Source organism: Pleuronectes platessa, chromosome 10, assembly GCF_947347685.1.
Source record: "Pleuronectes platessa chromosome 10, fPlePla1.1, whole genome shotgun sequence".
In the NCBI taxonomy this organism is placed as follows: domain Eukaryota; kingdom Metazoa; phylum Chordata; class Actinopteri; order Pleuronectiformes; family Pleuronectidae; genus Pleuronectes; species Pleuronectes platessa.
In genome coordinates this window covers 23,118,672-23,190,760 of record NC_070635.1, presented here as the reverse complement: position 1 = coordinate 23,190,760, position 72,089 = coordinate 23,118,672, and the positions used below count along the sequence as shown (strand labels likewise).

The 72,089-nt window shown below is 40.0% G+C and overlaps 2 protein-coding genes across 2 annotated transcripts; one reads left to right on the top strand and one right to left on the bottom strand.

Moving 5' to 3' along the window:
- The first annotated feature begins 38,516 nt into the window (after nucleotides 1-38,516).
- Nucleotides 38,517-49,753, top strand: depdc1b (DEP domain containing 1B). Its single transcript, XM_053433460.1, has 11 exons — nucleotides 38,517-38,682; nucleotides 41,298-41,563; nucleotides 41,651-41,795; nucleotides 42,822-42,949; nucleotides 43,041-43,171; nucleotides 43,269-43,316; nucleotides 43,840-43,980; nucleotides 44,121-44,287; nucleotides 45,691-45,867; nucleotides 47,367-47,549; nucleotides 47,823-49,753. Exons 1-11 carry the CDS (start codon nucleotides 38,635-38,637, stop codon nucleotides 47,979-47,981), a joined length of 1,593 nt encoding a protein of 530 aa, XP_053289435.1. The 5' UTR covers nucleotides 38,517-38,634; the 3' UTR covers nucleotides 47,982-49,753.
- An 8,788-nt stretch (nucleotides 49,754-58,541) lies between these two features.
- LOC128449719 (galanin receptor type 1) lies at nucleotides 58,542-68,750 on the bottom strand. Its single transcript, XM_053433010.1, has 3 exons — nucleotides 68,088-68,750; nucleotides 67,921-67,986; nucleotides 58,542-59,529 (listed from the first exon to the last, which is right to left on the bottom strand). The coding sequence occupies exons 1-3, from the start codon at nucleotides 68,748-68,750 to the stop codon at nucleotides 59,209-59,211; spliced, it is 1,050 nt and encodes a 349-aa protein (XP_053288985.1). The 3' UTR covers nucleotides 58,542-59,208.
- Nucleotides 68,751-72,089: the final 3,339 nt, after the last annotated feature.

Here is a 72,089-nt window from a genome sequence, read left to right as displayed (position 1 = left end):
AAAAGTGTTCTGGGTACAAGCGCCTCAAACTTTTGCTACATAAGCAAAGTCAGTAATGTTTCCCACCAAAAGCTAGAGTTTACACGTGTGCCTGTTCCAGAGTTGCTCCCATTTAAACATATTCAAATTATACTTGAAATCAAATGTGTAATATTCATCGACACTGAGAAGTTGTTCCTGTGCACTTGAATGTAAACGCTGATATGAATTGCTCAAATTTCACGAAATTGGTCTTGCTGGTAATTTTTGCTGCCTTCTCTACAACATATCCTCAAATTCATAATTCAGAAGTTGAAGTGTTGCGAGCGCCTGCTCTGCTTGGCCTGTCTCAGCTATACAGGCCATTTATCACAGGGTTAAGTGTCAGCATTAAATTATGCCCCGCGATTATGACAACAGCATTACTCATCAGGATGGGAGCCATAGCCAAACAGTGGCTCCTCAGCTGCAGTCATCTCCTGCTCCCCATCGATCCCTGTTCCCTCCATTACCAACACAGAGGCTATCTGCATGACACCGGCACACTGCGCATGTTGATGATGCTCTTGTCTGCTACTAGGATGCTCGTATCGTGAGGTAGAGAGAGGGAGAAGGAGGGAGGGAGAGAAGGAGGGAGTGAAACACGGGAGAAAAGAGGAGATAAAGAGGGACTGTACGCAGAGACTCTCCAGAGAGTGATGGTATAATGAAGTGCTGGATAGGTTTAATACGAACAACAGAAGGGGCCACTGCCGTAGTCAAGTGCTGTTAATATCTCTTCCATTCCTTAAGCAAATCAAGTTATCTGGCACTGCCTGTGTTTCGATAAGGAGTGGATGAGGTCCGTTGAGAACAGCTTGATTTAGATGTTGTTTAAAGTGAATATCCAGATAGCTCAAACACATACTCTGTATGATCCGAATCTGCTTGTATGTCTGCTTGTTTTTTTACTCAGCGGAGCATGCACTCAGACTGAAGAAGTGAGATAAAACTGCAGTGGCGTCTGCATAAATCCCTCATTTCTGTGCCCTTGCCTTCCAATGCCTAAAACGTGCCACAAGACATTACTTAAATAATGCCTGAAGGTGCAACCGCCACTGACGGTGTCCCCCTCCGTTCAATTGGAAACGCATCAAATCCTCTCTAATTCCACATTTCAGTCTCTTAAATTGCCCTGTGCTCTCAATCGTAACCAAAGGCTTCAACTTTGTTTCGAGACTTTTTCCTTTTTTATTTTCTATTAATGTCAACTTTGTGTGTCACGCTGAGAAGACGAGATAAGAGAGGGAATAAGGCAATTTTCTTTTTGTTGTAAATGTCCTCTGTGCAGTCACACAGGAGCATCCAAGGAGATAGCAGAGCTGGGGGCAGGCCAATTTTAGGAAGTCAAAGCTGAACTCTTCTGGGACTTCCACGGGACATGTGTCTCTCAAACAGATGAATCACAGAGGACACCAGTCTTAAGGTGGGACAACTCTGGACCACATGGACAGTACAATAACCTGTCTGACTTACGAAACCTCAACTGAGCAGATGGTACCTGATCGGACTTTAATCATAAGAGACTGGATTTTTAACTCATCCTTTGAGTCTTTAGGTAGTCTTTATTAGATAAGCAGGATGCAGCCAGAGAACAACTAAAATGGGTTTGAACAAGAGTGTCATCACCACTTTGCATTTGTAGCTTTAGAACCTGAAGTTGTTTATCACATCGTAACTTAACATCAGTAAAAGAAGAAAAGTGTTTTATACTAAAAGAATGGAGGCAAAACTACTCAAAGACAGTTTATAGGAAAATATGTGGATGTGTTCGGGCTTGTGTGGAGTCTGCATGGCTTTTCTCTGGGTACTCCGGGTTCCTCCCTCACTAAGGACATGCAGATTGGAGTTTTGTTAATTGGGGCTAAGGCTGCATTCATTCCAATAAGAGTTTGTTTTTAAGTTGTTTTAAAACTCAAATCTGTCCACACAAGCATTTTAGCTCTAACACACCTGAAAACTTAAATCGCATCATCATCGTTTTCTGGACAGGAAACAGGAAGTGGATTGTCTACTCTGCAGTTAGTTCAAGAAAATATTACAAGTGAGAAACAACAAAGCAACACATTAAGATTAGGGATTTCTTGTCTTGGAGTGATGAGGTAGAACTGTGACTGACAGTAAGTGTCTACAACAATTTGCCTTCACTACTGATATTGAGTAGTGACTGATTTTAACCAATCAAAGGTCAAATGTCATAATAGAAAGACAGTAAAGGCTTTCTTGCTCTGTTCTATTCCGACCTGTCCATGGTGCACCCAGCTCTTGCCCAATATCAGCTTGGATTGGCTCCAGCCCATCACCCCCCTTCCTCAAAGGACAAGCTATACAGATATAGGATGGATGGGAGTCACATTCAATTCGTCAACTGCAAAGTAAAGTAGCTAGCTGGAAAAATGAAGAGCAGTGGAATTATAAAAGAGACATTTTTCTTTACTCATTTAAACATTGGATCAACCTTAGTCTACCATATTGCTTGATAAAGATCTGATGTTGAGATATTTCATGCAAGATTGGGATAGATTTAATATCTTTTCTCCATGAAACCAAGGTCCAGTGAGATTCCGAGGCTTCTGAAGTTGTATAATAATCCAACTGAATACCCCTCGCCTCACTCTCCCTTTCCCGAGAACCTACGGCAGCCGATGAACAAAATGAGTCAGGCCTTCTCTTGAACCAACATGGCAAACTTGGTGGAAGTTGACCTGTTCCTGATGTGGGTAAAATAATTCATTCTGAGGTAATGAAATTGACCTTAAACTGATTCTTAGCTGAATCTGGTTCTTAGTTTCAAGTGATTCACGCTAATGAAAACATGATTAGGAATAGTTTATTCCATTTCTGTCCAGAGAGCCCCTAAATTATTCACAATGGAGCTTTGATCTGAAGTGGAACAGAACCTTTTCACACAGGGTGACAACGAGGGGGCGACACAGAGAGAAGATGTTATGTATCAGTTTAATAAAAACCAGCCTGTATTGGGACAATGTAACTCGAGCCTGCATGGTTCAATGTATAGATCCAGTGGTCTGGAGCTCACAGCAGATGAGCCTCATTTGGTTGAATGTTTGCTCTAAGCTGTTTGGAAGAGATGAAAACAGGAAGCCAGTGAGACCCTGGAGAGGAGCAGAAGTGTTTGAAAGCAAAAACAAAAGTGAGCCTAGATGTTTCGATAATGTGTCATCACATCCCTGAATTATTAATTTGCAGTTATAGGTGACTCCGTCTCTTGACATTGATTTTCTCCTCTTTTACTGTGCTCATTTTAAGCCCAACACTAATCCACCTTCAGAATGAAGAATGTTATCAAAGGAGTCAGGGAACACAGGGAACCCAAAGTCTTTGTTTCCCTACCTTTAGCTCATCTTATCGCTCTATTGCAAATCTCCTCGCTCGGACCAACGTCATTTTTCTCCCATGTAGCTATCAAATGCCCCTGCCCCCATGTGTATCGACCACCCTCCTCCTGGAGATCAATACGGAGCCTATGGAGGCTGGAACAAAAACTGTAATTACTCACAAAGCTACAAATTCCTTTGCGATAACAGCTTATTTCATTCATTATTGCAAGTAAGAAAAATACACACATGCGTACATACACACACACACGCACACATCAGAAAGGAGCAAGTGATAATCGTTCAGCGGTTATTTTCCTGTTTATGTATAAAGAACTTTCTAAATTACGGTTAGTGCAATATATAAAAAACTGCTGTGTTACATCATATCTGAAGGTGTAATTGTACATTTCATGATACATTGGTACATCTGTGCTCCTCACTTCACCTTATCTTCATCACCCGCATGACAATAAATGGAGCAGAGACCAAGCTGAGAGAAAAAAAAAAATCCATTCTGACTCCCAACTGGAAAAGATGAATTATTTTCCACCATGAGAAATAAGGTGAGCAATAAAACCTCTCATGATACAAAAGGGTAAGAAAGGATAACAAACAAGTGAGTGAGATTTGTTCCCTTTCAGCAACCCTCTTAAGTGGTAATGGGATAACCCTGGACACGTCAAGAGCCTATCAAACTGCCCCTCACATTCGACCCCTGGGTGAGACAGGAAGGGCCTGCTTTGTTTGTAGCAATCGGGTCCTGTGTGCAGGGCCGTAATGAAGTGACCTGAAATAATGGAAAGCCCTGGGCCCCGCACGGATGATTTTTGCTGGGATAAGAGCAGGGATCCTGATTCGGAGTCACAGTTCATTTCATTTTTCGCCTCTGATGAGATCTCCTCCGTTATCTGATAAAATTGAACAGCCATTACCGGCAAGGGGCTCAGGCCGGCCAAGCGGTAAAGCGCTGCAGACTGCTTCTAACAGAAATCCTATACAATCCACTTTGTCAGCAGTTTTGAATTCATCGTTCGCTGGGGGTAGCAGCCAGATGATAGGAATAATCTTGCCCCAACCAAGATTGACACTTCATTTCAGAAATCAATATTTACAATTTACTTCTTTCAAAGTTCATTCTGGGAGAAGATTCCGTATTATCCTTTCCAAATAAGCTGATCATATCTCTCTCTAGTCCCGGAATGGGTTTTTACCAAAATGTGAATTTTTTGGTCTAAAAAAATAAAATCAATGTCGCCATTGTGGACTTTAATCTGGCCTCTGATGACAGTAAATCTTTATCTTTTTATAGACAAACGGCTGTGGGCCGCTGACACCATTTCCTCCCAGAACAAAGCCCCTCGCCCCGTGTGGACGCTGGTAGATACATGGAGACCTAATGTGGCTGGACACGCCACCGACGGGTCATTAATCAGACACTGTGACAGCCACCTCTTCCCAATCCAGCCCCAGCTTTAGCCCCTAGACAAGCCCACTCAACTCCTTACCCACAGGAGGCCATGCAGGGAGCAAAGAGACAGAGGGGGAAGAGGATTGAATGGGCACTGGGAAGACAGGATGGAAAGGGATGAGGAAGGATTCTAGCGGGGTATACGGGAGTCATGCATGATGGGTCGGAGATAAGAGCTGTGAGAATCAGAAAGGAGTCGTCGTTTGACATGAACATCTGGTGTGCTACCTGTGGGGGAGAGAGATCATTTTGTAAGGATCATCACAGATGTATCATAAAGGGATGTATGTGATATACAGTGGACACGTCAGCAGGGTGAAACATATCCAGCTTCTGAGACACTTTTACAAGACGAAGGCCAACTGCATGTTTCTGGAACTGGGGTCCACAAACCTCCACAATTCTGAAGTTGTGGCCTGCACACTGACCCAGTATGTAGGCTACCTCTTAGAATCTGAAACATTGTGGTAGCAGGGTGCAGCTCCCTGGGGATGGCTGGGGATGGCTCGCCGATGTTTGGACTCTGTGACCACATCACCTCTTCTTCACCTTTTCCACAAAATACAGAGGTAATTAGATAACCAACAGATCAATGAAGACAATAAATACGTCCTATGTGTGTTTGCTGTAAATGTTACCACAGTGCCCACTACGTTGTCAGAGATCAATGGCAGCTCCTGCTTGGAAAAGACTGTCTATGTGGGCAGAAGCTGTTGCACGGCAGGGAGATGAAATGCTATTCCTCGCAGCTCTGTGAGTAAATGCTTACGTCAGCACACCAACATCGACGTTGCTATGATGACAGGGTTAGGTAGCTTGATTGTTTTCAATATTTTGAAGTATAGCATGTTATTTGCTCATTTGTACTGAATAGACCCAATAAAAGCTGAGGTTGAAAGGAAGGTCTTTAGTTCTGAAGGTAAAGTCACAATCCACTTCATGCTGGACTACCATTGTCTGGACCAAATTCATTGAGACATATTTTACACTGCAGAGGTTCTAAAAGCCAATTTCAGGGTTACAGCAGGTCATGTGTTGCATGATGGGATGGGATCAGTTAGAGACACAGATCACCATGTAGAAGACAAGTCACTGGATCAGCTGATTCTCTCAGCCTAAAGTAAAGATGTAATGAATCTAATTCTCACCAAAGCTTGTCTCTGAAATGTCAGATACAGGTCAACTGCTGCATTAGGGAACTTTTGTCAAAAAGGCAACCAAAGATAGAACTCTTTTATTAAGAATATCATTCCAAGTACTCACACTCTCTGCGTTTCTTTGTTTGATTGTGTTTGTTTGTGTTTCCAGGCTTGTGTGTCTTTGAGCCATAGAAAAGCGATAACAACGCACATTAACACAGATCATCCCAAGCAAACCCTCAGAGGTACAACTTGATGCAGTTAACGGAGAAATAACCAATCACAACTTTGGCTTCACCGAAAACCTTAACATGATTTGCTGCTAAGTTAGAGCCCAGTGAGCATATGTGTTATCCAATTCTCATTGTTCCTTGGGATTGAGGTGATGTTCCAAATCATCTTATAGGCACACTTAATGTGGTTTACATTGATCACAGGTTTGAAGGAGAACCATTTCCTCATTGTCTGTCAGGTGCCCGAGGATAACATTGAGCAAATGTATATATCTCCTGGAAAAAGTGAATATGGGAGGGTGAATACATCTGTGTTTTTCTACCTGCGCTGTGTGATAACCATGTTCCTCTCCATTTACAGCAATGCCCCCCCCTCCTCTTCATGAGCCAAGTATACTCCATTAAAACCCCACTTCACCATAAGCCCCAGTGGATAAAATAAAATACTGCACTTCTCTGTATTGACTGAGTAAAATGAAATAATCTATGATGCATGAACAAGCTCTAAATGAAATAATAATGTCCTTAGCAGTGAGAAACGGATTGGTGGTACAGTAATTGAACAGATTTATTTCCACCCGCTGGAAAATGGAAGGAGAGGGGAGGCAGCGGTGGTCCACTGAAAACTACCCTGCTATTTTATTTAATCTCATACTGGAGAAATTATTGGCTGGTAATCTATTGTTAAACATCATTTAGGGTGATGGATTGAGAGCGTCAAGCTTTTCCCCACATAATCAATTCATATCTCATTAGCACGTATTATTTATGATTCTCATAATGTCCCCGTGGGGACAGCGCTGCGCGAGAGCCGGCCCCACTGCAGGCCTCAGCTGTTGCTAAAATGAAGTGTGACGTACTGTAGCATATGACCTAATAACTGCATAAATAAAAATGCTTTTGCTTGCGCTATTGATTTGTTTCTGGCCATTCTAAAAAGGCATAGAGAAGATTAAGGGTCATAGCGCCCCACTGCCCCTTTAGCGTTCCTATAAGAAAATGAAATATTGAAGGAAAGGAGTAATAGCAAACCTATGTATTGTGTGTTCACATATGACAAAACAAAATCATACTTTAGGCAGCGCACACTGGGAGTCAACTCATTAATATAACTGCTATGTAAATCTATAAAGGTGAAATGGTCACATTATGACCAAAAGATATAAATGAATTACTTAATGAATATATCTGCTGACTAGAATGCCACTCAGTAGATATTATGCCACCACCAAGGCCAAATAGTCCCATTATGAAACCAAATTTAATTTCACCAGATCTTTATTGAATTTGTATCTGCATTAAATTTCACACACACTTAAATATTCCCATAAATATCCCAGATGTTTTTCATCAAGATCCATGGATGAAGGAGAGTTCTTGAATTGTCAAAGAAAGTGGAAAAAAACAACTGCATCTGTCCCTTGATCTGGGCCCACACCCAAATGAAATGGTTATTTCCTGACTCGTACCAGATCTTCTGTCAACTAAGATTCATGTTAGTCTGTTTAGCCTGTTAAGTATATATATTTGCATAATACTACTAATTAACAGACAAACATACAAAAGCTAAAGTTAAAGGGATGGTTTACCGAAAAAAAATTCTGTTCAATCATTATATACTCACCACTACGACTGTCAAGGGGTGGATGAAGTGCTTGAGTCCTGAAAAAGCACTTTAGGAGTATCAGGGATAATCACGGTACTGTCCCTTTAAGAGGACCATCTTGGCAGAGGTAATAATCTGCATTTTCCTCAATGACCACTGATTCCTTGAAAAAGACCCAAAACAGCAATGCATTGTTACTACAAGCTTATATACCTTTAAACTGGGCGACATTACAATGAATGTGGACACTTGAGTTTATTTTTGAGTCGATCTCCACATTCACCATCCTGCTGCTCTACATACTCACAAGGGCACCAAACATGAATAGTCCCCAACATATGCACTCCTGTTTGAGTAACACTTTAGAAACTACAGTACACAATTTGTGACCCAACACGGGAACAAATGGGTTTAAGGCCAAATTAGTGCAAAGAAATAATCAATATAGGTAGGAGGTGATATGTACATTTGAGTGTGTATATTGAGATGAATATATCATTATACTTTTACAAATACACAAATAAAACTTATGAAACATATTGTGCCATTAGGCTCAAAGGTACAAACATGTCTTGCTTGAGTGATTCAGGACAAATACATCATCAGACGGAAATCACTGTGTAAAAGAGAATTCATGTGAAATTATAAAAAAAGCAGAATGATTTTCTCTGACACTTTGAGGTCCGAGGTCTGAGATCTGTGATCAATATGGTGGACAGGGCTGTGCTGAGCTGCAGGAGCTTTCCCACTGTTCACTGAGCCAGCACAGAAAAGGAAAAGTGTCATATTGTGATCTTTATCCAGTAATCGCCCCGACACACAGTCAAGTGATATATATGTCCTCTGGTTTGCTGCGGGGGCTCCACGACTGTCCGCAGTGCAAAGCAGCTATAACATCTCTGTCGCGCTCTGGTAATAGAAAAAAACTCACAGTCAGAAGAGAATGAACAAAAAAAAAGCAATTATAGACAAGTTATGTTCAATTGGCCATTGTTGCAACAAAGCAGTCTGAGAATGGACGGATAGTGGTGATAAGTTTCTGGATCAGTCAATGTTTATTTTCAGCAACCACGCAAAAACAAGCTGTTCAGCTTGATGCACCACCTGTTCCAAGAATAACACAACATGGTTTAGAGATTAGTTTAAGGCAGCTCTTGTCAATTGACTGCTCTCAAATCTGGTGATTGACACAGTCACAGTATTTTGCTTTGATGAAAATGTTTCTTGGAATGTCGATCACCGCATTTTGTTAAAACAATCTCTAACTATAATATTTTCTTTGTGCTCAATACCCAAAAAATATTGAATCTGAGCAGGTTCCACCTTGTGATGCTTATTGTGACAATAGGTTGTGTTGTGCATTCCCCTGTATTGCAAAAAAATCCAATTGCAAATGAAAGACAGATGGATTTCTTTCGGTATTGTATAATGTGCATGTGCATTAACTGACTGAACTGTGTCTTAGTATATCCCAGAATGCACTGGGCAGAATATCAACAGAAAAGATAGTGACTCAAATTCACGATTGTTTTTGGTCTGTGTCTGTGTGTATGTGTGTGTGTGTGAGAGAGAGAGAGAGAGAGAGAGAGAGAGAGAGAGAGAGAGAGAGAGAGAGAGATGAAATTGATAGATGAAATACATTTTTTCCAATATATTATGAAGCCTTATGGCTGCGTGTTCAATATCAGCTTTCCCTAAACATTTGCCAACTTGAGATCTTCTCCCAAATGGATGGCTTCCTGTTTTTACCGTTCTCAAGAAATGTTATGTCCACAATCCCAAGTGCATAAAAGTGAAACCTCGATTTAATGTGTTTCATAATAAATTGATCTCTGACAAAAATAAAATGAACTTTGCTTCTTTCTTACACTTGCTCCTTGTTTGTCATACAGTACATGCCATATTTTTTTTACGTTTCACATGAAACATGCACTGCTCATAATATAAAGTTATAGTAAATTGTCAACTTTATTTCTATTGCACTGTTCAAAACCAGTTACAGAGTGCACAGATAGCAAATCATAGGAAACATTACATGTCAGGTAAATATGATGTCTGAAGAACACTGAATGAAACTGTTTCAATTTGAGTTCTGACTTTTGGCTTTTTGCTCAACCAGGGTGAAAACATCTCTTCCAGCTAACTTTTTGTTGAGAGAGGGAAGCGTTAAAAGACGTAAAAAAGACGATCATCAAATCATCAGTTCATTTATATTTATTGGCCTAAATACAAGTTCTACCAATCAATGGTGGATGGTAGTCGATTCAAAACACAGTGTGAGGTGTTTTTTAATGACAATAGAATAATCCAGCGGTAGAATCCCACACCGGAGATGACATTGATCTAAGAAAGAAGAAGAATTGAAAAATGCAGCTTAAACCAGTTCTCTGTTAACTTTAAGTACACTGTATACGCTCAGCAGACAGATGTGTGTGTACTCGCTATCACTGTTTGTGGCTGAAGATAAAAACAGTGCGAGCTGTCTCTATATTTCTTCATCCAGTCAAAGTCATCAGGGCGACCACTTAAGTCAAGGTGGCCATAGAAATGCCTTTTGGAAATAATGTGAAGGGGAACTGTCGTTGGCGGCGGAACATGTGTAAATGACAGCTGAGTGTTCTAGAAAGAAACAAATCGCTGCCAAACAAATCTGTTTGTCAAAAGACTTTCAGTGATGAATGCAACAAAAGCCATTTGGTGATTTGTCACATCTTAATTAAAAACCTGAGTCCACAAGGCAGCTCATCTTTAGAGGCATACACCAATAATATTTGTCAATGCACACACAGCTCTCCAGGGTGATCACTGAGGTTAGTTAAGTATTGTGTGTCTATAGCTGCTAGACAACGGGCTCACACAACCTCCGCAGATTTTCTCAGGTTTCTGTCAATTATAAAATAGCTCAACAAAATGTGGTGATATTCCTCTGTGGACTCTAATCCAGGTGGTTGTGGCTTAGAGTAGAAGGTAGAGCAGATTGCTCACTAACCAGAAGGTTAGTGGTTCGATCCCCGGTTGCTTCAGTCTGCATGCCAAAGTGTCCTTGGGCAAGATACTGAACCCTAAATTGCGCCTGATGGGTGTGTCGGCAGTGTGTAATAGAAGCACAGCATGTCGTTGCATGAGTATGCCTTGTCGTGTTAAGTGCTCTGACTGGTCGATAACACTGGAAAATCGATTAATATAAATATTTCGGCTGCTCTAATAATAATATTGTGTTTTGGATATGTAGTACACATGGTAGGTTTAAGAGCATCAACTTCTCTTGTTTGGCAGTGTACCTCTCTGAAGCCACTCACACACCTAAACCAATCTCAGCTGCAGTATCACTTCACCTGAGGGGACATACCACCAAATATCACAATGCCCATTCAGGAACTTTCTTATTAGATGAGTACGATTCAATTTGTGCTTTGTACTTTTGTCTCGGCTCATCTCACAGATTTGCTGACTTATACTGTAAACATAGGCTCCCTGGCAAACAGAGCAGCCTGTTCACTATATGTCCAACACTATATATGTGAGAAATGTAAAATAAATGGTCTTTTTTTATATAGCGCTTTTCTAGTCTTGATGACCACTCAAAGTAACAGGCATACACTTCAGTCGTCAGGGGCAATTTGGGGTTCGGTATTTTGACCAAGGACATATTGGCATGCAGAGTGAGGGAGACTGCAGGGGATCGAACTACCGACCTTCTGGTTAGTGGACAACCCACACCATCTCCTGAGCCACAGCGTTTAGTATCTTGTCACAAAAATGCAGTTTTACTATCAGGTTCACATACAAAAACGATTCTGCGTCATGACTCACAGTTGTAAGAGTCACACAGCAACAGTTAATTTGGCATCTAAGAGATGCATTGCTTTGCATTGTGGGATTGTTACGAGTGAGCCGTGTATGTGCAATGAACATTTCTTGCACTTGCAAAAACAACAAAACAACAGAGCACGAGACGCAGCAGAGGGACAGAAACAGAGACTAGAAAACAGCAATGAAAGAGAAAGTTAAAAACATACAGAAATAAATAGTGAGTTCAATGAAAAAAAGACTATAACACCAATATACTTTAAGGTGATAACCCTTACCCAAGTGATTCAGAATTTGGACTCTTAAACTAAATGGTTTATAGTAAATATTTTTGCAGTACTTTTGGATGTGCACACAGACGACTAAACCAGGATCTTCAGCATCCTTCACTGGCAGCCTATCTGTCATTATCGGTGCCTCCATGTCAGCAAGCTTCCTCCCTCAGTAATGAATCCATAGCAACTCCTGGGGTGCTGCTCTAAACCTGAAACTAACCTGAAACCATCCTCCAAGTAGAGAGACAAGAGAATCCACCTGGACGTGGAGAACGCTTATTTATTCTAACATGATATTAAAATGATGATTAACTGCTGCATATAAACACTGACGTTTTTTAAATGAAGTGCGTGAGCATCCATGTCACTTGAGCTACATTACCGACATATGGAGTATGCTTGTCCTGGATGCAGAGCAGAATAAACATGACATTGGCAGCATCAGAGAGGTCCGCGTCCACTGCACCTTTTCTTATGCAAACCTGACACCTACTGGGCAATCACAGGCTAACAAACACAAAGTATGAAAACCAACACAACCTATACAACAATACAACTGTTGGATTTAAAACCCCTTTAATATACGGTAGTGTCTCAGCTCACATATACTGATAATTCAATTCACCTCATAGGAAGGTTTAAAAATGCTCCACAAGGTAATTTATGGACAAATTATGTCTGCAGTAATGTGTGCATACTGTATATGCTGTCATGAATGAGACTTTATTGCTTCTCATGCTCTGAAATTCGAAGAGGCATCTGCTGGGTTATTCATAAAGCCCCATTACTTCTTATGCATTTTTAATTGACCAGACGTAGTCCTTGTGTGATGATATGTAGGCTGCAATGAATATTTACTGTACGATTATTAATGGCCTGGACGAGTAGTAATAACCTGAAAGGATGGCACATTGAATTCCACCACAGTATTCATTGTCAGGTGGGAGTTTGTATAATGAATTGATTACTCATATTTCATTATCATAATGTGGAGGATCATATAAATGATTGTGCTTCATCTTTATTCTTTGACCTTCATTTAACAGACTTTGAAATTAATGTTTTATTATTTAATTTACTTGCATCAGACTTTGATGTGATCTTAAATGATATAATGACTGCATATGGTCAAATATATTGATTTAGTATTGTTATGATCATGATTATTGAATTTGGTTTCCTGGCCACATGGCCTTACCTTGAATGTTTGAGATGTTCATGACCTTTTCCCTTCCCAATGTTTGCTCACCATCTTTCAGCCCTGTCACCACAAAGACCTCCAGTGTATGTAAAAATGTATTTTCGCTTTAAAAGTAGATTTACTTTGCAGAGAGGGGAAAAGCAGACAGACGTGCATTTGCAAAATTCAAATTTGAGTATCAAAAGTAGTCCCCCCCCCCGCCCCATTGGATCTTAATTCCCTTCATCCTGCGGAGTGACAACATTTCTTGTGGATGTCAGGTCTTAAAAGGTTCTACACACAATTTACTGTGTAATCTAAGTTTTATCAACCAGCTACATCCTCACTCTCTGTAAGCGACAGTGTCCAGCCAAGCACAGACGCAAACATGATACACACACACACACACACACACACACACACACACACACACATACAGTTCCATCCTACAAGAGCTGTCCTGTCCGCTGTCGACTTCTAGCATTTCTTTAATCACATTTACAGCTGTAATAAACCGAGCGGCGCGCTGACATCAGACAGGTGATACGATGGTGTGGCCGGACAGGAGTGGAAACGTCTGCCGCCACGTAGGGGACGCTGAAACACATTCACCTTCAAACTGAAAAGAAAAGATTACAGTAGCCACTGAATCATATTTAAAAAAGAGGTGGGTAACTACCTCTATATGATTTACATAATATACATACGTCATGGTAAAAACACTTTTGTTCCATCAGCACGTGTGAATTCCCGCTCTCATTAATTGAAGGAAGGTATCGATATCAATCCCCTTTATTTCATGGAAACCATTTTTGACTGAGCTTTGGCGATTGAATTTCTAGATGGATGTCCTCTGTTCTACAAGACACCTGTCTCTTATCTCCCTCATCTGTGAGGATCGAAGCATGCAGACTCTTGAATTACCTATCCATACAATGTCATCTGCTCGTCCCCCAAGTCGGTGAAACCTGACCTTGAAATCAGAGCCGCCTAAAATAAATAAATGAAACCCTAATCAAAAATGCTGCTCTCCGCTGGACGGGTGTCAAAGAGGGAAGGGTGATCCGTCCTGATTTGATTTTGTTTCCAAACCACATGATGCATTCGGACAATTAAAATTTCAGCAAGTCATTCGCTGATAGCCCTGTGAGTGAGTGCCGCAGGGCCGGGTCCTGGTTTTGGATTTCTTGCGGTTCTGCCGACACTCTGAGGGCAGGTTATTTATTTTGGCCCTCTGCCATGTCTGAGAAAACCATGTTTCTCAGAGTGTGTGTCTGGAGTCACGGAGCAAGGTCAAAAGTGTTCAAACACCAGTGAGGAGACCCGAAGAGCCGAGAGCAGGCGGCTGTATACACTCACTGCTCTGTGCGCCACACTGGTTAGACAGTTGTACACTCCTCCGAATGCTCATCAGGCACTGTTATGGTAAGATCAATTGCAAGCGAGTAGGGTTGCAAAATTCTGGGAATATTCAAAGTTGGAAATTAACGGGAATCAACGGGAATAAACTGGAAATTTTGCCTAATTTATACTAACTGTATTTACCTTGTCATATACAGACATAAATATAAACATTTGTTTTGTCATAGGCTGAGGAAACTTTGGGCACTTGACCAAATGCTTCTGCATCTTTGTGTCATTCTTACCATAGGTCTTAGCACAGTATTTGCAAATGTACACAGCCTTTCCTTCTACATTGGCTGGGGTGAAATGTCTCCACACATGAGAAAGTGCACGTGGCATTGTTCTGTAGAATAAGATGAGTAAAAAGCTTGTAAAAAAACACTAAAGCAATGCCAGAGATATAAATAGTTGGCCAGTTGGAATCGTCTTTAAAAATATTTTACAATTGATGGATAAATGAATAGAAATAGACTAGATGAACAGATGAACAATCCTCAATCAGCATGTTAATATATTTTCCCCAGTTATATCATCGAAACTTACCTGACTAGTCCTGCACACTACAGCAGGCCTCAATAGCCCTGCTGTAGTGTGCAGGATGCTGGCAATTATCTGTGCATGTGATGGAGAAATGCACAGTGGAGGGTTGAAATTCAACGTGCAGCGTGTGTTGCATTCCATACATCTTTAAAATAGAGTTTTGAATGATGTTTTTATTGCTCAGCGTTTAATTATTATTATTTATTTATTTTTTAATTCCCAAAATTCCCGAGCTTAAAATTCGCATGGAAAGTTTCCGGAAATGTTCCGCCCCTTTGCAACCCTACAAGCGAGTCCTATGGAATATTGTAGCTGCAATTTTCTTTGCATCTTGTCGTGAGAGTTTTTTGTAACATAGTGTCATCAATACTAATATCTACATCTTACATCTTAAATCATTTTGTTAGCTTGGTGTTTTATGTATAGAGTAACTTGCATCATAATTTCAAGATTTTACTTTCAAGATGGTAAAATATAAAAATACAAAATCATTTACAGCAAAAGTACACATTTAACAATCTGCATTTTTCAATAAAAGGATATTTTCATATGCAACTATTTAACACTCTACACAGAAACACCACATTCATAGGGCTGTTCCTACTTGCATGTACACAGTTATTTGTGTTTACATAGGTATACAGTAACCTGCAAGTTCCATTCTTCTAGTGTTTATGTTTGTGTGAATGTATCTGCACTAAAACTGCATCTTATTATGTTCGCTGTGTCCTTGTGAATGTATCCACCACACCTCTATAATTATTGCACATATCAGTTTAACTGTATAGCTGTATGTAATGTATCATGTAGTCAATGCCCACAACTGTTATTGTGTCTTAATTTCACTCTAAGGTTTGTTGAAAAAAAGTAACTCCATGTTGTTTTCATTTAAAGTTTTCATTTGGGTTTTCTTTGTTTATGTATAAATCTTTGTATTTGATTATTTGCTTAAAATGAATAAGGTGTAAGGTGAGTGGTGCTAATTCCTCGTGAAAACTCAAAAAGCAGAGGACAAGAAACTGATGAAACATTCAGAGAAGCACCCTCAATGGAAGAAGTATCAATGAAGACCTGCATCACCTCTTGATTTGAATTTGAATGGACTCATTTGCAGCTACAGTATATGATTCAATATTCAGAATAAAGAACATAGCTAAATTTACATGAATTTTTTTTCTATCAGAGCCATGTCAAACATTGTCATACCGGCTTATATTACATATCATGTATCAGTGTACCATACTAATTTATAAAGTTCGGCGATGCGATTCTTAGAAATCCATCATTATATAGTCACACTATATTCATAGAAAGCGTAAAACATCGGAGCAAGAAATAATGAGAACATTAGATAGCAAATCCACTGTGTAGTTATAAATTGGATTATAAATCTTGCCAATTTGAAAGTAATGTTTCCCATGTGGCACTCAGGCAGAAACTTTGTTCGTGTTAATTGAATGAAAGCAGTGGATGTGCGGCCCTGTGTGTGCATGCATATGCTCAGGCCTGTGTGCAGCCACTTGTAGAATGTTTCCCAGCCAGTGTTGCGCGGCACTGCGGAGATAAAAGAAAATGAAACTGAATGTGATTAAGATGAAGTCATCAAGAAAATAATCTGCAGCACTGCGGGGACTTGTCACGGGGGGGGGGACTATGGAAGAGCAGATATGGGTGTGCAGCGGTCCATGACACCCTGTTCACCCAGAGGGCTCCATCCGCACAGGGGCTGCTCAGAGTGACAGCGGTGATGATGTCATCAAAACGGGCCCTGGCATGATGGGCTTGAGAGCGATGCCCGGCTGGGGGGGGAATTGTCGATTTAGTAAGCAGTGAAGCGGAGCAACCCAACTACAGGCAGTGCATAATTTCCAGCGATGCAGGCAAAGGACATTTCTTTCAACAAAAAAAAAGGAAAGAAGAAAGTGTACGACTTCACCATAAATAATGAAACACCAATGGTGTTCTATACCTCCTGGCTGGCGATGCAGGGGCCATTCTTTTGTTTTTCTTATTACACTCCATTGGGTTTTTCCCTCATTGAATTTTAATCTTAAAACAAAAACAAAGGCCACTCTTCAAAAACAAGTCAACAGGAAATAACGTAATGAGCAGTCCTCAAGGATTTAAAACAGGCTGGGAACTTTCTTAATAGGTTTTGCGTTATTGTCTGATTGTGTGAATAGAGGCTCTGACAGTGTTTGTATTGAGGCTTGAGGAAACTACATTCCTTTGTGCTCATTTCCCCTGTGCTTTTTGTTTCTTGAGGTAAAAGTGGAACAGAAATTACACAATTCATCAGGACAGTTTTTCCCCCTCGGCAGAACAAATACTGAAAGCAGTCGGGCCAAACAAGTTTGTGTGATAAACATGTTCAGTCAGAGAGCCACAGTTCAGTAGAGGTATATTCACCAAACATTCAAAAAACAATAGATTTACAGGCAGACAATCAAGCCACAAACAGATTAATACATACAAATACATAATGCAATGTTACATCAAAGGCTGTGCAACATTACCTTTAACACCATTAATGGACATGTTGTAAATGATTGCTGATAGCTTATACCGATGTTTGGGCACTGATGATGTTTCACAAGCCACAATGCTGCCATCAAGTGGAGGACTCACAACAATACAACAACTCTAAAATCAATTACCACTACAGGGCCTCTTCTAAACCTGCCTGTTATATTGGTCCGTGTTGATGCTCTGCTATTTCAGAGTTATTCCTTGTCATTTGTAAGTCCTCCTCCAACTGTTCGACAATATGTGTCACTTGTTATTGTTTATGTGCAGAGATTTGTTTTAACAGTCTGGATGAAAACTTAGTGTTCACCCTAACTGGTTTATCAAATCAAATCAAATCAAATCAAATATACTTTATTCTCCCATAGGGAAATTTGTCCTGGAATGAAATGCTACAGCAGCTGCAGAAGAGTACATTGTAAAACAAACAACAACAACAAAAAAAAACACAAGGACATATCATGTAAGACCCAGTATAATAGTGCAGAATAAAAGTGAGTTGAATATTGCACATGCCCTAAAAACACTTAAAATTATAAAAGGACATTACATCATAAGCAAGATGAAAAACTGAAACTGGCATTAAAACTTAAAAACCAAAGTGTGAAATGTGCTAGACAAAGTTCAATGGTTGTTGATATAAACAACCGAATCAACACGTCTCCTTATTGTTGGTTATGAAAGATGTTGGGATGAATGAGAGCCTGAGGCGGTTGGTTTTACACTTATTGGCTCTGTAACAACTGCCGGTAAACCGTCAAATTCCAGGAAGTGTGACGGGTCATTGAGGATCCTGCATGCCAGTCTGACCACAGAACCTTCAGAGGTGGTCTAAAGAGAAGGATCGTCCTTTCTGCCCATCACCTTTATATCCATTTTCACCATGCTCTTGATTTTCGATTTTTGCTGGATTATGAGGGTACTGAACTATGCAGCCATTCCGTATCTAATTATGCTTTTAAGCACAGCAGAATAAAGCAATCTTATCCGCAATGAAGTCAGTTTTTTTGGGTTTATCACTGCTCACGTATGTATCCTTACATGTATAGGTTTGAACTATTTAGGGGACTGTTATTATTGTCTGTTTGGCATCCTACACAATCTTCAGACTCAAGTTCAGTACTACTCATGACAAAAGCTCTGTCGATATATAAAGAATCACTTTGAACACAACTGTCTGAAGAGGAGGTGATTCTACGAGTGTTGCTGCCATTACTGAGGTCAGCACCCACAACACCTTGTGAATGATAATCGTGAAAGATAAAGATGATCAAAATGATCTGGTGGGACAGATATTATTGGCCACAGGCTGCCAGCCTCAGACCACTGCTGTAGTTAACTGAGGACGTAGAAGAAGATGGAAGTTGATCTGCAGACTGAAGGAGCACCAGTGACTGCTACACAGAGCTGGTCCAAATCGCACTAAAATTCAACCAACCACTTTCTTGGGCCACTAAGAATACACTGGTCAAGTGTGAAACCAATAAGATGAACTGTTCGCGAGATATGCGTTCCGGAGACACAGAGGTGGATAGATTCAAGTACCACTACAATGTATTAATTGTTTTTGTGTGTAATAATAATTTAGTTGACGGTTCTGGTTTTGATGAGATGTTAAGAATGAGTAAGTTTCCCAATTCAAAACTCCATTTGAATGTGAGTATGAATTTATTTAGAAATATGATCATTCAGACTAAGACTGTGTGATTGGCTGAGCTTCCAACCAATGAATATAGATTTAGTCTCCTCCAAAATAACATGTTGATTTTTTGGACAATATCATCATCATAAAAAACACTGTATACATACAATCAACAGAAAACAATATTTTATTATAAAAAAGTCAGTATGGTGGTTGTGTTGGAGGATAAATCTGAGGATGGGATGTATCATCCAAGGAGCATGAATATCTATATAAGTAAAGTATAAATAGACACTGATATTTATTTTTTTCTAAATTAAAATTATGACCTGTTAGTGGTGCCAGAGAAAATGTCAGAGGACAATTTATCTTATAGCTGGCAAGAATTTTCACTGTGAAGCATAAATATCATTGTCATGGTGACACTTGAGGAGCAGCCAGTCAAAGTAAGTAGGGCTCTATCTTTGGGGACAGAGGTGGCAAAAGCACACACATTATTAAAGAATATAATATATGGATAGAGATACTTATTTTAAAGGTAAAAGTACTGATTGAACCTCTCTATTCAAGTAAAATTATAAAAGTATAGGCTCTGAAATGTACTCAAAATATATAAGTAACTCATTCCCTTCCAAAGGTTATTTCTACTGGCTGTATCCGTGTAAAACTTGACGCCTACGTCACATTAACACAGTTCGAAGACAAGTTAACTACAACCACTCATACTTAAATAAAATTAAAATTAAAACAGATGTTAGAGCAAGAAAATATTTGTGAAAAGAGTTGTCCAGGAGGAAATGTTTACAACGAATTGAATTGTTAGAAAAGTGGGAATAGAAAAGTTTTCTCAAATTAAACAAAGGTCAGTGATTGGTAATGTTTTGCTGCTGTGCTTCATAATCAATGTTGTTGACGTTATCAGTGCGGTTGGCTAATTCTTCACTTACCTCTATATTTGTTCTCCTTGTCAAGGACATACACTGCACCTTCTCTCCATGGTTGAGTTTCCCTCTCTATAGATAGATTGTCCATTTAGATTGAAATCTGTCTTGATGTCGGGAGGCAAACATCAATGTCTACATTTCAGGTTGAACTTAAAACGTTCCTTTTTGATAAAGTGTGTAGTTATGGCTGGATCAGGTGAGTCCTGAACCATCCCTTAGTTATGCTGCTATAGGTCTAGACTGCTGGGGAAACTCCCATCATGCACTGAGCACTTCTCCCCTTCTCTCTGTCGCTCTGCCCCCATATTCATTTATTTAATTTTATTACATGTCACTAACTTTGTGTGATTTTTCCTTGCATAGACTCACTCTCTGTCTCTCTCTCTAATTGCAGGTATCTCTGACTCCAGAGCTGCAGGATAACATACATTTTTGTTATTTGTATTACTATTATTAACAATAATTATATTTATTTATTCATTATCATATGAATTGTTGCTGTTATCTTTAATAATATATTTTCGTTTTAACTATTCAGAGCTGAAACCTGATGGTGCACAAGTGTTCCTGGTCTCTTAAACAGTTAATTAACATTAATGGAACCGCCCTTAACTGGTTTAAATCGTATTTTTCTGATCGCTCCCAATTTGTGCAAATTAATGATGAGTCATCTGTGCGCACCAAAGTTAACCATGGTGTTCCACAGGGCTCTGTGCTCGGCCCAATTTTATTCTCATTATATATGCTTCCACTAGGAAACATTATCATGATGACACCCAGTTATATTTGTCAATAAAACCTGAACAAAGTAATCAATTAACTAAACTTCGAACATGTCTCAAGGACATAAAAACCTGGATGACCCGCAATTTTCTCTTATTAAACTCAGACAAACCAGAGGTTATAATACTTGGCCCCAAACACCTTAGAGATGCATTATCTAATGATATAGCTGCGCTAGACGACATTGCCCTTGCTTCCAATGAAACAGTCAGGAACTTGGGAGTGATCTTCGATCCTGATTTATCCTTTAATAGTCACTTAAAACAAATTTCTAGGACCGCTTTTTTCCACTTGCGTAATATTTCCAAAATTAGACATGTCCTTTCGCAAAAAGATGCAGAAAAACTAGTCCACGCCTTTGTTACATCGAGACTGGACTATTGTAATTCATTATTATCTGGCTCCAGCAGTAAGTCGTTAAAGACTCTACAGCTTGTCCAAAATGCCGCAGCACGTGTCCTGACGAGAACAAAGAGAAGAGAGCACATTTCTCCAATATTAGCATCGCTACACTGGCTTCCAGTTAAATCTAGAATAGAATTTAAAATTCTCCTCCTCACCTTCAAGGCCCTTAATAATATGGCGCCTGTTTACCTTAAAGAGCTGTTAGTACCTTATAAACCCGCTAGAGCACTCCGCTCCCAGAATTCAAGCCTACTTGTCGTCCCTAAATTCTCTAAAAGTAGAGTAGGAGCCAGAGCTTTTAGCCATCAAGCCCCTCGGCTGTGGAATCATCTACCACTTTCAGTTCGGGAGGCAGTCACCATCTTTTCGTTTAAAAGTAGGCTCAAAACCTTCCTTTTTGATAAAGCTTATAGTTAGAGCTAATTAGTGCGCCAGTACGTTACTTGTTCTATTTTATGACACATGACACACGGAGCTTCTCTTTCCAGCTTCTCCTTCCTCTTCTCCATCCCTATCCCCCTTCCCCGGAATCCCTTTGCTTTATCACCCGCAGATCCAGGGCCTCTGTGGCCGCACCATGGATTGCGGTTTGTGGATCGTGCACCGGGGGTCGCGGTGGTGGATCCATTGTGGCGGATTCTGAGTCATGTGGGCTGATCGTGGTGCTGGTGGCGGACCCTGTGTCGCGTTGGCATTGGGCACGGGCGGTGGACCAGGACCGCGGTGGTGGCTTGTGATGGGTCCTGGTGGTCGGCGGTGGACGGTGACTGAGGACTGGAGTGGCGTCTGGTCTGGATGGTGGATCGTGGTCTAGATGGTTGCTGAGCATGGACTGTGCTTGCAGCGGGACTGCTTGGCATGTCATGTTGGGGTTATCCTTCGGGATGTCTACCCTCATCAAATGCTGCTAGAGACTTTGATTATTGATGATGTTCTCCTGCACGTGGCATCTATTGCACTTCTGTCCGTCCTGGGAGAGGGATCCCTCACATGTGGCTCTCTCTGAGGTTTCTATGTATTTTTACCCTGTTAAAAGGGTTTTTAGTAGTTTTTCCTTACTCCTGCTGAGGGTTAAGGACAGAGGATGCCACAACCTGTTAAAGCCCTATGAGATGAATTGTAATTTGTGAATATGGGCTATACAAATAAAATTTGATTGATTGATTGATTGATTGATTGAGATAATGTATATTATGATTTGGCGCTATACAAATAACATTGAAATGATTTGAATTGAAAGGCGGCGCTCGATGATACAAAATAAAAAAACTAACAATTCTCCTTAATTGAAATGAAAGTGATGAAAATGTATGAAGAAGAAAGTACAGATATCTGTGTTAAAATGTAGGGAGTTGGAGTAAAAAGGTGTCTGAGAAAAAATACTTGCGTAAAGTACAGATACCTGAAAAATGCTCTTCGTAGTATGTTAACTCCAACTTTTGTCTGGGGACCATGAATATCTGTAGAAAGCTGTCAAGCTTTTGCTTTTTTGATCATCATTATTTTACTTCTTGGCTATTTTGAAAAGTATAGAGAGAACCAGAGAGAGAGAGAGAAATTAAGAAAGAGAAAGAATTATGACATGTATCAAAGGTCCATGAGAATCAAACCATAGTTGAGAAATTGCTGTTGTGGTATTTACCCTAAGTGAATTTGTCATGAAGTTATGTCTGAACCAAAGTGGTGAACCAACAGGTGAACATCATAATATGTACCATGTGACTTGGTTTACACTTTCTATGATTGGCAAAAACTGTACTGAAAAGCGCTTTGAGTAATCATCAGACTTATAACAAAACATGAAACATACAGCAAACAGGAGCCAGAGTCTTTGCCTGTTGAAGCTTACATTGGAGATTACTTGGGTAACATTTATCTTAGCCTGAAAACATGTCTTCTCCATAAGGACTATTTGTAGATTATATCAAAACTCACTCTTAGTTTTTGTTCCATTTTTATTTATTTTAATGTAAAACACATTCCTTTGTTCAGACAAACTTGACAGGGATTTAACTTTTGTGTGTGTGTGTGTGTGTGTGTTTGTGAGTGTCTAATGACAAAGAAAAGATATATTTCTTCTTGATTAAGATGCCCTATTGTGTCACATGCAACGTAAGCCGAGGAAAAGGTTTTCCTTTCATTCTTTGTAACGCTATTTTAAGAAAACTTCCACCAGATCTAATCTATTGGAGTATCTCTCTTCTATGTTGCTCCCTAAGCAATTAAAACAAAGGTTACATAAGATGTGAATATCTTTCTTCATCCCCATCAAAATAGAGATGTATGGCCATTCTCAGCTATGGGCTTGTGGGACTTTGAAATGGAAATGTACACGTGCCTAACATTCCCCAACTATGAAGGCTTGCATTAGTAGTCCAGTCAAATATTCCTAAATGAAACATCCCACATTGTATCATTCATCCACAGAATAAATAACAAAGGTTTGACCTGCAGAGGTCACCAAAGCACAGTGTATAACATCTCAAGAGCTTCGTCTCTCTAGTTTACCACAGCGAGGGGCCTGCATGGGCAAGGAAAACATGAATCTCGCCCTTTTAACCTTTCAAAGAGGATCACTTGCTATGATCTGTGTCATTTAAAAATATTTTGGATACTTTTATTAAAAGGGTTGAGCATAAAAATAAGGGCATTTGGCAAAAGGTTGATGAGATTCTATCGACTGTACATTACTCAAGAAGAAGCTCTGCACCATATATCTAGTCTAAGTTTAAATAGACAAACCTATACTCATATAATCTGTCATTTATTTGAAGAATTAGTCATATAATGTTGACGACGACACACAATTATGTACTTCTATTATTATTATACAATAATGGAACTCGATCTGTCTATATATTTGAGTCTAAAAGCACTTTATATTAAATGTTTAAAGCCTAACCAAGGGTTACATTAACCAAAAGGCCATGAGCAAAATAAAAATTTTGGTTTTTAACCCTTAAACCAAATTGATAAAACACCATACAAAAGCAAAAAATAAATACATAGCATCAATAGAACAAATCTCCACTCTATCCATCATCTCAGTTTTGCATCCGGCCCTGTGGACTGAAGAGTAATGAATAGAAGCTGTTGCTTTTATGCAGCAGGGAGGTGAAGACATGGACTGACAAAGAGGCAGTCAAACTGATTAGGCCTAATTCACTCTGAACCAGATTGATCAGGTTGAGCTGCTCCGTCTCCACGACAACAAGCATCCGCAACACAGAAGATGGGAGTTCAATTAAGATTAGCTAAATTACTGAATGCTTTAAACAGAGCAGAGATGACACATGGACACAACCCCAGAATGGGTGTCAAATTGCTGCCTCAATTAAGACTGAACTTTGAATCCGAAGATTTTAAGATGAGCTGGTTGATCAGGGCTAAAATGTATTATGTACAGTGCCTTGCATAAGTATTCACCCCCTTTGGACTTTTCTACATTTTGTCATGGTATAACCACAGATTAAAATTTATTTCATCATGAGTTTATGTAATGGACCAACACAAAATAGTGCATCATTTGGAAGTGGGGGGAAATATTACATGGATTTCACAATTATTTACAAATAAAAATCTGAAAAGTGTTGAGTGCATATGTATTCACCCCCTTTACTGTGAAACCCCTAACAAAGATCTGGTGCGACCAATTGCATTCACAAGTCACATTTGCAAGTCACATAATTAGTAAATAGGGTCCACCTGTCTGCAATTTAATCTCAGTATAAATACACCTGTTCTGTGACGGACTCAGAGTTTGTTGGAGATCATTACTGAACAAAAAGCATCATGAAGACCAAGGAGCTCACCAAACAGGTCAGGGATAAAGTTGTGGAGAAATATGAAGCAGGGTTAGGTTATAAAAAAATATCCAGAGCTTTGAACATCTCTCTGAGCACCATAAAATCCATCATAAGAAAATGGAAAGAATATGGCACAACCGCAAACCTACCAAGAGGAGGCCGTCCACCCAAACTGAAGAGTCGGACAAGGAGAAAATTAATCAGAGAAGTAACCAGGAGGCCCATGGTTACTCTGGAGGAGTTGCAGAGATCCACAGCTGAGGTGGGAGAATCTGTCCACAGGACAACTATTAGTCGTCTACTCCACAAATCTGGCCTTTATGGAAGAGTGGCAAGAAGAAAGCCATTGTTGAAAGGGATCCATAAAAAATCCCGTTTGGAGTTTGCCAGAAGCCATGTGGGAGACACAGCAAACATGTGGAAGAAGGTGCTCTGGTCAGATGAGACCAAAATTGAACTTTTTGGCCTCAATGCGAAACGCTATGTGTGGCGAAAACCCAACACTGCCCATCACCCTGAGCACACCATCCCAACAGTGAAACATGGTGGTGGTAGCATCATGCTGTGGGGATGCTTCTCTTCAGCAGGTACAGGGAAACTGGTCAGAATAGAGGGAAAGATGGATGGAGCCAAATACAGGGAAATCCTTGAAGAAAATCTGATGCAGTCTGCAAAAGACTTGAGACTGGGGCGGAGGTTCATCTTCCAGCAGGACAATGACCCTAAACATACAGCCAGAGCTACAAAGGAATGGTTTGGATTAAAGAATGTTAATGTCTTAAAATGGCCCAGTCAAAGCCCAGACCTCAATCCAATAGAGAATCTATGGCAAGACTTGAAGATTGCGGTTCACAGACGGTCTCCATCCAATCTGACTGAGCTTCATCTTTTTTGCCAAGAAGAATGGACAAACCTTTCCATCTCTAGATGTGCAAAGCTGGTAGAGACATACCCCAAAAGACTTGCAGCTGTAATTTCAGCGAAAGGGGGTTCTACCAAGTATTGACACAGGGGGGTGAATACTTATGCACCCAACAAATGTCAACTTTTTTGTTCTCATTATTGTTTGTGTCACAATAAAATTTATTTTGCACCTCAAAAATACTATGCATGTTTTGTTGATCAAACGGGAAAAAGTTTATTTGAATTCCAGTTAGTAACAGTACATAATGGGAAAAAGTCCAAGGGGGGTGAATACTTATGCAAGGCACTGTACATGACATGAAGGATACCATGCAGCGTTTATGACCACTAGGGATGCAATAGAGCAATGTTTTGATATGTGGATCACCATTTTGTGGTACGCTCTAGAATAGAAATGGAAGAGACAAACATATATATATATATATAAAGGCTAGATGTCTCGTCCTCGTTGCCGGCCAATGGAGTTGAACGTCCGCACATGGCGGCCATCTTGCCACAGGCGGCTCGCCCACCCATAACATTGTGTTAGTAGGGGAACATGTACTTTTTAAATAAAATAATTCTTGATGTATATTTTAAAAGGGAAATCTTGTACCTATGTAGAACCTTATTCAGTTTTTTGAAAATAACATAATTATTCCTAAGTATGCAGTGTCATAACTACATCTCTGACGTTTAAAACAAACCAAACCTTTTAAAAATCGGTTGAAAATTGGGCAAGTTATGGTTATTTAAAAAGTACGTACAACTACAACACAATGTTATGGGTGAGCGAGCTGTATATATCTATGGAGACAAACACATAGAAGACGCCAACAAATATGTCAACAGAGTTTGTAGTAATAAAGAACCGATACTGGTGTATTAAAGAAACTCCCAGTATTTGTGCAGCGGGGTTAAAACGTCACTTCCTGCCTCTTTTCCTGTGACCTTGGGCCTCGAGAATATACAAAACGGATCGTAGAAATGATTTAACCTTCTTCATCATTTGCTATTCTGATTCATCGTTGGAACTATGCCATGCTAGCCACTCTGTGAGACTCTGCCAAGACACAACAGAGTTTTAAAGATAACACTTTTCCAAGAATTGGAGCTGGTAAACATGGCTGATGTGAAGGAGCTGTGTGTGGAGGATACTGCATAACAGTCCTCTACAGCTCCTTATTCGTCCTTGAATAAGTATTGCTGGTTATACAACCCGTCTTTACTGAATACAAGATTGGAGTGTGTGCGCTGCCGAACATCTTTCTTTTCATTTCCATGTTATAGGGTTAGAGCGGTCACACTGCCTCCCTCAGCTGTGCTGCTCTTCTAGAAAGTCGGGGTCTTTTCTCCAGGTTCTGCACATGGTTCACAGCAACATGAAAATTATCTCTTACCACAAGTTGAAGGTTGATCTGTTGGATATATCACAAATATATTTATATATTTTCAACATTTCCTGCACATGTTTTAAAGGAAGAGCAGTCTTGTGTTTCAAATGAATCAAATAATTTATTTTAAAAAGTGTGAAATATTTCCAGGACCTGAAGATGCACGGCATAGAGTCCTGGCATAGTCAGTAGCCTATAAGCTATTCATATTCAACAGTCATTCAAGAAACCGTATTAAGATGCACTTGGATACATTACACTACCGAAGATATGGAAGATAAGGAGAGATTGTGATATTCACCATCTTAGTTTAACGTGTTACAATGCTATTTTATGATAAGTTAGCACCAGCCTACAGCTGAGGCTGATACGAATGTCATTGAGTTTGAGGTAATGAGTTAAACATGAACAAGAGTTTGACCTCATGATGAAAACATTTCAAGAAACAACAACAAACAATGATTTTGAGAATTAGTAACTATATTGTTTTGGTTCCCTCCTTTCACAGTGTTTTGTTATCACAGACAGGGATAAAGAACATGAAAAGAGACTGAAACAAAAGTAACAACATGTTAATCTAGTAGCTAGAAATGTCAAGAGATGATAAAATAAAAATATAAAATGAAAAAAATAACTAATATATTGACTTGACTGAAACTAGAACTAAATATTAGAGCACCAAAAGAAAACCAATGAAAAAAAAAATTGATTAAAATGATATACCAAAATCTTTTCTAAGATGTAAAAATGTATAGATAATAAGATAAATAAATTCAAGGTGTCCTCACACAGTAGTAGCTGAACCATTCATTACGTGGGTTTAAACTTCTTATTAATGCTAAATAAGGGACTTAAAGTACCAATTATAATGACAAGTATAAATGTAATCTATAAGTGTAAATCTATTCTCTTTATGTATCTCTAAATAGAACTGAAAATTTTAGTCTACGGTGAGAAAATTATATTTCATCCATTTATATTATTTGGTTAGTCTTTTGAAACTGGGTCATCAGCAGTTCAAATGATTGAAAATGAACACAAGGTTATTTTTTATATTGTATATAGGATGGTCACGACCTCGTGCAGGACAACTTACGTGTTTTAGAGCACAAATATGTTTCACTCTATCAGCATTGTACTCTCTTCAGTCTTAGTCAGCATCTTCTCAAATACAGTATCTGCAGAATGAGCACTGAACCTGGACGGCTAATAATTACTCTCAACCGAGAACTGTCTCCCGTGTCTGATTGACTCTTCCTAATCTAGAGGAATGCGCTCCATCATCTCCGTCAGAGGATTCTGCTTCTGAGGTGTTGGAATACCCAACACACACACACACACACACACACACACAAACACACAAACACACACACACCCCCACGCACACAAACACATGCGGACTGAATTGTAAGATAAGGTAGTTTCTGAATCCTTCACTTATAGACAATTTGATGGATAGGAAAAATGGAGGATCATAAGTTAATATCACCTCCCTCACTCACTCGCCACTCAGCCCCGTGTTGTTGCATCTATGAAGTAGTGAAGTGTGTTGACAGGAAATTAACTGTGGATTTCAACAAACTTTAAACCACACCTGACATCTGAAGAAAGACTTCTGACACCTAAAATTTTTCGTTTTTTTTGACGTTGTGGAGTGTGTCAGCTCCTGGTGATCTATTTTTGTAAAAGTTGGTGATTGTGGTTAACAATGCCACAAACTACAGATGTATTGATAAAGGTTTACCTTAAAGGTTTATTTTTGTCAGTAAACAGGGAATATTTCCAAGTTCAAATATTTCTTATGAAAATCAAATTAACATATGAAATACCTGGATACTTTGGTGGAAACTTGTTTGGCAATATATACCCACCGTGTCTATAAATTCTGAGGGATTTTGAAGTAATTTAAATATAAACCTTGTGCAGTCTATGTGTTGTTCTCATACGCCTTGGTTCCCCTGGTTGAATCACTTCTTAATTTTCAGAATGTTTATGCTAACAATGAGGTTCACCAATGTTGGAAATCCCTTAGTGCAGGGGTGTCCAAACTACGGACCGCGGGCCAACTGCAGCCCGCCATCCATTTTTAATTGGCCCGCATCGTCAAAATAAAAAAAAAATAAAAACTAAACAATTTAGTAGCACTTAAATTGCACTTACTTATAGAGCTTTGTAGTTTTGCTTTATTTTTGAAGAAATTGTACTTTCTGGATTCTTGTTGTTCTGGGTTTGTACCCTCGGGGTTGAATGCACTTATTGTAAAGGCCAGCGAATGCTTCTGCAACTGCGGCTGCGGCTTTTCACGCAGCTGTGTCGACGGAGTCGTTTTAATTTATGGTTCTCCAAGGGTTGCGCGTGTTGCAAAGCAATTAGAGACGCCTTCTTTGTGTGTGGCAGTCGTCGACTGTTTATTTACATCGCCACTGCGGCTCCTCATAGGACAAATCCGCCAGTAAATGACGGGTTATACAAGTGGTCATACTTTCGGATCTCTTCTGCCAAACGCTCTTCTATTTGGTCCATATTCGTTCTTCTAAATCTTCCATGGTTTCTGCCGGTATTATGGGGCATGAAACTGGAAATGTGACTCCGGAAAGGATGTAGTTAGCAGACCAATCACAGCCTTGCGGGCTGCGTGAGGCTTGCGTAGCTTTGTCGTACAGTCAGAAAAATTGGGCGACGCATGCAGGCACGCAAGAAGGGGTACACAAGCACACAAGAGGCACGCAAGGGGCTCTTGTGTGCTTGCGTGTTCCTGAAAATGCAGAAGCATGTGCCGGCCTTTAGTCGCTTTGGATAAAAGCGTCAGCTAAATGAAATGTAATGTAATGTACTATGGCCCACTGTACTGCACTTCTCAGTTTAGACACTAGGTCTAAGGCGCACTGTCGACAGTCCGTTCCAGGGCAGGGGGGCGTGGCGACGTGAGTGGCCCAGACCTTCTTATTTTTTTATGTATTTGGCCCTCGGGATCAAAAGTTTGGAAACCCCTGCCTTAGTGCCTTCAAGGTAAAAAAATAAATGAATAAATAAAAAATTCGTGTTCTTTGAAATTAAATCTAAACTTCCTTAAAATGCACATCCAATACATACATAAAGAAATGAGGAATATTGCAAAAATCAGTAAGGATTTACTATCTACAATAGTAAAAAGTTCAAAACATCAAATGTGGTGAAAGATATGTAGGTGAATTAAGAAGAATAGTACAGAACCAACATAGTCGCTCCATTAAGAAGGCTGATGTCTAATTATATCATAGCTAGAAGTAAAAAAAAAAAATTTAAGAAAAATCCCATCGATTGCAAAAAGAGACAAGCATATTTTGATATATAATAGTTGTAATATTGTTTTATATACTTTTTTAATGCTCAGTAAAGGAGGTTTTACAAATGTAAAGATATATGAAACATTTCGACATGACCTTGGGTGTTTCTTTGCTCATCTTAAATTATTTCTTAGTCTTTTGGTTGATTTGTATAAAATGCACTCAGGTTTCATACCCATCTTTATATGTATTCTTTGTGACCATATGCTGTAGGTTGGTTGTGTTTATCTATGGATACAACCTGTAACAGCGGCAGCCATACAATCTTTCTTGTCATGGCACCAGAATACTAGTAGCTGGAATTCTGATGTGGTGAAATCGTTTTTTTAGACATAACAAGATGCAGGAGCCACAGTGTGAGAACAATGTCTTTCAACAGTAATTACCCTCATTATACAGTGTATTGGTTTTTCAAGTAGAGCTCGGACTTGTTCATCAATATTTCATTAAAAATCCTGATTAAAACCATTGCATGTGTGGAGCAAAGACATTTGAGCGTGTCCTGGGTTTGCTTTGGCCGCATAGTGAGTGGTAAAGTGGAGGAAATAGTCACCATCGCTTTAAAAACGTGCTTATGCTAATGTTGCAGTAATTATTATCTGATAAGGAAAGGCCAAGGACATCATTTTAAGCAGAGATAATTTCTTCAAACATGGTATTGCAGTAGAGGAATTATGAGAAATATTTTGATCATACCAGTCTTTGTCCAGATTTTTGAATTATAAACCGTGTTAAATTGACTGCTGAACTCTATTTCTCTCTCTTTACTCAGAGTGACCAAGGATACTTGAAAGTAAATTAATTGAAAGCTCAGTGAGAGGAACCTCAGAAAGCTTTTCTCAGAACCCACCAGATGGCAAATAAACAATGTGTGCACTGAGTGAACAACTATAACAGTGTGTTTCTCACAGCGGGGAGCGAGGGGCAGGCTCAAGTTGCTCCTCCACAGAAAATGTTCTGTGTTTTTAAATGCATGTTCTTGGCGTTACGTTAACACAGAGCCAACACTGGCACTTGGCTTACTGCAAAGTTTAGATACACATGTGGGATGACTGTAATAGCGGCAGACTTGTCAGACCTTACAACACCAAAACACTTAATTGTGCATGACTTACAGCCACTGGAAGCCGACCTTTCCGTGACTCATCACTAGCTTCTGACTATTGTCTCTGAAACAGACACCAGCCTGAATATGTTCATTTGGACCATGACATGATTCAGTTGGTTGTAAATATCAGTTGCCAAAATATTACTTAGTGTAATTTGTAAGTGCCACATACAAGACAAGCTATGGCGAGTCCAAACACAACATTGCGTGTTCATGTCAAAGAACTCCCTTGCTGCTCTTATATCATGCCTATCTCAATATATAACTACTTGGTGTATGCCCCGTCTCTCCACAGGAGCATGCACTCTCAACAAGCGCATGTTGTGCCACTAAGGGTTTACATAGTGCCTTCTGAGTCTGCCCCCCCACAAGTCGTCTGTCAGTCAAGCTGACAGTAACAGTGGGAAATGAAAGGCCGATAACAAGGAAATCCAGATCATAGGTTTACATGCTAATGCTAATTGTGTGAATTTACCACTGGTAATAAGGTGTAATCGCATTACCCATGTTAGTGTGTCCACCTTATAATCTTACCACAAAAAATATTGCTCCTGTGCTGGTGTTCACGAAACCTAGTCAGTTAAAATTTCAATCCTGTAATGGTTTGTCTGCCAACCAGAAAGCACCTTCGTGCATTGACTTAATATCCCGATGCATGTATATTCCATCTCACGATTTCACTTCATCAAAGCCAACAAAACCTGCCTATCATTACAAGTGGGAACAGTCAAGGTCTCAACCTCACAGCGCCCGGTTAAAGAATTGTCCATCACTTTAAAAAGAAAACACAAAATGTCTTACCTTTGGACACTTTATATGCTTAGCTCACTGCTAGAGTTTTTGATTCAAAGAGAATTGAACAACATATAGCCCTTATATTGTCATCCACATTATATGGCTGTGAATTGTCTTTTACTTGGATTGCACACATCAAACTATCGCAAAAACAACTGCAATCATGAATCAAATTGTTTCTCTACTAAATAATGTGGAGAGGGATGTTGGTAAACCCAGCTGCTCTTAGCCGTTTTAAGATTTAGTTTTCTTGTTTTTGTCCAGCACATCACATGTCTCTTCTGCTAGCTCCTGTCACAATGCCTTCTGAGGCCATCTCTAAGAACGTTTCCCTAACCCTGGGTCTATGCAGTCATTGGGAAATTTCTAGCACTCGCTGGTCAATCTTTTATCGCTGCTTGAAGTAGCACGACAAAGAGCAGAGCCTTTTCTGCACATCAAAGTGAATGTTTGCTTTTTAAAAAATCGTCCCTTTGACATATTTCTGATAGGGCAAATCCATATTATCTCTCTTTGCCTCCAGATTTAATACATTGCAACTCATGAATACCAGTTGCCTAAATATGTCAGAATTTTTTTACATCCGGATCCAAGGATTATTCTCTGAGAGGTCAATGAAAATGTTGAGAAAACACATATTTCCACCAAGTCTTGTGATAAGCTCTTCCTCGGAAAACAAATGGACATAGGTGAAAACAAAACCTCCTTGGGGGTGGTAATTAGAATGCCAACAGTTTCCATAAATTCAATCCAACCACACGGAATTGCACACACTAATAGATGCAGTAATTATTCCCTGGGAAATTGGGGAAATGTTTAAACAGCCCTTGCAATGTGAAAGCAAGTGATTTTTTTTGTTTGTAATTTCAGTCGTTTGTATCCTGAACACAATTAAATGGGTTCTCTGCTCATGTCCCATCCTCCCAACCAGTTTCATCAAAAACTTGACGAGACTGAACTACTTTTCCTTCCAGGGAAAGACTCTCCCACCCATGACCTGACTATTAACTTTGACAACTCTGAGTTAACCCCCACTCAGACTGCTAGGAACCTGGGTGTGACAATCGATAGCCAACTCTCCCTTAGTGCCACCATTACTGCAACAACACATTCCTGTAGATTCATGCTGTACAACATCAGGAGAATACATCCCCTTCTCACTCAGAAGGCGGTGCAGGTTCTGGTCCAGGCTCTGGTCATCTCACTCCTAGACTACTGTTACTCCCTCCTGGCAGGTCTATCTGCTACTGCCATCCGACCTTTGCAGCTCATCCAGAATGCAGCAGCTCGACTGTTTTTTAACCAACCTAAATTCACTCACACTACTCCGCTCCCTTCACTGGCTACCATTGGCTGCCTGCATCCGGTTCAAAACACTAGTACTTGCGTACCATGCTGTGAACGGATCAGGTCCAGTCTACATCCAGGACATGGTCAAACGTTACACCCAAGCATGTTCACGCCGCTCTGCTTCGGGTAATGGGCTAGTTGCTCCTTCACTGCGAGCTAAACACTCATCAAAATCACGACTGTTTGCTGTCCTGGCTCCTAAATGGTGGAATGAGCTCCCCATCGACATCTGGACATCAGAAAGTTTACACATCTTCCGCCGAAAACTAAAAACATACTTCTTCCGACTATACCTTTAGTAGCACTTAAATGGCACTTACTTATAGCACTTTGTAGTTTTGTCTTATTTTGAAGAAATTGTACTTTCTTGAATCTTGTTGTTCTGGGTCTGTACCCTCTGGGTTGAATGCACTTATTGTAAGTCGCTTTGGATAAAAGCGTCAGCTAAATGAAATGTAATGTAATAATGTAATGAAAAAATCTGTTCAGTTGTTTTTGCATTACCCTGCTGACAAACAGACAGCGTTGCAGATTTGTTCTTACTCTGTTGAAAAAAGCCCCAATAGATCTTTTTTGATTCAGAGTCCTAAAACAACGAAATACAAAGTTCACAAGGGGAAAAAACACTTTTATTTTTCTTGCACAATGGGCAAGATATGTGGGGTCTAGTATAATCTGACAGCTGGTGGTGTGTACTTGGACACTTGCAAAAATATGAAATATTGCAATCCTGTCTTTGCTCACATAAATCTTTGTGTGAGACAGTGTGAAGCCCAATGTGCCCTATGACTTATTGCTCAGGATGATTGCCAGTCTCCTCTACAAACACTGACAGGATGAGCTGTGTCAATGCTCCCGTTGGCTGTGTTGATTGCTACCATGGTCCCCCATCTCGTTAGCCTTCAGTATCTCGTTAGCCTTCAGTATCTCGTTAGCCTTCAGTATCACACAGAGAAGTCAAGTGTGACATGTGAGGCAAAGGAAGGGGACATGTAAGTCAGGTGTGATTGTGGAAGACAGTTCTGATATGGGGCCAATTTGTTCGCAATAGTTGTGTGTGTTTGTGTCTGGTGAGTTGCGTAACTGTATCTCAACTGTATGTGCGTAATCACATGTGTGTAAATGTACAGAATCTGCAAATGAAGGCTGAGATTTTAAAATTCATACCTGCAAGTGCATATGGGTTTTAATTAGGTTAATCACATTTCTAATCTTGTAAAAAACATAGAAACCAACAAATCTTTGGAAAATCCATTGGAAAATCAAAGCTAATTTGCGAGGCTTGTTAGAGTTGCAACTGATGCCTTGTCTTTATTTCAAGCTCTTGGACCAAAACCCTCAGGCTTTTCAGACATACATATTTATGTGCAGGTTGATAGTGTTAACTACACATTCATCGATCTACAGACGTGCAGAAACAACAATAAAAAATCGCAATAGACTTGCATAAGTCATTACACATGTGTACTTTTTTTTACACATTTTCAAATCTGTTTATGCACACACAGATTGACAGCACACACAATAAATTTAGCTAGAACTTTGGTGCCGTGGTTCTGTCACTGTAAAATGGGCGACCCTCTGTGACATGTTTCGGCCTAGTTGGGATTCCAGACCTCCCGAACCCTCTTCTCTCAACACTGCAGCTGCAGCTCTCTCATGTGGCCTTGTGTCGCGCCGAACATATTAGTGGTCTCTGAGTCAGAAAGGGCAGCTACTCAGCTTTGAATATCTCCACTGGTGGAGTTTGTCGAGCGAACCCAGACTTTTGTGTAAAGCTGCTGGTATATTTCAGCCTTGGCTTGATAGAACAATGTCGTATAACAAAATGACAATACACTGCAGGGGATATAGTTTAGGTGATGTTATCTGAATTATGATGGTCTCATTACAGCAGATGTGTACAAGCATATTTTTTGTTGTACTACAGCACTTAAAGTTCTTGGGGAGTCAGAGATTATCGTTGCGGTGTTTCTCATACATTTTTATAGAGCACTTTCGCTGGTGGAGTTCGTTTCAAGGTGCCACTCAGATCTCCCACAGTCAGTCTGAAGCGTGGGTGTATAAGCAGCACTGTCTTGACCCTCCTGATTAGACATCTGTCTCTGCCTCATTGCTGCAGCCCACACAATGAGAGAGAGGAGGACTCTTTGTCCTTGTAAGACACCACGAAAAGGTAAGTCTTGAGGTGCTATTATTAGAGGACTGTCAAACGGCAGGTCCACAGCCCTGATTGATCACTCCGGAATTTTTTAATCACCACTTTCGGGGCTGTATCATTGTAAAAGCTCAACGTGGGAAAGTCTTACTGGGTTCTATAGACTGCGGTATGTGCTGTGAATGAGCTTTGGGGTCCATTGTGGACATTAGAGCTGTGATTTGTTGGCTCTCCAGCTCCCTATTCATGTTGTCCCTGAACCCTCAATCTCCATGCAGAATATTCCTTCCACAGTGATCCCAGTGGTGATGGTTTATATGACTGCTCTGTTGATAGAAGACGTTGGATGTCCAGGAATCTTTATTGCTGCAAAGCAATAAAAGTGATGAATACCTCAAATCAGTGTGAAATCATTCTTCCCTGCAGCCCCTGACTTTTAACTTTACACCCACAGTAGGTTTGTGTTTCAGGAAACAGGAAACACAAACCTGAGAACAATATCCTGTTTCAGGAAAGTGGAAGTTCTCTTCTGGTAACCTGCTTCACTTATTAACCCTGTTGATCCTCTTAAGATTTGGAGACCATGATCGCTGCAATTTTTTTGTCTTACTATACTGTTCTTCCCTTTACTTCCCGTCATGACAATTTTTTTTACCTAGCTTAGCTGCCTCAACCTCCATATTGTTCAGTTCTATCTGAATCAATAAATGTTAAACTTTTTAACTGGTTTGTGCCATTTTCCTCAGCGTGTATTTAAATTCTAATCCAAAGTGTTTCATTGGAGACAAATTAACCTAGATCTGCTTGTTCAATGTAGGAGTAATGCTATCCCCCAAAATCAAACTAAAACCAGAGAAACAAAGGTGCATTGTGTCATATGGGTTTGACTGACACACGGATAATATCGATCAACTCATAATTTCTCTAAAGTATATTGATCAGTTTGTTGCAACGTCAATTTCAATTATGCTGGCAAGTGGGATTTGATATGAAATGATTACTTCAATGTCAAATGCCAGATTTTATAATTAATTACTAGTGTGTACAGATTAAGTTTATGTTTAAGTCTATAGATATCAAGCCTACAGATAAAGCTAAAAACGTGCACATTTTTTGTATGCAGGTAAATCAAAAGCAGCTCATTGAATAGTTTAAACAATATTTGAAGTATTTGATGGCATAAAGTCCTAGTTTTTTTCCCGGTATACAATAGTTGTCATACACAGAAAAGAAACACAACTTTGAACAGGCCAGACAAGTCTAAAGTACATTCATGAGCAATTTAGTTGTTATTAAAATACAATTTACTTAAGGTTGCGATTAGTTATAGGGTTAGGGTTAGCAGCCCATAGGCAAAGGAGGTATTCTTGAATAACGTTTTTGGTGGTAGAGACTTGGGAGTGGGCTCTACCCCAACTAATGCTGGCAGGCCCATTCGATTGGTACCATCTACGAGATGGTACGACCTTGGTAAGTGTAGGTTAAAAATACTGAAAGTTTTAAGGGCGGCTGTGGCTGAGGGGTAGAGTGGTCGTCCTCCAACCTGAAGGTTGGCAGTTCGATTCCCAGTCTGACCCATTCGTATGCCGAAATGTCCTTGGGCAAGATGCTGAACCCTGAATGGCCCCCCATAGAATAATAAAGTGCTGCGAATAGATGCACTGTATGAATGTATGGGTGGATGTAAAAATGTACTGTAAAGCGCTTTGAGTGTTCATCAAGACTAGAAAAGCGCTATATAAATACAAACCCATTTATAGTTTTTTTGTTTTACATGGGTTATTTTTAGAGTTGCAAATGGTTTGTGTGAAGCAGACATTTGATTTGATTTGTTTTTTTGGCATGGGAATGTGGAATTTATGAATTTCCCTTGTTAAATAATATGAATAGCATTATACATAATACAGAATTTAACATCACAATAGATAAACAAATTGTTACAGTAGTTCTTATTTTTTCATATCATGAACCTGTATAACACTTCTTTAACAGGACAAAATCTGGGCAAGTGAACTTGTTTTGATTTATTACTAATTCAATATGTGTTCAGGGACAAGCTTTCTATCGCCTACAAAGAAAACAAACGTTTGCTGTATAAGGTGAAACTCAGTTCAAAGCTGTGTGTGCGTGTGTGCGAACGTGTGTTTGTTACTGCAAGGTTTACTCACGTGCTTGTGTGTTTGCCTGTGCCTGTGCGTGCGTGTGCTGCGTTTGTTGTGTGAGTGTATGTGCGTGTGTGAGTGTCGTGCCACCGCATGCATTCACAAACGTCGGTTACTTTCTGGCGCGTCACGTGATCCCCACTCTGACGAATCACGTCGCCCCGATGCGGTGACGCAGAATATTCAAAGTTGCAGCGACGTCCCCTCTCCTCCGTGGCGAAGAAGCGGCTTCCACCTCCAGCGCTTCTGTTTGGAAACTTTATCAAAGTGAAGCGTCTCCATGTTTCCTCACGACTGAGGCGGGCTCTCGGTGTCAGAATGGAGGGCAACGTCATTGGACCGGGTCCGTACCGGGCCACGAAGCTGGTGAGTCCGCTGGTAGCGTTAGTGAGACCCGGTTAAAGACCCGACTATAGGTGGTTACCACCGTGAAGGAGGTCGTTACGGAGGATCAACAATCTCTTTTCATGGAGCTCAGTTGAGAGTGTAACGTCCCAGCTGTGTGTGTTCATATCTTACTTCCACGGGGGGTTTAAGTGTTTGAAGTGTTGTACACTACACTGCGGCTGGACGTGTAGAAGGTGCACTGCCTCTTCCAAAGCCTCTTTGTATTAAAACACATGGTCCTGACATTGTGTGCACTTTAACCTGCCATGTCTTTGTGACAACGACGCAGTATTAGCATTATTAGAAGTAGTAAACCCATTTATAAAGCATTTACCCACAATTTATTTATGTATAAGTACTTCCATTACTAACCGGTGCCTACGTAAAACTTTATGTACATCACATTAACAACTGTGTTTTTTATTCTACATCACAAGTGTATCTACTGAACAGAAAATGATTTTTCCAATACAACAGAAACACGTACTGTATAACATTAAATGAGCAAACCGAATTTTAATTAATTAATTATAAATTGATATCTAAAACCCCCAAGAAGGAAAAACAGAGGGAGGAAGGGGTTTGTGTTGAAGAGGAATATGATGGATTGTTTCGTTATTGTGGGTTCACATGTTAAGGTAAGGAGGATATGGTGAGAGGAATCAACTTAGGATGACTGATAGGAAAGGAGACTTGGTGTTCTGGATCCTGCAATCTTGGCTTGAGCTGGTCTAGGTTTGCTGTTTTTAATTTCATGTAAAAGCATCATGCACAACTCAGTTTTCTCTAGCCGCTTTCAGACATGCACTGAACTCTCCGGACACTCTGGCCAGCCCCCATAGTACAAACTCTGGAGACTGTCCGAATGAGCCCATGTGAGAATACAGCAGAAGGTCCTACAGAGGATTCACCACGAGCGAGTGGGCGTGCTGATGACCTCTCTAACACACGAGGGACACAAACAAAACAAAAACATTAAAAACAATAACACGATTTATGTCAGTATGAAAAAGCAGTGCAGTATACATAGAAGACACCAATAAAGATGTCAAGACTAGCTTTTGGCGATAAGCGTCGACATAGTGTTGTTGCGCTGTAAACAAAATCATGTGATCTCCGCAGCAGAATTTGTACATTACCTCTTGCCCCTGACTGCTGCTCCACCCCTCAACATGAGCCACCCCTCACCTGAACACTCCAGAGATCCCTCTGCTGTTGGAGACTGGAGAATATCCTGCTGAGAAGTAGCTCCAGAGAAAGCCCGGACCTACTTGTGCGGACAGCCCATGTGCGACTGTGGCTTGGGGTCTTCAACCGCCTCTCAACACTCATGGATTAATGTGTTTATTATTGCACAATAATTTACTGAATTTATGGACATGTCATAACATGAAAGGTCAGAATTTATCAAACCTACAACGGGACGTTATTGCATTGATGCAATAAGCCATTTTTCTTTTACAGGAGGCTGTTAACAACATGGATGCAATGTTCTACTCAAGTTCCCTATTACAATGTGGCAGCGAGCCAGAGTGAACAATACCAGGACCCCTTGCTTCCACTGTTAATATCATTGATATATTGTAGGGAAAGCCGAGGCGTAGATGATACAATGATTGATGGCATAATTCCCTTTAGCTGCTTCAGGTTTATAAATCACAAATAGGAAGTTATTTGCTGAATCAGCAAACTTGAGTTATGAAGTTTGGTTCTGGTGCTCTTGAGAAGCAAGAATAGCCATAGAATATGATTTGATGCTTGCACTGTTAAGTCAAAAAGACATAACACAGTAGATTGATTTAATTGATAATTTAATTAATAAGGCCAGTTGTTGGTCGGGGGGGGGGTATATAGAGCTGCATGTTTATGTGTGGGAAGGTTTTTGTGATCAAATGATAAAAGCTTAACGCATAATCTATGGAATCAAAAATCATTAAAGCTGCCACTTTGTTGGTTGTGTTTTATTACTTTTTTCAAATGATAAGCCACTCCAATCCCCCCCCCCCCCCCCCGATACTGTGAACTCTTGGCTCTTGCTCGTCTCTGCTTTTTAATCTCATCACACGCTGAGCTCTTGTCAAGATTCCGAGCTGCCTGTCAGCAGCCTCTGCTTTATACAGTTTAATGCTCTGCGGAGTTGTAATGACCTTGTGTTTCCTCATTCTCTCTCTGTCGCTCTCGCCCCCTGCTTTGATTTGTTTTGTTCATTGTCATCCTATTCATTTGAATACTTAGTGAGATCTAATGATCCACGAGCCCTGTAACACCTAAAGCACTACTGGAAGATAATGCTCTATTTGTTGTGATGCCGACTACTTTTCTGATGTCTAGAAGAGATGAGGGTTATTTCAGGGCAGCATTGTTGTGAGCGATACAGTTTTACATGCTAGAGTAGTCTTGGATGTACTTATAGTAGAAAAATGATGTGCATGAACAAAATGAGTTATGAATATTAACATGCCATATTTAATTGAGCTAGATTGATTGCAAGCAATGTCAAATATGCTACTGGACTGAAGTGACTGTATCTAATTGTGTTGGACATTCTACAGCATTTCCTGAAACTCACTCTTGTATCTCTCCTTGTTATGAAGTGGAATGAAACCATTAAGCTCTTCCGTGGGGGCATGCCACTGAGAAGGCACTGGGCAAACTTCCGCTACTATGACTGCAGTTTCACAGGATCCGAGGCTATTGATTACTTGCACGAGCTACTGAGGTGCAACTACAACTTTGGGCCTGAGGTGACTCGCTACCAGACGCTGCAGCTGCTCAGGAAGTTCTTCAAGGCCCATGTAATTGAAGATATCAAAGGACGTCACGGGACAGAGGACTTCGAGGACAACAGTCATCTGTACAGGTACACCAAAACACCACAAGACATTTTCGCTGCGACTTCGACCCCTTTTTTCCTCCTTCGGCTGAGCTCTTTGTTTTATCTTTCCAGGTTCCCCACACTGTCTCCTCTGAAATCTTTTCCGACAAGGCCTCTGTTGAGAGACAGCTGTGACCTGCCCAGACTCATCCGCTGGGATGACTATGAAGAATTGCCTCAACAGGAAAATGTTGCACCCCTGAAGTCTGCTGTCATGGTGAGAAAGCCAAAAATGTTTTAGCCCATCCTGTGTTCTCTTTGACTCATGCTGCAGGAACTCTAGGCAGCTTAGGCGCTGTGGTGACGGTAATGAGAGGATATTCGTCAGTGTGCATTGTGAAACTACATATTTTCACATAATAATTTGGACTCGTATTGTTATAATATTTACAAAAACACAATACAGGTTGTTTTTCAGACTACAGTCAGACATTAGAAAGAAGGAAAACTAAACAATTCTGCTCATTGATGAAGTGAGCCAAAGATTTTATAACTCGTTTAACAAGGCCTTTAATTGACAATCATATTTTTGTGAGTGATCACATTGGGTGCCATAAAAAATAACTCTGGCAAAACAAACTGAATTTAAAGTGCAATTATCTCATCTTACAATGTAATTGCGTTTGGCTGCTCTCCTTTCTGTCCAGATGGTAGATGGTAGGAAAGTCTTTGCATAGTTTCTTTTTCTTTTAATGTCTATTAGGTGCTGTGCAAAAAACACAATGTTTAAGTTGTGCTTGAAGTGTCTAAGTTTAGCTAAGTCTAGTATTTGTAATATGACATTTACATAATATTTACTCAAATGTAAATAGAAAAAGTAAAAGGTACATTTGATTTGATATGATGCTGTAGAGGAGCCCAACAAAACAACGAAACACTTACTAGAGTTTCTGGTTCAGTTCAGATCTCGACCTCAGTTGTTTCTTGGTTCCACAGCATTGAAAAATGAAGATTCTAACGATTGGTCCACCACATTTATATATATATGGAGGAAAAAAACAAATAACATCACACCCAACAGTGTAATCGGTTCCTTTTGAACAAGTAATTAACTACTTTTTGACAGAAATTTTCCATATAGTAAACATGACCATATCTGACACAATGTAAAAAGAAAAAACCCAATTTTTTCCCAAGTTGCATGAGGCTATTATTGTAGATGTAGACTGAATCTATTTACTATCTTTCTGCTGCTGTTGTGTCATCTAAAATAAATGTTTTCTCTTCTCTTCTTTTTGATCAGACTTCAGATTTGTGGAATAAAAGACACAGTGTAGCGATTGGAGACGTTAGCGAATGCAAGCTCATACGGAGGAAGGAGATTACTTCAAAACAAGTGGACCACATTTGGAAATCAATGACTGTTGCACAGTAAGTAACTCTAGTACATTACTTTTTGGGAACATTTCCACTGTTCATGCTGACTTTATAAATCCATTTCATGCTGTTGCTGCTGTTTTAGTTTACAGAGAGTGCTGGGCCTGCAGTCATTGGATGGAGTGTTAAACCTCACGCATGTGAACAGCAAACACATTTTTCACAATGTGTTCAGTGTTAATAAGACTGGTATAGTCATTCTGGAGAACAAAGCTGGTATGATACATCAAATCACTAAAGCAAGAAAAACTTTGTTTCTTTGATGTAACTTATAAGACTATTTAATCACGCCAATTTTTTTTTCTGTCTCTAGAGGACATGCCCTATTGGGTGGTATCCGCAATGAAATGCCTCGCCAACTGTGAGTATATATTTGATATATGCTGATTTTAAACATAAATGTACTAAAAAAAGTACTAATAAATGAAAGAATGACAATAATCCATCAGAAAACCTCATATCTTCCATTCCCTTGGCCATTTTGGTACTTCTCAGTCTCATGAGATTTTAAACTCAGGATATTGTGATGCTGTACTGCTAGTTGAACAATTTAGGTGTCCTGGCCACACTAGGTTCATATGCAGCGCTTGCAGCTGGGAGCCGGCTTCGGAGCTGCTAATACCAGCCCAATGTTTTACATATGGTCGAATAAAAGTAGGCCAAAGCACTCATAGCCATACATCTTCTAGTCTTGCAAATATTTCACAATCAAAATATTGTTAATAAAAGTCAAGATGTTCCATGAAACACATACGCCGCTTGTGCATCCAGTGTGGCTCGGCTGTTGGCTGTAGTCCTAGTGTACCCATATTCCATAAAGTCTTATGTGCCATTGTGCTTTTATATTTGCATGTATTTAACATTACGTTTGACTTCTTTCTCAGGGCCAAATGGCAATGAAACCAAACAGCCAGTGTACCCAGGTTTCGAGAGAGATGTTCTGAGAACAGTGGCAGATTATTTTCAGAGACTCAAAGAACCCCTGCTGACTTTCAATCTATATGAAGTCTTTGTCAACATTCTTAGTAAGTACATCAAAATTTGATTCAGCTCCTAATATATGCTCTGTTCTACAGATAAACCCTGTGATCCAGTGTTGATCTTAGTCGAGGCTTTGTGTGTTTGCTCTCAGGAGAAAGACTCTTCTCTCTTCATATCTCTGCAGGTCTGCTGCAGGAGGAGGAGGAAGCCACTGAGGCGCTTCAAGTCAGCGGTCTGTTACTGCCGCCGCCCAACCGAAGACGTCTCCAGCTGTTACTGCGTCTCATGGCGCGGGTCTGCCAGAATCCCCACCTGCCTCCACTCAATGACACTATTACCACCCGCACACTGGTACCACTTCCCATCAATCATTCACTACATGTACACTACACACAACGTCCCGCACACAAACAATAAAAAAGTGGCAGTATATTGTAAAAGGATTAATTTAACAACGAGGAATTATTCTGAAGTAGCTCTGGACCATTAGAACAGCCCATTAAAAAAGGGCAGGTTTACAATGGGCACTTCTGTAGTTCAAAATAAATGACACAAACATAGACTTTAAAGTCAACAATTGATAGTACCATCATCTTTGAAGTCCTGAGGTACCTCAGTGCTGATGTTCATTAACTTACAGATATAGTATTTGATATAACAGCATGAGTCATAAATACTTAACAGCTGCTATGGACCACAATGATTATTTTACCGCTGGTTGTTTTTCATCTTTCTGCTTGTTTCAACACATTTGCCATACTACTGATGTAGTGTACATTATCCATTCAAATGTAGTATTGTATATTCAGGTATAACTTTCACCAACACTGCAAAGTGTCCAGCCGTAACACTTCTACACTAGAACTACACACTCCAAAGAATAGGGAATACAAGGCCACATTTCTCCAGGGAAAGTAAGATATTTTATAACCCACATTTCACTGCGTAAACAAACTACATGCTTCAAGATAAGGTGCTGAAAAAGGGAAGACTTTGCAAGATATAGGAACATACCAGGAGAATATATTCTGCATTCTAGATTTGAGTGAGAATTTTCTTACTTGACTGTAGGAACAGATATCTCTGGCTGGCAGCATTAATTATGCTCCATTTTCTCGTGTAGATATTACCAATAGATTCATAACTATCAGTATGCCGCACTGTGCATAGACAATTTAAGCTTAACTGCTGTGGCTCAGGGGTTACAGCGCGTTGTCCACAGATCAGAAGGTTGTGGTTTGATCCCTGGCTCCTCCTGTCTGCAAACCAAAGTTTCATCGGGGAAGATACTGAACCCTAATTGCCCCTGTGTGTGAGAGCAGAAGTGCAGCATATAGTAGTGTGTATGTGTATGTGTGTGTGTGTGTGTGTGTGTGTGTGTCAGTGAGAGAGTATGTGAGAGTGTGTGGAGGTTTTACTGTAAAGCAATTTGTGGTCCATAAGTCTAGAGAAGCACTACATAAATATAGTCCATTTACCATTTAATGTATAGTGTATCTCAAAGTGTAATTGTTAAACTGACAATTTATATCATACTTTTTTGTTTTGACAACAGACAACATAATAATTTTTCCAATAGATAATATTGGTTGGTTCAATATCACTTCAATAAGCTGACTGGAGGAGCCTGGGTTCAAACTAACAACCTTCTGATTAGTGGACAACCCACTCCTATCTCCTCAGCTCGAGTTTTTCCAGTTTGGCAGCTGGTTTCTAATCTCTTAATCCATCTCTTATCTTGGTCTCTTGTCCAGATGCTGCAGATGTTCTCTCAATGCGTTCTGGGCTCAGCAGATGAGATGGACTTGGACGAGCTGCTGGCCACTAAACTGGTAACCTTCATGATGGAGCACCACAACACCATCTTCCAAGTGCCCTCCAAGCTGCGTGGCCAGGTTGAGGAGCATATGTCCCATCTCAAAAGAGTTCAGGTTAGTGGATTTTCTCAAGTTACAATCTGTTAACAAACGAGTCGATTAAACCTGCTGCATTTCTGCTACATCTGTTCCCTGTAATCCATACACACATATCAATTATGGTGCATCACCGTTGATGAAAATGTGCCAAATGTGATTGGTTCCATAGTTTTTCATGTGAATGGAGATCTCTTGACTCTTTACAGGCCTATTATTATTGTCTGTCTTGGGTGATCCGATCATAAGTCGACTGCTTTAAGTGGCCACATTCTTTTTCACTGTATGAGAGCAAATGCATCCTGGGCCATATATAAAGGACGACCTTAGTATCTTTACACTTCTCTGTGTTTCCCATACATCATAACAAACTGAGGTCTGTGACAAAGAGCTGTCGGGCCTCGGACCCGGCTCAATCTTCTTCTACGTCCTCAGATTAACTACAGCAGCAACTGGGTCAAATCACTGCAAGGTCACTTCGATGATTTTCTTTCTTATTTCACTATATCAGACTTACTAAGACATGGGTGCAGTATATTCCGATCTCCATCATAGCCTGAACATTAATATAATCTCTTCCTGTTTTGGCTATTTGTGAAAGTACAATGTTCTTTTTTGTTGCTCCCAGGCTTTATATCCACCTGAATTACAGAGCTTTTATTTGGAAAATCTTTGAACATGGGTCTGAAGATTGTGTCTACTGCTTAACGGACCCTGTTAAATAGCTGATTTGCAATTTTTTGAAAACACAACACCAGTTGAGTAAATCATTCAAACTTATATATCAACCAAACATGTGAACTGAACTAAAGCAAATTCAGTTTAATTTCAGGAAAAACAAGCAAACAGCCAATTCTTAACAGGCAGGTTTAGAGTGACAATGCACTAGTGAATTTTAATATTATTATATATTGATGAAAATATGGAAAACCCACTGTTAAAAGAGTCTATGTTCAACATACAAAAGAAAAGCTGATCGATTTTTTAGATTTTTTTCTTTGAATGTGACAGCATGCAAAGGCTTACACTCCCACACTGTGAAGGGACCAAATGCTTTTATCATTATTGAATGCTATAGATGGGATTTTAAAACCAACCCCTCTGCACACTGAACACTATTCATATGTTCGAGCCATATTAATTATCCTCATTTAAGTGTCAAACCAGCAAATCATGAACCACCCACTGAGAATTGTATTAAAATTTCTGAGAAACCAACAACATTTTAATGTTGACTCATGATGGGATTACTGATTTTCAACATTAGGCAATGATATTCTGACTAAACAAAATTCTGTATAACATAGTTCACATTCTTTTCACATGTTTTCATAATCACTTACTGACACCTATAGCATTTTATTAGACCATGCTGACTTTGCTTTACGCAGTGCACATTAAGAAGTTGATGGTTTGTCACAAATCCAATCTGCCACTTTTCTGTTTCCCATATATGCTGTCAAATGTTGAATGCATTTAACCTTATTCAAATCCATTCCCTTTGTGTCTTCCATCAGATCAAATACGCAGGTTCAGATACAGACTTTAGTCTATCTCCAGCGTTTTGTAAACAAATCCGCAGGGTGGAGTCTGAGGAGCAGAGGGTGATCGGTACACAGACCCCCCTGCAGCAGCTTCTGGAGGGTCTGATAGCAGACAAAGAACTCCCGGCCAAGGACAAAAGAAAAAGGCTGAAACAGGTACGTCCACGCGATTAGGAAAGGATATGTGGTAAGTCTTTGGTCAGAGGAATACGGTAAATTAAGATTGCTTCTGTGCAATAGGATGTTAGCATTTTTATATAGTCACTGGAATTAATCGAGTTTTACCAAAGCAGTTCTCTTTTTTCTCAGTTTGAAGGTTTTTAGAGGCTTAAAAAGAGTTGAAAGAATGCAGTATAAAAATAACAAAATATAAACACATTTCTGAGTCAGAAAACAAACACGTTAAGATGGATCACCTTCCCTTTTCAGTTCCAGAGGTCATACCCGGAAGTCTACCAAAATCGATTTCCAACAGAGGAAAGTAAAGCTGCTGTCATACCGGCGAAAACCCCTCGACTCAAACCTCATCTCATGTTCCTCAAGAAACCTTTTCAGCCTTTTCAGAGGAGCTGGAGTTTCAGAGCATGATTTGCCACCACTGACATATCTACACTTCTGGCTGTTTGTACATCTCAACCTCAGTGTCCTGAGACAAAGAGGAGTGTGGCTGACATGGCGCTCTGGCCACAGGCTTGGTACTTCTGATTAACCACTATGGTTTGTATTCAAAATAATGAATTTGACTTTGTAGCACTACTGAACTTAAGACACTAAAGGTTCCGTTCACTCAAATTTCAAAATATTTTTGAGATTTCCCACTGATTTCTAGTAATGCACATTGTGTTGTTGCTGTGGAACATTTGCAACTATTTCCAACTTTTAACAAACAGTGCATACAGTTAATGTGGAGGAGGGAACTTACCATTTAAGGGCATCTCTATGTTTGTACTTATTATTGCCAGAACACTTGAATAGAATACAAAATATCTGAAACATTCACTAACTGTAAAAGAACCACTGATGTTTCCTAAAATACCTGTTTTGTAGTTTTTGTAAAATTGTGTATGGGTTAATGTTTCAACTTATATGATACTATATTTTACAAAGCATTATTTACTATTGAGTGGCTTTGGTACCTCAACACACTGCAGTCCAATGAAATGCATGCAAAATAGACAAAACACAAGACAATTACATAAAAACATCTTCACCAATATCTCAATGCCTGGCACATGCAGCAAATATTTAGATCATTATCAATCTGTGACAGGAAAATATCAAATATAGTGTATATATAGTAACCTATATACACAACATGCATGCAGGGTATGTATCGTACCTCTAAACTTTTTAATTTGCTTATATTTTGTCTATTTTCACATGTTTTCAAAGATTGCATTGCATTTAGCTCACAGAGCCACTGTACTAAGATATCAAATTGGCTAACTTGAATGAAATGCATTTCAAAAGTGTTAATGACCTATTTGGTTTTAATGTTGTAGGTTCAAAAACTATTAATAATCAAAGTATGTCAATCTTTTTAAATATTTATATTGATAAACAGCTTAATATTGTAGCTTGTTAAACTGTACTGCAGGTGCAGTGATTCCTAAAAGAACTTCAGCCCTGGAATTTCATGGGCTAGTCTTATTTCACGATCACTTTTCAAATATGGAATGGTGATTTTGATACTGCATCATAAACGCATGTTTGAATGAACATATCAAGGGTTTGTCCAGAAAGGGAGTGTCTGTGTCTGTGTGTGTGTCTGTCTGTGACGTGTTACCTAAAAATAACCTATAGTTGCATTTAAGTGGATAATTATGTTTGTATGAATGAATATGTGGGTGAAAATTGTTTTAAAAATGTTCAACAATTTCTATTGGTTTATATCATACCTTGTCTCAGAGAGGGGAGGAAGACGCATGAGGTTTATGATGTGCTGTAAATTGTCACCGCAATTTTTTCTTAAACCCTGTAATTTACTTGATTACTGTATGTGCACTCTACTTTCATTTCATGGTTTTACTTGTTGGTTTTATTCTGTATATAAGAACTATTATCTTAATTGGTACATATTTCAATGTCTCTGATGATCCTTTGGCGCTCTTTGTCATCATTTTCTGTTACCTGCTGTTCTCTCATGTCAATCAGGTTGTTTCTCACTTAATTTGAAACCTAAATTGTTTAAATTTTTTATAATGATTAACTGCTGAGTTTCATAAATGCGCTTGAACAAAGTGTTAATGCTGGAAAAACTGTTACACTTGAATTGCTGCTGTGTGCTGGAAAAAAATCAACAGGATAAAAGTGAATTTGTGTTGATGCTGATTTTCATATAAAAACTACTGTAATTGGAAGCTCTTCTCCTTTTGTGGGTTATTGGTTTTGTTTGAATTTGTCAGATCGGTGAAAGGCTGTTTACATTTAACTTTTAACTGGAAAATATTGTGTTATGCGTGTGACATTAATACATTTATCAACCATTATCCAATTATATTAACAAGAGTTCTGGTCCTTGAGGGATTTGTGTCTCAATGGGTCTATAAATGCAGCCTAATTAAGCATTGCATTAAATACAAAACAAAAGCAAACACAGCATAGCAGGGAATTCAAATCTGCTTTTATGCAATGTTTAATTACCATTATTCTTTAATATACATCTGTTTAAGCAATGTGCTTTTCCAGAGGATGAGGGGGGTACAGTTTTGTATTTTAGAGGAGATTTACAGTTGTCTATTCCTTCCCATTATCTCTCATTTCTTGCTGCGTGCACATATAAAAAGCTTTCATCTGAAGGTAATCATGCTGCGTAATGGAGCTGCAGGGAGGTAAAGTGATAGTGAGATGATTAGCTGCAGCTAGGGGGGGGGGGGCCGCAATCAGCAGCTGACACCTGCATGATTTCATAAGGAAACGTCCAACGGGATAAACACTTTGGGCTCGTACACAAGAAAACGTCCACTTCGCTATCACAGCACTACCTTATTTGCAACCATGCTGCCAACAGCGTTTCTTTTGTTCAGTGTGAACATACCTCTAGGTTTTTATATCATGTAGATATTATTATAATAGATTTTGAGTGGGCGGCTGGGCAGAAAATCCAGGCAAAAACTTTGTGCTGTAGCATTCATTATCGTAGTGACAAAGATGCACACTCAGAGTGAACAGACTTGTTGCTTAGACCCATTTCCTCTCTGATGGATCGAATGTGATCCAGTTTCATAATTCCAGTCTGGTGTGAGGAGCGAGAGTCATCTGTAGGGAACCACAGGTTAAGGAGCTTTGTCCAAGCAGGATTGTTTAGAATGGGCACTGCACTAGTAATGGAGCTAACGCTTAATGACTGCAGCTCTCAGTGAAAGAGGTGTCAGTAACACTCAAATGAACAGTGGTGTGGAGAGGTCTGCGCTTATCATGCCCCAGGTATTATTAGAGCATTAATATTCCAGCCTGTGCGAGTGCAGATAGTCTAGTAAGTGTTTCATCCAGGGCGATTGGGCCTAGCTGGTCTCTGCGGTGGAGTGGAGGAGTGGGAATTATCTCTTAACTCAGGGACCTCTTCAGCCTTTGTAACCACGGGGGGGCAAAAACCTGACGCGAATACAAAGCAGCCAATTGGCTGACATGGATGGAGATTATATAAATAGCATCTCACACCGCCTGGAATACTGCTTATGGTCACATGACTCAACTGAGTTGTGCCGATATGATCTCTCGGAAATTGACCGAAACATCAGAGGTAACCCATGAATGCTGGGAAACTTTCATTTTCCTGGGCTGCTGTCTTAGAAAAATATAAATTTCCTGTCAAGAGTCTTACTAAGAGAGGGCTTTTGCATTTGTATCCAGCTGTGTCCCTACCATGGCTATATTGACGTTGCTATAGTCAGTGGCCTCTCGCAGGGCTTCAGCTGATTCTTGGAAAGCCTAAAAAAAAGTCTTTAGCACTACTTGTATCATTAAAATATGTCTTTTGTATGCATGGTAAAGCCTTTGTGTGTTGAAGTTCATTCTTAAGGATACAGATATTAACACCGTGCAATAAAACTACAAACAAGTCCAATTGATAACCTGCAAAAACACTAGTCAGACTTTACTTAGCTTGGTGATGGGAAGACTGTGAATACCGACTGTCTCTGTCTGTAGTTTGAGAGAAAACATGGCATAGAAGAGTAAGTAATTCTGAGACTATTTTAAGACATAGGTCTTAAATTTCATTTATAACGATTGAAGACCTTAAAAAGTCTTAAATTGAACTTGTGCAAACCTGCAGAAAACCTGTCTAGCTCATGTTCAGTCCATGTCCGTGCAGTTTTGTTGGTGCTTTTTTCCCCACGGATGCAAATATGGCAGCTTCTCTTGATTCTGTGAGTAAATCAAACTGAATGTTTGCCTCCCACATTCTTTCTCTTCACTTCTGAGGCTGACAAGGTCGTGTATGCATCAACATCTTCTGGTGTTATGTATTAGTGAGTCAGCCCGTGCTCTCCACTTGGGAAAGCCCATGCTGTTTCCCTAATGCTTTTCTGAGAACAGACATGTAGCCGTGGTAATTGTTTTTTCAGTCTGGTAGGGTTTTTGCCGAGCTACGTGTATATAGCACGACCACAGCGATGGAAAGCAATGCAACACAAGGATAAATAATACCTTGCTGTACATGCAATGTTTTCCCACTATCACGTGCAGAAGAATGTTAGAAAATAGGATATTGATTGCAGGATTTGTTGCGCTGCCAACACAAATTTGCTGGCTTAACTGCTGCTACTGGATTATAGTTTGTTTCAGCCAGCAGCAGAAACATGATGTTTCAAGTTAAAATTCCTGATTATCCAAAATTAGTACAAAGTACAAACCATGCATCAATATACTAATTCCCATGTACAGTATATCTGTTATTCTGTCTTTCTGTCGGTTTGAATCGCCCCGGGAGGTGCAGTCCTGGGTTTGGTGTGATTTGGACAATATTTATAAAAGTGGATTCACAGCTGTCCGTCCGATAAGGTGAAATAAAAATGTCAAAAAATATCAAAGCGATCAGGCAGTGAATTTCAGAGCATTTAAATTGAAACTTCACTATAGACTCTTTATTGCAGACAACGTCCAGCATGCAAACAATAAAAAAGTGAGTATATTGTAGGACCCACTAATGACAAGGATGAATTAGAAGGAGCGTTAACACAGACCATTCCAAACAAGCAGGTTTAGAACGGACACTGCACTTGCTGGTCATAATTACAAAAGCTCCAACCTTCACAGGTTGACATTCACAAATCCTCTGCAGTGAGGCAGAACAGTACACTACCGAACTTGCAGTACGCATAGGTGAGGACCAAAACAAAGGTCAAGGAAAGTAAGGTCAAATTCAGTTCACACAATTATGTAAATAGTTTTCATAAAACCAACTTGTCTGGAGATAAAGCATTTAATTTAAGATGCAGCTTCGGGCAGATATTCACACGTTTCAGGGAATTAATGGCAGCTTACATGCATTTTAACGAATCATCTCAAAGGTTAAACGCAGCAACACAAACACTTTGTAATGGGCGACCTTTTCAAGCCTGCACCGCCGCTCAGGCAAACTCGAGCTCATTCCCTCTCTCCGTCAACGTCGACCGGATAACGCCAGTTTAAGAAGAAATGAGGCTGCAGAGTGTGGACGTGGGCAGAGTGAACAACAGGCTTGTTTATGGCCGAGTGATGGGGCGAGTTATCTTATCGTCTAGATGCTGATTTCTGCTCGAGTCCAGTGTTTTTCTGCTGCTCTGCACTGAAAGGGCTTTTTGTCTCTTATCCTCTTAGGATTTTAAGATTAGCAGCAATATGGTTATTTTGCAGATAAGAGAAATACAAAAAGCATTATGTACTCCTTTAAGTAGCCTTAAAAGCATCTTCCTGTACTTCCTCTGTGTATTTCTTCTATGGAAGCAAAATCAGTCTACTTGTAATGGAAGGACAGTAATTCATTATTATGTAAATGCTGCTCGACTTCCAAAAAAACCATGAAATGCAAGAAAGTGTTGATCCTGAGTTGTAGAGCTACTTATACTCTTATACAGGTTGAAATTTGTGTTTTGTAAGTGTTCATCAGTGGCAGAGTTGCTCTCTTTTGGGAGGAGGGGGAGGGGGGGGGGTATCACTGACTTCTATCTGATTCGTGCTCATAATGACTTTTGATGGTCTGTGAAGTAGCCAGCTAGACTCTGCCCCCATTGAGGTGTGCGGCTCAGAGGGGTTGAAAATATAAGCGGCTATCAAAAAATAAATGGAGGCAGTCACAGAAAGTGGGAGTTAATCCACTGTCACGCGCTGTGTGACTCAGGCTGAGCTCAGCACGACAGAGAAGGCGTCCATTTAACACCTCCATGATCACTGAGTTATCTGCAAACATTGGATAGAAAACACATAATTATATGAGTGAATCCGGGTCCTGGCTCACTAATACATTTGTCCATGTGAGTACTTTTTTTTTATTTGTGTATTTATCAGTCTCGCTATTTAAAACCACCATGGTTAACATTGTGTTGGATAAACAAAATGAACTTAGACAAGATGCATATCACGGATATGTCCACACTCCCAGGTATGATCCCACAGGTCATGAAAACTGCCGTCATCTACTAAGGACAATTCACTCATCATATTCACCACCATGCCGGTGGAGAGGAGGGTGAAGTGTTTGAGTCCACAAAGCACTTTGGGAGTTTCAGGGGTAAACAGTGTTTCAGCCCAGTCTACACAGGTACTGAACTATTCCTCTCTCATTCTCCTTTTTCAGTTGTTTTCTCTGGACCTGATTTTCATGACAATAACAGCAATGTCCCTTGTGTGATTTCATCTCGGTCGTGCACCTTAGATTCAACTCCTCTAATAGTATCTAAATGTTTTGTCTATTTTATTCACGGCAATTCTTCTGCCCTGAAAGAGGCCCCTTCTTGCTCGACATTTACAGTACAATGCATCATGGGAAGACAGAGTGTTTCCACAGACCTCTTAGGGACCACTGAGTTGATATGATGCCAGGAAGAGGGCTCCACTGGTGTGTGGGAACCTACACTGCTGTTTTCTTTCTTTTGGCCCTGTGACATCGAGGGAGGTGAGAGTTCTGTAGAAAAGCTCCTTCTGTAGAAGTGAAGTCTTCAGTGAGACATCTGAGAGATTTCCATGTCATATATAAAGATAGACGACATGGCAGCTCCTTTAAAGGTCGTGCCTCTGCAGTGTAGAACGCCACCTCCTCCATGTAAATGGTTTGGACTTGGACAAAACAAATTTGTATCAAATCTTTAATTATGTAATTTTAGGTCATTTTTATCACACTGATGTTTGTTCCAGTGTTCATTTCCCACTCAGTTTGGTTTCAATTACTTGGTTGATGCTGTAAAAACCTGGTGAAACGTCATGATTGACAGCTGAGACTGGTTCACGATTGGTAGAGCGTGTGTTTCAGTGGAGCCTTGCTACCACCACTCAATTCTCAGATCACTACAGCAGACCCATCCGTCTTTATACACCGTCTATGGAAAAAACTATACACGTTACAGACTATTGACTATAGATGGAAAAGACTACTAATATATATTTATAAAACATATGATGACAATAGCAGCCATCTATAACAGCTACCCTTTCATGAAAGTGACGTGTTATGAAGAATTTGACAATAATGTCGCAGTAGGATTCAGCGACATTATTAGAAGGTACAAGCTGAGTGGTCCGCCTCCACCATACAGTTTAAATGTCATCAAAACCATCACCTTCTGTCCTGTGGTGGCGGCTTCAGAAAGAGAGAAAATGCTAAGCAGGTGCTATTTATGAAATACAAATATTTCTTCAGTCAAATGCCACAGAGTTAGTTTATTAGAATCATATAATATTTGCACTGCATATAGACAATCAAAGCCTGGATTTATTTCAAAATACATCCAGATATGGAGAACTTCAGAAAGCCTCAGTTCTTTCTCACTTGTTGCATTTCAAGCACAAATAGACAAAAATATATATTTTTTTATAATTCTGGCTAATCACTTGATTTCACTTCTGAACTATAACAGAGCATTTTACAGAAAAGTAAGCACACAACAGGACAACCTCAATATTGCACACAAAGCACGGAAATTCTGTACAGACACTATCATCTAAGTGAATAAATAAATAGAAACTGCCAAATGAAATGTAAATGCCATAAGAAAAAAAACCTACAGGAAACAGTGCCTTTATTGTATGTCCACACCCAGTGTGTGTTTGTGTTTGCTGCACACACTCAATGACTTGTCTTTAAGAGAATTGTCATGTCCAGTCATAAAAACTGAACCAAATCTGCAGAAAGGTAACAGATTAAAGGTTACTAAGATACAGCCTGCCAATTAAAATCACATCATATTAAGTAGAACAGAAAAGATAAAGGGAAAAAGATGGTAACAAATTAGCCTGTAATTAGATATTTGCCTTTGTATGCATAAGACTATTTATATATATATTATCTATTGGTATTTACTAAATAATTAAACTGTCATTTTATGGGCTGTAATATAAACTTTTTAAAAAACAATGCATTCTCTGCCGGAAAAGTAATTTTTTGATCATGTGCTCTTTAAATGATGTTATCTTTTGTTCCCCGTGTGTATCATTTGCAAGAGAAATTCTATTTAACAATGCACGTCCGACATAATCCCACCAACAAATAAACAGTGTCCTTCTCTTTCAACCAGATTAGGTTTCCATGCACATCCCTTTTTTTTAGAAACCGGAAATTCCTCAGCCCTGTGCAAGCGTGAAGAAACATCCCCTTCTGTACAGCCGGCACTTAGGCGTTCAAAGTCATCAACTGCACCCCCTTGTGCCCCTTGGGAATAATCCTTATACAGATCCTCACTGGCAGGGAGGATGAGAGGCTTCTGATTACACTGATGAGTTCCACCTCTAAGGATGGAGTCGGCGGTACCCACTCGCATCAGCTGCTGCTGCAAGGAGCCCCCCCCCCCCCCCCCCCCTTCAACGGCGCATGGTTGCGTAACGTAACCTCGGGCTGAGAATCCATGCTTAGATTACTTTGTGATGTTTTATCAGGTTCAAGATACGTCACATTCCTTCAAGTCCACAATGCTGGAGATGCACATAAAAATACTGTAGGTCCAAGTTCAAGGACTCTTGTTGTTTCGTTTGAATGGTTTGTTGAACTGAGGTAAAGCTGCTGTGCGGAGGCTTGGCACTTCACATAGAAACATGGCTACCAGACACAGAGCAAGCATGGAGCTTCATATGTCCAACAGCCTGGCTCAGTCATACAGCACAGCACAATGTGAAAACTGTTAAAATAGCATTAAAAAAAAACAATATAGACACAGGCAAATGTAAATATCAGCTTCAGTGTCCATTACATTTGCTGATTAAAGTACAGACTTTATTCATACTGGGTGTAATTAATGGCAATGGTATTTTATCTTAATCTACGGTGACAACCTTTCTCTGGCAGTGTTTGGGCAATTTAATGAAAAATGTAATCAATGCGGCCTACGAGTAACACATCCCTTTTGTTATCCACACATTGAGTCTGCATTTAAAATATCTAGAATTAAAAGCTAAATGTTGTACGTTAATAAGGCTCCAGCCTACATACAGTTCAGAGGTACTGTCTGTGCACGATCTGCAGTTAGAGCTGACACTGTGTGGCAGATATTGGGCCTTGTTCAAAACAATTAATATGAACATATTTGTAGTGTGTATGGGTAATTTGAGTAGGAGAACTTGCTGAATTCACCACTTTTCTCATATTTAAAATGTTCTTCCAGATACAAACACTATTGTTGAGTGGTCGAGGGCTGTTGTAGGAGTCACGTGGAATGTCTCTGCTATTACTGAAATCAAGATCTTAAGTCTTTTCATTACTTTAAAGCAATTGTGAAGGAATACATGAATAACACCGTATAATATGGTGATTAATCTTTTTAACTCTGCAATTTGCATAACAATTTAATTTTACATTTTTTATGTACGTACTACATGTTGTTGCACAATGGGCAGGGGAGCAGCTACTCCTTTATGTTGTTAGGCCCACACAGTGCTGGTGGCATACGATTTTAATGGAGATGGCTGGTTTAGCTTGTGAGATATTTTCAGATAATTTACCTAAATCTCACTATTTTCTCCAGGTGATAAATTGAATGCTTGAACTCCCTGGTTCATGAAACCTAGAGCCCTAATATGTGCACTTATACCATGGAAGAGAGCAAAATGGTTGTGAAGGCCAGGTGGGTGTGCCTTGAAACAGCTGGTGAGCTGCTCTATCTGCCAGAGAAGGTTTGTCAAATTAGTTTTGCATGAAGCATATTGCAATGAACAAAGGTGCAATGATCAAGCGTCAGCAGAAAACATGCCAGTGCAGCATTGCAGTGTTTGTCTGATGGACACCCATTCACCTTTCACAAATATTAAGACTGAGTCATTTCAAAATGAATTCGCCAGAAAAAAGATAATAAAGCTTAGCATCTGTGGTTCTTTTTACAATGTTGGAGCTCTTTTGCAGAGAAGACTTCTTTGGCTTCTGTTTGCAAAAGAAAACCACTGAGGAATGAACAATGACTGTTACAGCAGCCCAGCCTGTTTACTGCTTATATTGTAATCTGCTCTGTAAAATACACTCTCCCTTTTTTTACAGAACAAAAAGGGTAAAAAAATCCTTCATGATTTTACAAGGTAGTCACGTTATTATCGTTTATTTATCCCATAATTTATGGCAATGTAGTTCTATTTAAGCTCGTCAACGGCTTGACAGCTTTGGTCCTTCTGACAACTATCTGAATTATGAGATCCATCCAATCCAACGTTGAAGTCTGTCTTTGAGAATCTGGTCACTGTGGTACTGACTGGAGTGCCCATGAGAATCGACCTGATGCTACTGAAGCATAAAATCATGTTGAGGGATGATGTAATGTACAAAGTTTAATTCACATTATGCAGCAAACTGCAGTGAATTGAGCCTAACCCAATACAAACAGTGGAAGGAAAAAACGGGCAGCTGGCAACTGGCTAGCGGTGCGTTTCCTTTCTGTTGGTCCTGGACGTTAAAGCAGGATACATGTGGCTTTGCCCGGATGCATTTAATTGCATCCGGGCAAAGCCACAGATGCAATTAAATGGCAGCGGAAATTAAACTGTCTCTTAACTAGAATAAAATTGGGGATTTCTAAGGGTTTGTTGGAAATGTTTTATATAATGTAAGTACACAAGTCAACAAATGTATAGCATAGGTCATTTTTATACATTTTAGTGTTTCATGTTTTATTATTTAGCTTTAAGCTAACCAAGCTCTGTTTTCCACTGAATTCACAGAGTGGAAACAGGTATGAACCCATCATCTGACTCCTACTGGGATTACTAAATGGTGTAATTACCTATCTCTTACTGATTCCTGAAGAGTAATCTCAGTTCTGTAAAACCACTGTTCCTTGGAGAGACTTTTTTTCAAGATGGGGCCTTTCTGATGAATTGGCTTGTAAATGTACTTTGAAGAGTCATGTACATATTGTCTGCAATCATTAGGGTTTTCAATCCAGCTTGTCTCCTCGTTTTCCTGAGTTTCAGACGCCACAGGCTTTAATGCAAGGAAGAGCTGCAGGAAACCGAGACTGGTCAAAGGGTGAGTGTTCATGTTGTGCGTGGCTTTATCTCTTCAGGTCCTATGAACACCACTATCTAAGCAACTACACCTACATACATTGAAAAAGCAATCCTCATGTCACTTCTACTTTACGCTGATTCCCATTGTGGCCATTGCCTTAAATTCGTTTTCATATCACCTTCCACACCTTGTCCGTCAAACGTTGGTGCAGTTAGTCGAGGGCGGCGTCTCCGCTTTGCTGCGGATCTCCTTAATGTCGTTGAGCGGGGAGTCACTGGTTCCGATCTGGCATTTGAACACCTGCTTGTAGGCCTTCCTGAAGTTCTCCGATAGGAAGGCGTAGATGACCGGGTTGACGGATGAGTTGCTGTACGCCAGGCAGTGGGCGGCCACCCGTAACACGAAGGAGGCCTGGTTTAGCGGGAAGGTCCCAAACACCACCCAGAGGTGAACGACGTGATGAGGGAGCCAGGAGAGGCAGAACACCACCACCACCACCAGCACTGTCTGAGCCGTCTGGGGATGAATGGGTAAGCAAAAGAAAGGACAAAGGAAAGAAAAGGGGGAGGTTTAATCTTTGCCATTTTGTCAAATCAAATTATAAAGTCCATCTCATGCGATATATATCAATCCTGATAATGTCCTTATCCTAATAATCCACCCTTTTACAAGTGAATCAAATTAATAATTTTTTTGTTACAGTCACTTAATAATTCTATTAATACAGATTTCACTGAAAGGGCAAAGAGAGAAGTTAAGTTTTAAGCTGCACTTGGGAGTTGTTAATGTGATATTCGTAGTGCATCATCAGCACTATGTTAGACTGGGATTTTTCAGGGTCGCGCAAATGGCGCAAGGGTCGATTTGTTTTGTGATAAAGTAAGGGCAAAAAGTTTTATCATGTCATCTTATTATTATGGGCTTATTAAAACATGCTACGGACACAGGGCAACATTAACATTCATGTGGAGTCCATCTGGTGCAAATACACTCTTCTTTTAGCTCGGTTTTGGACTCCACACACCTCCGTAAATGTGTCTGCTGTTTGAGTGTTTGTGTTTTTATCCAACTGAAAACTGCTATGTGTTGCATTTGGAAACATAATTATAAACTCCAGACTTCTATAGAGTAGATATTAACTAGTGCAGCTTTAAAACGATGACATGCATATTAGTGGTACTGCACTTCCTGCTTGAACCCACAGAATCTGGACAGTAGACCAATTTGCATGCAATTCCACACTCGTTCAGGGCCTCATAAAATCTGTGATTGAATCCCGTTAAACTGACCGGCACTACGGTGGCCCTGAGAGCTCAACGAACAGCAACTTAAGAAAGCACATGCAAGTTGACAAAACACAAGCAAAGTAAGAAAACATCTTCGCGCTGCAATTAGAGAAATGCAAATGACAGCTAAAAGTGATGGACACTGCTGCCACAGGAGACACAAAAACGTCCAATAGATCATACAAATTCGGTTCTACACAGGGGTCTGCCATCCGCGGCTCTGGAGCCAAAAGAGACATTTTGCCCCATCTTCTGAGTGAGTGGGCGGGGTCGCTACACACACACACACAGAGGGGCTGAAGAGCTGCATGCGGCTCCAGAGCCGCGGGTGACCGACCCCTGTGTGGATCTATTGGACGTTTTTGTGTCTCCTGTGGCAGCAGTGTCCATCACTTTTATTTTCATTACTTTCATTACTTTTGTCCTCTGGAACACTTCCGTTGTCGTTTCTCCTCTATTTGCAGCGCGTTTCTCTATTTGCAGCGCGGTGCCGCTCGTTTGTGTATTTGCTGCTCATTTCTGTAATTTGTTGTGTTCTGTTGTGAAATTGATGCAGATGTTTTCTTACTTTGCTTGTGTTTTGTCAACTTGCATGTGTTTTCTTAAGTTGCTGTTCGTTGAGCTCTCAGGGCCACCGTACGGTACCAATGAAATCATATTATCTAATCGCCATGTTGCTCAGCAGATCCAGCTGAAATCCAGTAAATGTTAAGATGAGCCTCATATCAGAGTAAGCGTTAATGCTTATCATCTATTATTATACGACTCCCAAACACTCTGTATTGAAGATTGTTGTTGGGCCTTGAAGATGTATGTGGTTAACAATGGTTGCAATGTAAACAGAGGACATCATGCTGTCTGAACAAGAACAGTGTCAAGACTCTGAGGTTCCAGTGCACGTGTCAGTACTAATATCATTCAGTTCTGAGGCTATAAACATAAACAAGGTCACATGTTAGCACACCTAAGCACACGCATGCTAATGGCTTTACGAATGTTTAATCCAATTAGCCATTGATGCTACTTTATCTAAAGGTATATCCAAGGACAAACTATCTTGTTAAGTTAATGTTCAGATATATTTTAGGAAAATTTGAGAACTCAATGTGACAATTATGGCAAACCAATTTTAAGCAGTGTCTCAAAGGAAAGTGGTGGTTATTACTCTATTCCTTTGGCCAAGACTACATCAGTTAGGCCAAAGGCTACAGCTCCAAAGTGTGATCATTAAAAAGAAAAGAAAAAACTAATTATATGCTGCCTGATCTTCTGGGCTGCTCCACTGCCTTTCTTGATAGTAAGTCCATTTTTTTCCAGAAGTAATTAGCTCCCATCATCTAACATAAATATAGAGAAACCTAATATTTGCTTGGTTTGCTGCTGTTTTCTGAACTTTTGCTTGAGGAAGGATATAATAAATAATAAATAAAACATTACAACACTTGTGTAACAGTCATCGAGTGCAAAGAGACAACTAGAAGAAAGGCAGAAACACAGTATGAGACATTGTTAATGCATTTATATGCAAAAACTGGAATGGCACTTGCATACCTCCACCAAGCCACACTCTAAACAGTCCGCGTGTAAAACCACATTTAAATTCATTAGATCCAGATGTTTGTTTGGATCTTGACCACATTATGCACATTCATAAATATCAATCCCCTTAATGTGTCTGATATTTTTCACGAAGATTCATTATTTATTGTTTGATATATATATAAAGAAAATGTTGAAAAATATCAGAGAAGTATCAGGTCAAAAGTTTCAGACTGATACAAACAGCTTTGGTTGGTGAACGTAGGAACATTTGATGTGGTTTAAATCCTGCTCTTTTATTCTCCCATGATTAAACCTGCACTTATCATACTTCCATCTTAACAGCTGATCAAATGACAATGTAATTAATACCAAGCTCTGCTCCTAGGCACATCTCTATAAACCTGTTTAGCAAGCTTTACTTTATGGTTAACCCTCAACTGACTCAACAAATGAATGCCAATGTTGCTTGTTGTCTGCTGGATGTGTAGCTGGGGAGCTGTTTGCTAAGAAGTTTGCATTTGTTTGTGAAGTGTGTTCAATTTACTTACAATGCCAAAGGCCACAAACAAAAAAGCAAGAAAATAAATCCAATTAACTCAGATTTAAAATAGCATGAGCACCAAAGAAAGTCAATATTGCAAAAGGACAAACAGGTTACTAGGGTTGTGTTTGATTTTTTATAATTAGATTTCTTTTCAGAAACACAGATGGGCTCAGATCAAAATATATGAACTAACTGTAGAGTTGTAGCCTGTTCACTGATGAGAAGAGCATTAATAATAACATGTCGGTGCAAATCTTAATACAGTCTGATCGAACGCTGTATTGTGGAGCGCAGTATTGATCTTTTATACAACGAATGTGGAATGAAACTACACATCATCGATCAAGTCAGATAAAAACATCATCAAGTGGAACGTGTCCAATTTGAAATGAAATGTCAATATTGGCCTGGAATATCAGCCCAACCCTATGCACAAGAATGCACACGCACACACACACACACACACACACACAGACACAGACACACGCGCGCACACACACACACACACACACACACACACACACGCACACGCACTAACACAGGAACTAGGGACAGGTTTCCCACAGCTTTTCACATAGCTGTATGTTAACAGCCTTGCTTTGTTTGGCCAGCCTCCATAAAACATTCATATTTTCACCTCAACCCCCTGAGAGCCATCAGTTAGGCTTATGGAAACAGCAGCAACAAAACAGGAAGAATTAACTGATGAACTAATAATAAAAAGACAAATAAAATCTGTGCCTTTCAACCCCGTCTCTGCAGCCACATTGTCTCACTTGTCACAGACAACTGGATGGTCTCTAAAAAGTCTTCATTAATTGACATTAGGCTATATCTTACATTACATTTTTACAGTGTGGAAATTTGGTAATGTGAATATACTCTACTGAAGAAATTAAATTCAAAGTGGGCTTCTTTCCTTAGTAGCAAAAAAACCCACATTTGAATCCCTTTTAAACACTTGTTATAATGCCTTTCCAGCCACTGCTCTTGTGTAAATATGGTGAGTTTAGTGAATCAGGATCAACAGTTGGTGGCAGTAATTCTCCAGTCGAGTGCAATGAGATGTTTAAACGCAGCAATTAAACCTTGAAATGTGAAAGACCATGAAGAAATCATGACTGAAACAAGGCATGTATCTCATGTATCTTTTCAAGAAGCACTCTTGATTCATTTTGTATTATTATTTAGTATTTACTCAGAGAAAAAAACACCGACCTGCTGATCCGCAGTTAAACCATTGTATGGGTGTGTTTTGCATTTGTGAAGCTAAAAGCCGAGGTAATGTTACGAACTAAATATTCTGCAAAATAAATTAGATTTAAAGAATGAAGTATTCATAACATTTTATAGTGTTTATTCAAATCTCTCAGGAAGACACTTAATTACTGGCTGATGTCGAGGGACACTGTCAATGGGTTAAGTTTGGATAGTGGCATGTACATGTTTAGCAATAGTTACACTCAAATAATAATAATGCCACACTGTCAGCAGTTTGGTTTCTGATCATTTAGCTGTCTTAATTTCAATCTGAAAACGACTTGGCCAAATATTATTTTTTATGATTACCCACTGCTATCGCTCTCTGCGAATGCCTGACTCATATCATTGAGAGAACTCTCCTCAGGCTACAATGCTAATTACTGGCTTTTTAACCTCTGGTTCAGCACTGGGAATCCATTAAAAACATAGCTGTTTGCTCAGAAAAATTAAATCCCTCGACTCTGGTATTCCCAGTAACATTACGCAGGAGCCACAATGAATGAGGCCAAAAAATGTTGGAGATATTGTTTATCTCGACACAACATAAAACCAGAGGGGTTAAGAGTTTATTAGAAACAGATTTTTCACATCTTTGCACAAAGATGAGAATACTAAAAGAATATTTACGATTTTCTTTGGACATTTGGCCTCATAATGTCTCCTTGACCCTGGAGGCGGTGTGACTCCCACTCTGGCATGTATTTGACAACCACAGTGGGAGTAACCTTCCTCTTCCCAGCTGTCACTCACATTATGTTTCACAGGCCTGATGTTGAGCTGCACCACAGCACTACAGCTGCACGCTACCAAACAAACTATTGATGAAAGACTTTTTTAATAAATTCCCTCCACTTTCCACCAAGCACATTGTTTGACCAACTGTAAACTGCTTATTTGTCTCATTCGCTTGCAAACATGACTGACCTCATAATCAACTGATACTGAAAGGTAGTGAAATCATTGTTGTCCTTTGGAGATCTTGTAGTTAATGTTTAAAGTAAAGCATTTGGAAGAAATGCTTATTCCTTTTCTTGCAGATAGATTAAGACAATTAAGTCAATATGATGGAAGCAAGAACTAGTCCTGCACAAATTTGGATTAAATATTCACCTCAAATCTCTTCAGCTGCTTTTAGACACGCACAGAACTCCTTAGTCAGTAGCTGCGGTAATTATGTGGACCTTTTCCTGCCACTTCTAGTAAAAACTCCAGATAATCTCTCAGTGAGTTCATGGGAAAATAGACCAGGAGATTCTCCGGAGGATTCACGGCATGGAGTGGGTGTAAAGAAAGAAAACAAAACAAAACAAATATCTGCAAAGGAATAAGATGTCTGGTTATGTAGAAGAGACCAACCACGATTTTAACTTGCAAAGACAACTCGATTTGAGAGGCTTTGTTGATAAGACGTCACGTGTGCTGTAGACTAAAACATGCATGATCTCTGCAGCTGAATGTATATTTGCAAAAGTATCATATTGACCTGAATAAACTTTTTTCTATAAATTACAATTGAATAGGGTTGTCTTGTTGTCAACATCAGGTACTACTTTGAATCTAGGGAGTGTTTCAAGTCTTCTATTGCTTTAATGTGTCTCAAAGCTCTTGTGATGTTACGCTGCCATGAAGGAAAGACATTTGTGAAGACCGGTGCGGTGTCCGCAGTAAGGTGGATGTTGTACTTGACCACTGTGGTAAAGAAGGAGCTTAAAGACAGAGCTTTCAATCCACCAGTTTGTCTATATTATGACTTTAATCTAGACTACATTGCATTACATTACATTTCATCTAGCTGACGCTTTAACTATGGTCATAAGCTTTGGGAATTGACCAAAATAATATCAAGGATACAAGGAGAGACAAAATAAACATTGTCCATAGGAGGGCCGGCCCTGGCAATGTAGGAGCCCTAGGCGAGATTTCAGATTGGCCTGGGAACAACGCAGGCTTAGCCTTCTGCCGCCAAGACCTGACCTCACATACAGCACATCAAGTTGAGGGAAATAGATGGCTAGATTGAAAAAAAAATGTATAGTATCCCCAGAGAGCCTTGCTGCAGAAATGAACCAAAGAGAATGTCTATCAAGCAGCCAAGAATTACAGCTGTCAGGGATGATGAGATCAAAAAGAAAGATACTGTCTGTGAAATGATTTTGACCACTTCCATGGGAAAAGAGAAAAAGGCTTCAGCAGAGATGACTCTTCTCTCCTTGGATTAATATAACTTCGGGGAAACTTTCCCAATGGAAGGATGAGTGTTTCCTAACCCAAAAACTAATTTCTCAACAGCAGATTTTGGAAAAAGGGGACTCTTTCATAATTGGGGTCATATTACATACATTTAGGCAAATGAAAATGGGGCATGTGACATAGTCAGAATAACGGTGTATTATTCTGTTCTTTCCATTCGGATGATATAGTGTGAAAATAGCCATAACCCCTAGTTTTTGTACATTACTAGAGCAGTGCCTGTTCTAAACATATAATGGGCAGGCAACACAATTGTGTTGTGCTGTTTTGAACACAGGACACACACACTGCAGCAGCCAGGCTGTGTACAGCCTCTCAGTTAGACTGAGGAGAGAGCAGCGGGTGAGTTGTGTAATTGCGGGACCTCCAGTTTGACAGGTGACAAGTTTCGTCTCCTCTCAAAAATGTGTTTTGCCCGGTAGCAACACATTATTGATTTTTTATAATGCTGAATTTTCTCCTCTAACTTTTTAAAGACTGTCGCTAAATTAAAATCATCTATTTGCTTCTCATTGCACATTCATTATTCCACTTCCTATTGATTTTATCAGTCACTGTTGGCTGCATTGATCTTTTTATCATCCTTTTCTACACATATTAATATCCTGCCAGGAAAACACCAATTTGGGCACACCTGGGTTTTTATTAAAAATAGCAAATGACTGTTGCATCTTTTAATGTGAAATGATTGCACCAGTGTCCATTTTTCTCAGTGTTTAAGTAGCTGATTCCTTATTTTAAATTTTTAATTAACTCGGGCCAACAAACTATCTCATCTGCTGTTACACATTACATTACACTACATTACATTACATGTCATTTAGCTGATGCTTTTATTCAAAGCGACTTCTAATTAGTGCATTCACCATCTATGAGGGGTTCAGCTTCTTGCTCAAGGACACTTCGGCAGGGGCTGAGATTGGAGGACTGCTCTTCCCCTTAAGCCACAGCCGACACTAGGTGAACAGTTGCCATCCTGTTGAAATCTATAACATGTATCACAGTCAGGGTTTAATGAGGTGTTTGCGGACAGTTTCTCACCGAGCTGTCAGTGTCGCGTCCCCTCTGTGAGTTCTCCATCACTGCTCTGCACAGTAAATCATCAGAGTGTGTGAGCTCCGTGACATCTCCTTCCCCAGTCTGTCTCGAGCCCCGTGCCATAAATCATCGGACGTGGGTTTACACCAAAGCATATTTTTATTCACATCAATCCTTCCCCTCCCGGCTGACCCAGATTATTTACTCCTGGCTTCATAGCACAAGGCTGCTAAACTGACCAGCTGTGAAGAACAATGGATGGACAGACAGACATATCAGCAATTAAGCAGGTGACAGCAAAGCTAAATGACCTCCTCCAAGAATAATGAAGACCAGATCATAGAGAATTACATAGAGTGTGGTAGGTTAATGGTAGGTTATATTAAGTATGACTAGATTTGGAACCACGAGGCAGGAAATAGTCTTTTATTTCAGATGCCTGCTGAATTGGATGAAACTGGTACCACGTACGGTACTGAAATCCTAGTTATTATCATGGTTTAACGTGATATATATATATATATATTTCTAAAGGTCAAGAAAACAGACCTCTGCTGTGAATCCAACCATGTCATATGCTTTGTGAGCCATGAAATGCAGTGATCAGGAGAGATAAAGGGTATATGAGTGAGGATATGACTTACGAGTGCCCTTTCTCAAGATTTACATAAAGGCTGACTAGCATTAACAATCAGTGCAAATTTCAGTATCACCATGGTGGATAATGGTATAAACTGAATGTTTTGCTTCAGAAGGTCACTTTTAATGGGGCGATTTTTACATGATAAGTATTTTCTGTGATTTAAATATCGTTTTACTGGATTTATATCTTCCTCAGACTAAGAACTTCAAATTCCAAAGTCATATGATTTAATTCAGCAGATAACCATCGCCTTCTCATCTGTTATTTAGTATTGATTCAGTGTTTGTAACTGATGACAGTCAGAATACACCCCTTCCCCAAAAGACTGGAACAATACATACCTTTTTCTTTGATGCCTCTGACTTTTTGGACATGTTCCTTAGTTTTTTGTGCAAATGATTTAAAACCTGCAAGTTGGAAAATAAAGGTAAGATATTTATTTTTGATAGTTCAATCTTTTCCACTATTGGAAAAAGACCCGTGACCCAGTGTGATGAGATGTTCTTACCTTTGCGTAACAGAAGGAAATCAGCAGCAGAGGCAACACATAGCCAAACACGAACGTGCACACCACGTAGACTTTCCTCTGGTTTAGACCCGGCCACTCTTCCCAGCAGTAGGTGTGATTTCCCCTGGGGAAAATGTTCTGGTAGTACATGACGGGCGCTGCCATGGCCAGGGAGAGTATCCAAATCACCACCACCCCGATCAACGCGTGCCTCGCCACGCGGATGGAGGAGGACTTTCTGGAGTGCACGATGGCAACGTACCGGTCCACGGACATGGCAGACAGCGTGAAGATGCTCACCAGCATGGACACAGTGAAGAAATAGTGGATGAACTTGCAGATGAACGCGCCCAGGACCCAGGTCGGCATCATGTAGATGGTGGACTGGAAGGGGATGCAGAAGAGCAGGTAGGAGAGGTCCGCGATGCTCAGGTTGAGGATGAAGATGTTGGTGGTGCTCCGCGGTTTCCCCGGTTTGCTGCGCGCCAGCACGGTGATCACCATGGAGTTGCCCAGCACGCCGAGCGTAAAGATGAGCCCGAACACCAGCAGCGTGATGAAATTATCCGTGCCGATGCCGAATAAAAGTTTTTCATCGTCTTCCTCCTGCGTGCTGAGGTTCCACGACTCGTCCTCAAGCCAAACAGAATCGGACAGGTTCATTGTTGCCCTTGTTTTTAGATGGACTTTCAACGATAGCAGGTGGACCTATGGAAGGTCTGTGCGCCAAGGCTGCTTCATGGCACGCACTTCTCAGAGCAGGTGTCTCTGGTCCGGTGCGCCTCCAGCAGCGCCCCTGCACAAGTTGTCTCTATCTAAAGCTCTCGAGAAGAAATAGGCTTACTCCTTTCTCCTCACACCAGTCAACAAATCTCCTAAAGCTATTTTGTTCTCTGTTCGTGCCGCCGTGCGTCTCGGACTCCTTCTCTCCTGGCGCGCACCTGATGCATCTGCCCATCCACCGCGCTGATCCACTCTCTGCTCTATCTGTCTGCGTTTGGACTTCTCCCTCCTTATATTATAGCAGGGGCTGGGCTATGCCCATTCACGTCAGCACCTATCAGACCACATCCAGAGAAATCCTCAGAAAAAATAATATATAGCCTATCTCTATGTATGAGGATATATTTTCCCCTGTACGTTTCACAACCCATCCCTGTAATTTAAATGACAAAGGCCAGTCCGTGCTATTTTCTCAATCATTTTGACACAGTAAGGGTTGGGTGCAAATGTTATTATCATTATCAGCCTTGATGGACTGTCACAATTACTCTAGGCTCAAACCATCTCTTCTTGCTCTTATTTCCTTTTTTGAGTTTCATTCTTTTTGACAATGAAGAAATAAACTGAGAGTGTGGTCAGTTCTGTCCACGTTATGCCACTGATCTATGTGCATGAATGACAATGAGGAGTTGAGTGAGAGTGCTGTTCATATAACATTACACATATGTCAAAATCAAGAAGTCACAAAGTAAATAAAATGGATTCTAAAGGCCAATCAGCTTTTATATTTCATGATCAGACAGCTCAGAACAAACAAACACATTGAGCGAGTCTGTCTGAAAATGTTCGTAATTACAGATATCAAATAAACACTCTTTTGAGAGTCTGACAAACGTGAAACTGAATTATTTTTGAGAAAATCCTTTTTGTTACAAAGATGCCAAACAATACTGCTGCAGTTCTAATGGACGCTGTCCGGATAAGACTCTGAAGTGAACAGTTTTTGTCCAAAGGCCATACTGAGATCCCTGGAGATGTGCACATTCCCCTGGAGACAGAGGGGTCAAGTTGTAGAGTTGCTGATGAAAATTTCATGCGAGCCAGGTCACTGTTATGGAAAACCCTCTGGGCTGCAGCTTATCGTGCCGTGCTTCACTGAAAACACAATGTTGAAACACTGACGTAGACGCATTTATCTCCATAATCACACGATTCTGCCGCTGACATAACTTGTGTTTAATCGATTAGCCTGACAATCTGGCCATACCTGATATGGTCCATCAGATGTGATTCAGTGAGTCATCTATATCCCTCAGAAAGTATAGGAACCAGAGGGCTGCGTGTTTAGTCTCACCATGTTAAAGAAAGTGAGGCAAAAGAATCCTGGATCTGGCCCTTTAGCTGCATGATAATGGGGTTCTTCTTGGATCATGCCCCATGAAATCCATTCCGTGGTTATTGAGTTATCCTCCTGACAAACAGACAAACAAGCGCCATTGCAAACAGTCAAATCCTCTTTAGGTCCTGATAGCCATCAATAAATGACATCATCTGGTGTCTGTGGCCCTTGCAGGACTGTTATAAACACAGTCAATCGCTTCATCCAGACCAAATGAAATGATTGGCTGGCCTGCTTGCTTGTGCCTAGCCTGAACGTGCTCTCACTGCACATGACCGGAGTCTTCAGTCGGAGAGACACTGAAGCAGAGACAATAGTCAGAAGTTAGCGGGTGAGTTATGTTTTTTGCTTGGGTTGGGGGCATAGCTTTGACGAGGGCCGATGGGAGGGGCTGGGATGTATTGGTGGCATTTTTTTGTAGCCGGCTCTTGCAAGTTTTGTCAGGATTAACAACCCTTAGCTTTAAACGAATAATAGATCATCAAAATATTAGCCTTATTTTTCCAGTTGACTCACCAAACAACACTCATTACTGTCAACCTCTTTTAGATGAAACTCCACTTGAACATCCTGCAGACTTACCATGCATTTATCCATTTATTTTGAGAAATGAGGCCATGCAATGAAAAAGTACACGCTAATACTCATCAGTTATACAATATTTAGCAACAAATTAGGTACATAATATCGAAGTAATGCTTATAATATAAAAGTTGCCTGATGTTAGAAGTAAGATATCCATTCTCCGTTTAGCTTGATCTTGGTTTTCACCAGCTCCTGGGGGAAATATCTGGCTATACGTGCTAAAATGCTCAGATTGTCAATAGCTGTCAGCAGCCAGAGCAAAGTCGGCTTTCAGAACTAGTTTTTGTCCTGATAGCAGCTTGGTGGAGATGAGAATAAGCCAATGAGAGCAGTGAGAGAACCAAAACAGTGAAACTGTGGGCCATATAAACTGACACTATAAATCACTATAAAGCCCAGGAGAGCTGCAGGTTCAAGTGATATCTTAAACTTATAATAAACTTCATCATCCTGAGTCTTTTGATACATTGCTTTAATATTATCTGATTATTGTCGCTTTAAGTTTCTGTTTGGCTTCTGTTTCTGTAGGTGCTGTTATTTTCATTTTCTCTACCAGTGCCTCTACTTCTAATCGCCCGCTTCTACTTCTTTCTTTCTTCTTCTTTTCCCCCCTGAAAAAACATTTAATGTGAAATACAACACTCCCTGTATGCAAGAGTTTTCGCGGAGGATACCTGACGCAAACGGTTTGGAACAGTAAATACAAAACCTTTCCCCAAATGGATATAATGCTTTATTGTAGTGATAGAGAAAAGCATTTTGGATATTTTTCAATGCAGCGCTGTTCCGACTGCAATGACACATTTGAATACGAGACTCCTGGGAACACATTTTAGCTTTATTAAAATGAATCTTGGAGCACAGAGATATACTGGTTCTAGGCCTTTCCCTGTGGTTAGCAATTACCTTCATGTCACAAGCCATGTTCCTTTCCTCTGTCCATTGTTTGCCTTTCTGCTCCTCCACTGGCATCCTTTCTATTGCTTTTTGTCGCATTAGACTCAGCTGAGGTAGAAAATGAGAAGGTGCAGGTTCATCGAGCTCTGTCTGCCATTTGAAAGGCACAGGTGAGGACGGGTCAAGGAGGAATAATTCAGTGGTTTCTGCTCCAGTCAGACATTCAGAGGCCGCCAGTGTACCTCTGCACTTGCCATGCCTCCCAGCAAACAGGGACAGAACTGAGAAGAGGCCCCACAGCAGCCATCCATCCGTTTGACAATGATTCGATTATGGGTAACCCCTAAATGTTCAGCCTAATTGTTATTCAAAGGTCAGACACACAACAACAACCAATA

Coding starts and splice junctions, on each gene's coding strand:
- depdc1b (XM_053433460.1), top strand. CDS start 38,635: ATGGAGGGCAACGTCATTGGACCGGGTCCGTACCGGGCCACGAAGCTG. Junction 41,796..42,821: donor CCCTGAAGTCTGCTGTCATG/GTGAGAAAGCCA, acceptor CTTTTTGATCAG/ACTTCAGATTTGTGGAATAA. Junction 43,317..43,839: donor AATGAAATGCCTCGCCAACT/GTGAGTATATAT, acceptor CTTCTTTCTCAG/GGCCAAATGGCAATGAAACC.
- LOC128449719 (XM_053433010.1), bottom strand. CDS start 68,750: ATGAACCTGTCCGATTCTGTTTGGCTTGAGGACGAGTCGTGGAACCTC. Junction 67,987..68,087: donor TTTCCTTCTGTTACGCAAAG/GTAAGAACATCT, acceptor TCCAACTTGCAG/GTTTTAAATCATTTGCACAA. Junction 59,530..67,920: donor CAGAGGCATCAAAGAAAAAG/GTATGTATTGTT, acceptor ATTCATCCCCAG/ACGGCTCAGACAGTGCTGGT.